This window comes from Vigna unguiculata, chromosome 4, assembly GCF_037176805.1.
Source record: "Vigna unguiculata cultivar grain cowpea cultivar isolate G323 ecotype 2 chromosome 4, ASM3717680v1, whole genome shotgun sequence".
In the NCBI taxonomy this organism is placed as follows: Eukaryota; Viridiplantae; Streptophyta; class Magnoliopsida; order Fabales; family Fabaceae; genus Vigna; species Vigna unguiculata.
In genome coordinates, this window is record NC_140795.1 from 47,592,938 (window position 1) to 47,665,026 (window position 72,089).

Below are 72,089 nucleotides of genomic sequence, written 5' to 3' on the forward strand. Positions count from 1 at the left end.
TTCAAAACTTTGAGTCAATCTAGTGTTTTATCTTTTGAAATACGTGAATTTAGTTCTTTTAATCAAATTTTGTTAAGTTTATTTGACATTTCAAGTGCATTTCATAATAGTATTTGACTTAACATTCAAACAAAAATGTGTCAAACAATATAAACAACTTGAATACAATTCTTAGATGGGACGAAACATCAAATAAATCTAACAAAATTTGATTAAAATGACTAAATTCACATATTTAAAAAAATAAAGACTAAATTGGTCCAAAATTTTAAAATGAACTAATTCCAAAATTAACCGAAAGTTAAGAAACTAAAAACATATTTAATCTAAAAAACCTAGTATATACACCAACACCATGTTGCTAAGTTAATATTGAATTTCATTATATTAATTAATTTTGAGTTTGGATTTTATTAATGAAATAATGTTATTGAAAATATAAACTCCATTGATTTATTTAAATTTCAAAGGTGTTAATTAAATTTTATTTTTAAAATTATTTTATATAAATTAAAAGCATAATTAACATTTTTCCATAGCTGCCGATAAAAAGAAAAAACATTTTTCCATAGCTTCTTGGTTTTCTTTTGTCTACTGCTTTTAATAAATATTGTCTTTCTACTCTCTTATTTTAACATTTCCTTACCGTTATCTCTCTCAGAATATGTGTTGGAAGTTTAAATAAAATAAATGCAAAAGATAATAACGAAAGAAATTGTGATTATAATAGTTATTGTTATCTTATTGTTCAACTTTTAAAATGATAAACAAATAAAATTTAGCATTTTACAGGTATGAAAATAGAGGAAGTATATTTTTAATGGTTTTAATTATGCACATATAGAAAAATAATAACTTATTTCGGTAAAATAAAAGTACTTATGAATATGAATTTATTACTTCCTTGTTTGCAATACTATCTGATTGGTGTTTGAGCTTATATTAATAATTTTTAGTCTTATACCGTTAATATTTCAATAAAAATTATCATTTATCATGTTTTTTAAATTTTATATTATTTCTTTTAATAATGGCATTATATTTATGCTTTATTTTTAATTAAATATTTTACCTTTGAAAAAAAGATAAAAGACAAAATTAGCTTAGCAAAATAAAAAATGTAATTGTGTAAACTATTGTTTAACAAAATTAGCTTTTTATAGTATGCATTGTGTAAACCACTTTTAATCTCGTACGTTTACTAAACCTAAGTCATAGAATTTGTTAAAATTGAGATCTTTTTTCGTTAAACAAAAATACTAATTTTCAATCAATATTTTATTTCTAATAAAACCTTTCCCCCTTTAGTAACAAGTCTGATTGCAAGGAACATGTATTTTTAGTTGAGTGTTTATTTTTAAATGGCAAAAAATCAATTTTAGATATATTAACTTATTTTTTCAATAAATTTAACAAATATTCATTACTTTCTTTTAATACTCTAGAAATTTTAGTATATGTATACAAGTGCCACTAATTTATAGGATCTTTTTACTTTGGTGTAATGATAATGGTACATGATTTTCTTTAAAAAGAAAATTACAAAGTAGATAAAGTGTATTTTACATTAATTTCATTTAATTACAAAAATAATATTAAAATTATATAAGAACTTATGATAATAGAACATTTATTTCTATCTATTGTTAGGTAGATTTTTTTTTATTCTCAAGAATCTAAAATTAACAATCAAATTCACTTTTATTTCAATTCCTATCATTTCTTATGATCATTGAGCCTTTTAATTAATTTGTTTTCACCCACATAATTAATCAACATCTTTAACTCAATTTTTTTGTTATTACAATGTAAAGCTATATTGCACCTTATTCCTCTAGATATCTATGGAATCGCATCATAAAATTGTATAGAGATAAGAAGAAAGAAGCTATACCTTATTCTTCAATGGAGCACAAATAAAGATTTTTGTCCTTTTTACCTGTTTGAATTCAAACTTGTTGATACTCAAATAGAAAACTAAGGTAATAATTTCATTATCTTTACGTAGAAAGTAAATAGAAGATTTGGAATCAACCATATATATGAAGATTTGTATGGAGAATTTAATGCCATTTTTGTTCTCATTTGACAAAGTTAGAACTCTAGGAGTTTCAAAAAGAATATGATGCTTCCATATGAAAGTTGAATATCATAAACTTTTAATTGATCCTTCTCAAAATTACTCTCTCATCTCATAATTGAATTTAATATATATATATATATATATATATAATTATCTTTATTCTTAATAAAAATTTAAATTTATATATAAATTAAATAAGTTAATTACATTAAAATTTACTATTGTAGTAACTAATTATGCAAGTATTTCAACTCATATCGACGGATAAAATTTGTTACGAATAGTTGGTATCTGCGAGTATCTATTACCCGTTGGTAATATCCATCTATAAACGAGTTAGGTGGGAATCATATTATTCGTACTCACATATATATGTTACCCATAAAAAATTAAAATTAAAATTAAATTTATATTTAATTTAATTTATTTTATATTTTATATTGTTTTGTAATTTTATTTAGAAAATTTATAAAGTATCTTTTCTTAAATATCTACCAATATCTATGGATACAGGTATTCTTTAAATGAGTAATTGAGCAGGTAACATGTTGGATTTTTGTCTAGGTCATGTAACGGGTAGGCGCTACTCGTGTTCGAGTGACCTGTTGTCATCCATATTCATATCCATAAATGAAATGAGTTAAATTATCTTTTATCTTGTTTAAAAGTAAAATAATGGAGTGAGACTTTGATATTAATGAGTATTTTGGTCATTTTTAATATGAGAGTCTTATCCTAAGTTTTTTTTTTTCTTATCAAATAATATCACCATTTTTAAGTTTTATCACCAATTTTATTTTAAGGTTATACCTACCTGATTAGTAAATAGACTTTAATGTGTCATTAAGCTTGACAGTTACTTATAATGATGTTTTTCAGTTATATAGTCGTTGTGTCATTGAATTGGTGATGTGTTTATTTGTCATACCTAGTAAAGAGGCTTTAATGTGTCATTAAGCTCGACAGTTACTCGTAATGATGTTTTTTCAGTTATATAGTTATTGTGTCCTTGCATAGATGATGTATTTATATGTCATTATTTCATAACAGCCTAATATAATAGTCATATGTGGATAGGGATGACAATGGGACGATTTCGGGTCCTATCCCCACCCAGAGAACAAAATTCATCCACATCACTAGACCCAACCATAACGGGTATCAAATATTTGTCTTAAACATTTATTAAATTTACAAACATTAAAGTTACCTAGTTGATAAAATTTAAAAAAATATATATATAAATATAAAAGGAAAACAATTTAAGTTAAAAAAATATTTTAAATGTATGTTTACTTCAATTTTTAAATTTTAATGAAATATCATTTTGTGTATATTAATAAAAATTATAATACATCATTTGATCAAAATCACATAAAAAAATAAAGATTAAACTAATAATAATTGAAATTTAACATATATCTTTCATCTTTTGAACTTTAACTATGGTGATAAAAAAATATTCATGACAATTACATTGAATTATTATATTATAGTAAATAAAAATTATTTATATGATTACAGTGATAAATTTACATGTATGATAATAAATTAGAAAATAAAAATAATTATATAAAAAATATCAAAACAATATTCTACATAATCAAAATAAACAACAAATAAAAATATTAAAAAAATCATCAAATGAAAACAATTTGATAGATCGTTAAATAATTTTTTAATAAATAAAAGATTTATGCTATTGAACACTTAAATGGATAGTGTTAAACATTCTGATGTGAAAATTAAATATACAATAACTAAAAGTATTAAAAAATTGTAAAAATATTCAAATGTGATAAATAAAAAATATTTAATTGAGATACATCAATTAAACATAATTGTATAAAGATTATGATAAGAAGAAAAACATCATGGAGATGCAAATGAATTTTATCACAAGCTAAACAATTAGAAGAAATAAAAAATAGATAATGTATAGTGTGTGTGTATAATTACTTAATAGGCTATTAGTATTTTAATAATTTAAATGGGATGGCGATAGACAAGGATTAATATTATGGTGGGTATAGGGACAATGACAAAATGGATATGTACATCTTCATTCTCAATTGAAAAAGTTGAATATTACTTATACACATATCCATGTTCATACTCATACTCAATCAACGCAAAAAAAAATTCTTTAAAACAAAACGAGTTTAGAGAGTACCCACAAATAAATTTATTTATCATTTATATATGTAGATATGTCAATTTCATCATGACCTACAAATATATTCTCATGATCTTGCCACGTATCTCGTATATACACAACTCAAGTACGATAAAACTAAAAGCACATGACTTATATTGTTTATAAATTTTTACTTGTTCTTTAATTTCTTTCAACTCAAAAAAATAATTTGTTATATTTGATTAAGAATGAGAATTAGTTTTTTAATCCTAACACTCAAGGTCTTACATGTAAGACTTTTTTTATGCTATACATCAGTATATTATTCGGTTGACATTTTTTTTTATATTTAAATTTAAGATTCTTAACATGTATTAAAAATATTTATATTTTCAAATCAAATTAAAAAAAAAAAACTCAATATCGTTCGTTTAAAAAATTTATAAATTTTTTTCTGGTGAAAATAAATCAGTTGATCTAAAATGGTTTAAAATCAATAATAAATATATGGTTGAATTACAAAAAGATCTTATAAGAAGACAACCATTTTTCTGAAATAATCTCACAAATAAGGACATAGAGCATAATATCTTACAAATGGGGACAAAGAGCATAATAATTTTCTGCAATAGAGTGTGATGAATGAAGAAACCAGGTGTATAAATAAATTTGTATTTTAGCTTCACGTTTTCAAAATTTATTGTGTCTCTTCTCGAAATTTCTGCCATGAACGCGTAAAATCCATTCAGATGTTTTCATGTCTTCAAGAACTGCATTTACTCAAGTATTAAATGTTTTCAGCAATTGCAGCAACAAAAAGTGTTTGTGTTTTGATTTGTTACTTTCATTTTTCACTTCTTTATAATTTTTTATGTCAAAAATCTATACAGAAAATAGATGAATAAGAAATATTTTCGGTGCTTTCTATGCAAATATTTTTAAAAAAATAGAAATAAAAAATAAAAACACAAGTATAGTGATAAAACCCATTAAAAATACTTCTCTGGTCAAAAAATTGAAAACAATAAAATAAAATTTAGGTGTACTTTTATTTTAGAGAAAATCATGAAGAGAATATCTAAATAGATAATATTTATAATGAAATAAATAGTGAATGTATATAATTTTTTTATAAATTTTTTTATCCTTTATAAGTGTGTTTCGTTAGACCGATAAACTAACTATGAACTTATAAGTTAATTTGACTAACATAAAAAATGTTTGATAAGTATCTAATTTATTTTAGGTGTTTTTATTTTACTTGAGCTAAACTTATAGCTTGTGTAACTTGTAGTTTGTTTAATTGTCTTCCCTATCCCTTATATTTTAATATATTTTCTTAATATCTTTAGTTTCTTTTTATTTATTATACTTATATTTTATAAAGGAAATTAATTAGTGTACTGTCTTTAGTATTTATTGGATTACCTTTTTTAAAAAAAACTAGCTTATCAATTAAAAACAGTTTTTCAACTAAAAACTAATTTTCAACTAGAAGCTAGTTTATGATGCAAATTTTTCTATCTATTTAAAATTGATTTCATCTCTTAGTAAAGTTTTTTCAAATGATTTCAATCGGAACATAAAACCCATATACAATGTTTTATGTTTTTGGTCTTTTAACTTTCAGTAAATCTTAAAATTAGTCTATTTCGAAATTTTGGACCAATTTAAACATCCATTTTTCAAAATACGTGGATTTAGTTCTTTTAATCAAATTTTGTTAAGTTTATTTGACATTTCAAGTGCGTTTCATAATAATATTTGACTTAATATTAAATAAAAAATGTGTCAAACACCGTAAACAATCCAAATACAATCCTGAAATGTATACGAAACATCAAATAAATCTAATAAAATTTGATTAAAATGACTAAATTCACGTATTTCGAAACATAAAAGACTAAATTGGTCTAAAGTTTGGAGATGGACTAATTCCAAAATTCACTGAAAGTTAAGAGACCAAAAACGTATTTAATCTTTTTTATATGATAATTTTAAGCATATAATAAATATTATTTAATCAATGCTTTCAATAACACGTCAAACCTTGGTAGTTTTGTTGAACGGGATTTTAACCAGCGTTGAACCAACAATCACGTACAACAAATCAAAGCATTCAAATCATCAGTTTTTTCTCACAACTAAAAGTTGAAATGCATAGCACACGGCACACGTACGAATTTTTTCACACTCACACGTAAGAAGCCTCCAGAAGTTTAACCCACAAGCTATTTGTGAAGAAAGCAACGTGCGAGTGTGATGGAACCACACACCCAAAAACCCTATATATAGCTTGTAGTGACTATCTTTTGTGTGTGTGTGTGTTTTTTTCCCTTTTATCTTAACCTATTAATTTAGCTTTTATGTGTTAATAGTTTGTTAGCAATTAACCATGGCTCAATAATTTAAAATAGATGTTTGACCACTAAGTTCCTTGGAAATACACTTTAGGTCTTTGACATTGAAATAGAATACAATTTTTATTGTCTATTATGAAACATTAAGAAAGAAGAAAACTTGCACCGGTTATCGAACCACCTACTTCAATTAAAGTATTAGGCATGCAATGTTTTTTTATTAGAAAATTATACCATGACTTCTATTTTTTCGACTCTCATTCTTTATTTTTGTGGTTTAGTGTGAGTCATTGATTCTTTCAGAGAAAAAACTTTAATATATTAATCAATGGTCTACACTACACCACGTCAAGAAGTAAAGAACATGAATCAACAAATGGGAGTCATAATATCATTTTTCCTTCCGATTATGTTTGAATGGGGGTTTAATAATTGTGGTATATTATTATAAGAGACTTTGGAGATGATAATTGATAAGAAAAGTCATGGTTATGAATATTGTGTGATAAAGTGGGAGATAAGTGAAAGTGACCCTAAAGAGCATTCACTCTTATCCTTGAATAGGGGTAACTTGTGAACGTGGAAAGAATTGGGACAAGTGGCTTTATTGTTGGAAAGTGGCCAAAGAGTTTTGTACAAAACAATTACGACAAATGGGCCTCCCCATGGCTTGCTTTTATGTTAGGGTGACCACTTCACTTTCTTTCCCTTTGTCCTTTAAAACTTCTCAATAGTCATGCCCTATCTCAAGTTTTTTTTTTTTGGAAGGATTTGATTACGTATGAATTTGGTTTGGTGTTTTGAATTTTCAAATCATTTTAGATTTGTTAGTATTCTAAGTGTGAGTTTTATTTGGTCTACCCTACCTGCTTGATTATTGGACGACTTAGTTTATGTTAGTATTTATTGTATATAATGGGTGCAAAACTTCATTCTATAAATTGTTTTTATAAGGTTGAAAATCAAGTTAGACATTCCCTTAAGGTGGTATCAAAGTTGTTCAAAATCTATCCTAACAATATTTATTTTTTGTTGGATTTATCGTGTCACTTGATAAAGATAAGACATATTTACAATATATAAGTTGGTGTAGACCCCACCTTATAAAATAGTTTTATAAAAGGAGAATAATTTTTCGACAAATATTTTGTTGACAAAATTGCTAAATAGAGTAATTTTTAATTTTTTTTATGGAGTTACAAAAATAAAATAATAAAATTTTAGGACTTTTTTTACCATAAATGGTTATTTGTCAATGTTTGTTAAAATTTGTCGAAAAAAACTGTCAAATTATCATTTCTCATTTATAAAATAAATTTAAACTTAAAGTTCACTTTTTAAGAGTTTACTAGATCATTTAACCACTAAATTAAATGGGCAAAGAGTCTAAGAATTTAAATGTGAATCTTAAATTTGTATTTAACTTTATTTTCATACAAAACCACATATCTTTCCTTCTTATAAAATCTTCTTTTTTTTTTTCCATTTATCACTTTCTCTTATCAATTTTCAACTTCAAAAGCAAACCCCCCTTTTCCTTCTTTTTGCTTTCTTTTGACCCTTAAATTCTAATCACTTTTCTTCCCACTTCCCAAATGGATTCCATTTTATATTTATGTGTAAAGCAGAGAACAAGAGACAAGAAAATCAAATACAATTTACACGGTGGGTGCTATCTTAAACAAAACAAGCAAAGAAACCGTATACAAAAAAAAAAAGAAAGTTTAAAACATTGCTTAATTTGGTATGTTAGAATTTAACAATTTGAATGGAAATAAGTCCTTTTAAGAGTATTCACATACTTAAGTAATTAAAAAAAATATATTAATTGTCTAGAGCATGTAGTCTTAAAGAATTGACACTTAAGAGATCACTCACCAAGTTTTATTATGTGTGATCTATGGTGGGTTGTGTGTCCTTAGTTGGACAAAGTGGATCAATCAAATAATATTTTTTTAAAATTATAATAAACTAGATAAAACAATTACTAATTTATTTTGATTCATCAAAAATTTGATCCGATCGGATTCATTTAACAAAACTTCAATCCAATCTTTATCTTAATAATTTATAATAAAGTTTCTACAATATTTTATGCATGTGCCTGTGTTCTTGCATGCTCTTATGTGCACAAATGTAGTAATACTAATATATTATATTCACTACTTAGAAAGTTTTATGCTGTTGAATTAAACAAGGCCCTTTGATTTGTTTCATTCATTAGTTCAAAATATTATAATTAAGTTTTTCTCAAGTTTAACATACTTATCGAGTGTGCATCACTAGATAAAAAATTATAGTTATTAATTAAGGTATAACTCTTTTTAATTAAAATTGTAACACAAATTTAAACGTCACGATTTGATTGTAATTCAGTCCATTTGACTTCTATTACAAGATAATTGATATCACTGAATACTTGAATTATCATAGACCATTTTCAATGAAAAAAAATTATAATATAGAGTTTTATGTCCCAATTTCACTGTGTCACTTCAAATTCATCGATTCATTAACCAATCCAATGAACAATGACGCATCCAATTTGATTGATGTTATAATTTGATCTTTGATTTGTTTTGGTGGATGCATAATATGTGGTAATTAATTAAGGTGGCAAGTTATGAACGTTAAGCAAAGAGGGTCACATCGTGAAGAACAGTACAACAGCAGTTGAAAGTGGTTGTTTAGGGCACAAATTAATAGTGGGGCCCACACGGGCTTTTTTGAGCCCAAAAAGGGTACCATGGCACTGCATTAGACATAGACAGCATTTGGCATGATCATCATTTCACTACGCTAAATTTTTGAATCTCTTTGGGAATCTTATATGGTGCAAGATTGATGCCATCATCATCATCATCATCATCATCTCAAACTACACATTCAATCCCCATAACCAAATTCATGAAACTTTTTCTAGTTTATGCATAATTGCACATGCAAAATTTGGTCATGGTTATCATTGATTCTAAGTGTTAAAATCTACTTCTATTAGAATTAGTTTATTTAGTTTATTTTCAAAATTTTATCCATTTTTATCTTTAAATTATATAAATATGTAAATTTAGTCAATTTAATCAAATTTTATTGAATTTATTTGACATTTCAAACGTGTTTTAGTTAATATTGAAGCGGAAATGTGTTAAACGATATAAACAAGTTAATGTTATCATGAAACATGTTTGAAACGTCAAATATACTTAACAAAATTTAATTAAAATAACTAAATTTATGTATTTTCAAATTGTAGAAACTAAGATGAGTTAAAATTTCAAAAATAAACTAATTTCAAAATTTCTCAAAAAATTCAAAGAACAGAAACATATTTAACTCCTATAACAAACATTCATAAGATGGTTTTGTATAATATATTTGGATCTAAAATCAAATTTCATGAAAAAAATTGTGTGTAGTTTTAAATTAAATTATAAGTTATTTTGTTTTTTAATTTTATAAAATATATTAAAATATTTCAACTTTTTACACAGTCCGTTTGATTATTATATATGAATGCTTTGGTCTTAATTAGTTACATTATTTTTTCTACATTTTGTTTCTAATTTGATCTTGCATAAATTACACCAATCTTAATTAACTATAAGTACCGCATATTTGTGAATTGTTCAATCACGACAATAATCCAAAGATAAAAACAATGAATTTATTGAGAAAATTTGCTATTTTACTAAAGCTATATAATAAAAAAATTATTAATTTCTTTATTTTGACTGGTTATATAATACATGGTCTCTATCTATATGATGTATTCCACTGAAATGAAGGAAGACCTAAAATTCCGGTTTAATATGATAATTAAGATTATGAAGGCAGTCAGATTCCACTAATTTATTTAATGAATCATTGATTTCTATAATTGCTATACAAAGAAACTGGTCTCCAGTGAAAGTAACAGTGCAGTGAGTTCTTTTCTTTCCACACTATTTTCCAAATCAAACTATTAATTTCAATCTTAACACCTTGTCGATTTTCTGACACTAAACACGTTCATTTGCTTAGCTTTCTTCACTTCAATTATTATACTTAATTAGTATTAATTAATTATTATAATTCAATTCAACGAATCGTCGGCTATTAATCGTCACATTGTGCCGACTATTTTCATTTAAATATAGCAAGAATATATATATATATATATATATATATATATATATATATATATATATATATATATATATATATTACAGCTATGGAAACAGTTAATCCGATCTGATCCGGCTCGATCTTTTAGTGAGTCAATTCAACCCGGCTCATTTATTAACGAGCTAAAAAAATTTAAACTCGATTTGACCCACCGCGGGTTGGTGGGTTAAACGGATTGGTTCACGAACTCACTTAATTAAAAAAAAATACAATTTTTTTATTTATTTTTTCAGTCAAACTATATTATAATTCTAATTAAAATCTAAATAAACTTTAATACAATCCAAATACAAACTAAAATCACAAAAATACAAATTATCTATGTGTTGACTAAAAAAATAACTTAGCATGACCCAAATACAAAGCTCAACTTAACAAAAAATACTTGAATAATCCTTTATTTGCGGGTTGGTAAGCCAACCCAGCTCATTGCGAGCTCAACTCGGATGAGCCAGGTTCTAGCTGAGTATGGTCAAAAATCAATCCATATTGAAATTTGTAAAAAAATTTCAACTCAACCTGATCCAAATCCGTGATAAACCAAATTGACTCGCAGTAGGTTCAACCTATTTTAACAGCTTTAATATATATACTATTGTTCAATTATCTCTTTTGAATTTTCTTCTCATGTTGTTCTCAAGTTTTTGTTTCTTCTTGTATTACATTTCAAATTCAGGTTTCAATTTTCAAAAAAAAAATAATATAATTTTAGTCTAATTCTTTATTATGTATGTGCTTTTGTTGAATTGAAACTAATTTTGTCTATATATACAATGAATTGATTAATTTATTATGATTTAAATGAATCTTAAAAATTTTGTTGACACTATGACACTTGTCTTTGTATTAATTAAAAAATATGAATGTAACCCGAAATTCAGGATTGTATTCTAATTCTGGCCACATGTTATAGTATAAACAAAATTCTCTCTTTCTCTTTCATGAAATTTGAGTTATTAACTAAGCAGATCCCATATTTTGTTTCTTTAATACATAAAAAGGATTTGGAATATCTCATTTTAAGTTTTTTGAACATTAGGTGTCACGTCAAATTTCAAAACATAAATTATTTAGTTACCCAACAATTAAAATAAATAAATAAATAAAAAGCTTATTTTTAGATTTTTTTTTCTATAAATCTTAAAAACAGTTATAGGAATTTCAAAGAAATCATACGACATTAAAAATTCAATGCAATTACAATGTTAATATTGACCTGTTAGGTTTTAGATATTTATAAGCTTCCATGGGACACTGATTGGGAAAATAAGGTGCCCCTATCCTTTAAGTATAGATATGCCAAAGGACAAGGAAACTATACCCTACAAATACGGGTACAATCAACATCAACAAAACAAGATACTTTTCACACATGTTTTTACTATATCCATAATGCTCCACATGAATTATCTCAGATAGAGAAAAACAAATTAACAAAGAAAAAAAATGTAAGAGAAGTTTGAGACTTCCAAAATTCAAAGAAGACAATGCATAAATAAATTTAAGTATGTTAAGAAATAGAATTATATATTAATGAACGATCCGAGGATGAAATAATAAATTTAGAAAATAACAAATTTTGTTAGAATATATCAGTTTTAATATAATGTTTAGAAGAACACTTTAAATCTAATTTAACATTTTAAAATTAACTTATAAGATAAAATGTGTATTTACTTATATATTAAATTGATTTTATTTTTAACCGATACGAGTCCTTTAAAAAAATAAAAAAATATATTATTAATCAATATATCATGCACATATAAAAAGGGTTAAATATATTTTTGTTAATTTTATTTAACATTTCAAATGTATTTCACAAGTTGTATATATAGTTTGATATATTTATATTCTAATATATTTATATTCTAATGTTAGTTAAAAAATTATTATAAAACACGTTTGAAATGTAAAATAAATTTTAAAAAAATTAGTTAAAAAAAACTTAAATATAAACATTTTTAAAATTTATGAAGTTAGATCACAATTTAGAATTAGAGAAAAAATATATTTAATTATGTAAAAAGTTATAAAATATTTGATACTCATGACGATGATGGATTCTCTTGTATTTGTGATGCTTCCTTAAATATTGTGTTTTGTAGATCTATATTTGGAGGTAAATATATAGGATATAGGTTATATTATTGTGTGCATAATGATGGAGATTTGGATTAATTAAGGGCATTTGATAGGGTAGGGATGGAAAAGAGAGACATTGAAGCTTCTTGCACGATCTGACAACCTGCTCATATGCTGCTGCTACTGCTCCCTATTCAATTCAAACCTGCATTTCACCTTATCTATGCACTCTCCAAATTTAATTAAACCACTCTATTTTTTTTTTATATTCTTCTATTTTTCTAGCTCAGGAAAATTAATGAACTTAAAAAAAATATATATATATTTTAAGTGACACAAAAATATTGCACTTATGGATAGATATGAAGTATTCTGTAGAAGTGGAAGGATATTAAATGTCAACGATTTTGGAAAAGTTCATATTTATTTTTGTATTTCAATATATCAAATTTTTGCTTTATCTTATCCCTATTACAATATAAATATATTTTATATATATTTTTATTATTTTAAGTATTAATTAAATATTTTTAAAAATTATATTATATTAAAAGATATACATTTTTTAATATTAAATATTAAGAAATAAATTATAATTAAGTAAAAGTTAAATAATTATGAAAGAAGTAAATAGTAAAATGTGTGGTTTGTAAATAAATTGAAAAAAAATAACAAAAAAATTAATATAATTTGTTTAAAAATTAAAAGTGTTTTAATAATTTGAAAAAAAAAAAGATTAAATAGATGTTAAAATGAGTTAATCGGACTCATTCAAATTGAATCATCATGGATTTACTTAAAAGTGAGTAAGCTCAATTTAACTTATTTTCATAATGTAAAAAGTTAAATTTTATAATAATTTATTATGATAATTATAAATAATTCGTCATAACAAGTAATGCATCGGTTGAATTATAGATAGGATAAAATTTTCTAGAACTATCATAATAGGTGAGAACAATGACAATTTTATAATAAAATACAAATTTATTATAATATTTTTATTTTAAAATACATATATTATATCGGTTCATCGTAATAATCAGCATAATATGATAAAAGAATTAAAAAAATTATTATTAATAGATTATGAATCAACTGATTTCTAACCTAGTTCAAATTTTGACCTATATCTAAAAAATAAAAACTGATTTTTTTTTCTATAAATACCTATCTTCATCCTGTTTAAATAATTGATTATTTCACAACCCAACAGTACAAGATACAAGGATTTTGGAAAAGAAAGGATTAATTTGTCATCCCTAATGAAAGAGTAGTTAGGTGAGCTGAATTTAATGCAATTTGCACAGATTTTGCAATACCCATGAAATTGGTTCTCTGTTACATCAACTACTTTCACACGTTTTTCAAATCAAACTTCCCTCATTTCGATTCCTCCACTTTCTCTAGGTTGCCCCCAATAAGTTAAGAACTCGTTCTTCTCATGTACAATGCAATTTCTCAATTAATTCTCAAATTAAATTTTTTATCCTTAACTCTCAATTATTACATCATAAATGCTAATAATAATAACACTTATAGTCACTCTCATAATTTGTATGTTGATATTTACCTGAGTCCTACTAAATTGGTAGCACATCCCTCTACTAAAATAATAATTATGATAGAAAAGGATATTCTTAATTTGATTAATTAGTGGTCTCAAATTCAAATTTATGATACAAAACTACATTAAATATTTAATGATATTGTTTTTCCTTCTCTGTTTCAACAAAATTGTCTCTTTCTAGACCTTTGTGGCATGTAATACAAATAGAATGCTGCCAAAACTCAATGAATCAACCCAAATATAAAAAAAAAAATTAAAAAAAATGAGAAGAATAAGATCACGTGTGCATATTGATATGGAATCATTGAATACATTTTGGAATTTGAATGGCTTGAAAAAAAATATGGTCCTACCTCTAACTTAGTAAATGGATCAATGGCCCAAGTATGGCCCACATCCTTCATGGCTGCTACTTCCTGCACCCCATTTATTTCTTTCTGTACCCCTAAGGTTTTCAATGTCGATTTTACCCTTTGGTTAATAATATATTTTAACTTTTTTTCAGTTTGGTCATATGACTTTCTTCACTCTCCCCGTTCATTCGCAACTGTTGTCATCTATGATGCACCAATACTTCAACATGAGTCATGTATCCATGTTTGACACGTATCGTGTTTAATACTTTAGTGATACTTATCAATAAAATATCTAATTTATAAAATCATAGTACAATACAATAAAATCTTTAAATAATGACAAATTTAGTGAAAAAATAATTAGTCACTGTATAGTTTATCGATACTTATAATAAAGTATCTTATTTATAAAATCATAGTATAATACAATAAAATCTTTGAATAGTGACAAATTTTAGTGAAAAAATAATTAGTCACTATATAGTGACCAAATTGAAAACTAAAATAGTTCAAAAAAATTATAATTAGTCTCTAAATTAATAATTAAAATAGTTTCAATTATGAATTGGTTTTTAAATTGGTCACTAACATTAACTACCAAGTTTTGGCTACTAAAATAATTGGTTTCTAATTAGGAAATTTAGATTTACACATTAACAATCATATATTTAGTTGTTTGTAAGAATTATTATATACTTTTCAATATTCATGTATCATGTATCTATCAGGTATCATATCTTATCATTTTGAAAATAAACGTATCGACGTATCAGATACGTATCGTATCTAATACACATATCGTATTTGTACATCATAGCTTGTGATCCATCACCACCACCCAGCACACGTATAGGACGCACAACAATGGCAATGGCGTGAGAAATGAAGGTGTAGAGGGAGAAGATAAGAGAAACCACGACAGTGCATCTATTACCACCAATTGTTTGCTAAGTTTACCCCTCACTTTTTTATACAAAAAGAAATCCTTTTTGACCCAAACTACGGCCCAACAACTTAAACTCAAACTATGATAGTTTCTTTTTCGTTATTTCAATTTTTACATATTTGGACTTTGTACTTAAATTTTTTTTTGGGTTAAAAATATATAGTCTTTAAACAACCCTTTACCGTTATTATAGGTTGATGTTAAATATTTTACTACTTATCGGATGAAAAGTAATCGTGTTATTACATTTAAAAAAAAAACATTGAGAAACCTGATTGAAATTTCTATCAACCATAGAACCAAATTAATAAACAAATACTGATACTAAAAAGGTAATTAAACTTATAATTTATTTAACGTTTTCAATTTTTTCTTAATGTAAAAAAAAATGTAAATTTGATATTAAAACTCTTTCAAACACATTTTACATATTTAAGAAAAAAACTAAGCTGTCTTCCATTTTTCTATCGGTAGAAAAAACATTTGGGCCTTGAAAACTTAAAGACAGTTTCTTCCTGCACTTCCAAAACTTTCTTCCTGCACCCTATAATTTTTTTCCTATTTTATCCTTTTCAATTGTATAATCTGAAAATAATTTTTTTAGAAAAAAATAATTAAATAAATTTCGAATTGCACAATCGAAAGTCATTTTTAACTTACGTGTTTACAATCTGAAAGTCATTAACTGTACAATCCAAACGCCATTTCCAGATTCGAGATCTACAAAAATAAGAGAACAAAACTTCTTAGATTCAAGAAGAAAATTTGGAGGTGCATGAAGGAACTGCCAAACTTAAATCATATTTACTTCATTTTTTTTTCTCTTCTTGATCGAACAATATTATTTGTTTTCTTTTGCTTGTCTCTTACATTTTCTAGCAATAGTAGTTTCACTCTTTCGCAATTTTTCACAACATTACACATTATGATATTATCACATTATTACACTTTCTTTTTGTCTTTCCCTTTTTTGAAGCCAACATGGGGTGGTGATTATCATTTTCCTACATCACATATAAGTAAGGTGAACTATTATGGCTGCTATCATTATTACATTTCGGTTACAATGTCTCTTTCAACTTGTTCCTGATTCACTCATAATTTTGATTCACATGGCTAATAGAACTGATGCACTTTTACATTAATGGTAACAGGATAGTGCTAAGTACTTGTAATTTTTTGTTCTCTCCACCTTCTCTTCCGACACGTCTCATAAATGGTGTGTCCTGTGTTTGATATGTATCCGACACTCGTATCGTACGATACTCGTAGGACACATTATGTGTATTTTGAAAAATATTTTTTTATTTTTGACATGATTTTGACAATTAAAATAAAAAACAAATCTTATACTATCACTACTTTTTGTATATTGGATATTAGATAGATAGATTAAATTCATTTTTGTGTTAGTTGACAATATATTAGTTGACAATTATAAACTTAACATGCATATACACATATACACACCGTATCCCGTATCCTATATTTTTTCAATTTAGCCGTATCTTGTTGTCCGTATCCGTATTATATCCGTGGCCATTCCCATATCCGGGCATCATAATCCTTATGAAATGCTTACCGGCAGATACAAACACTTCACTAAGCACTTATAAAAAAAGGTGCTGAGAATTTAGTTTCAGATTTTATGGTGCTAGAAATCTGTGTGCAGGATCACAAAGAAAGGGAAAAAAATCTTCAACATTCAAAGTCTTCATGCAAAGTAGATCATGGCTTCTAGAATTCTTTCCACTCTGCATAATGTGTCTTCTTCTTCTTCTTCTTCTTCTTTTGTCTCAACCACTAAACGTTGCTTAGGTATACTACTATCTCTCCTTTTTATAATGTGCACAAAAAACTGAAATAATGAAAACCACCCTGTGTTCTGTGCTGATATGATATATGGGAAAGGGGTGAATATACTCTTTATAAATTGCATTGGAGAAAACGACTTAAAAAATGAAAGAAAGTTTTGATTTTTGAACTTTTTTTTTTCTCCCTTTTGGTTTTTACACTATTGACTAAATTTGCAGGTCTATGTTGTCTCTGGCATAGAAGTTTAAGTGGAACTGGTGCCTCTGTTGCTGCTGATATAGAGCCTAGCAAGCCACCAGTGCAAATTGAACATAATCAGCTTCTGATTGATGGAATGTTTGTTGATGCAGCTTCTGGTTAATATATCCTACATTTATGTACTTAAAACATTGATATGAAACATTCAATCTATGCTACAAAAACATAATTTTTAGCAACTTTTGTTCTGTCAGGAAAAACTTTTCCAACCAATGATCCTAGGACTGGAGATACAATTGCCAATGTAGCCGAAGCGGATGTTGAAGACGTAAATCGCGCTGTACGTGCAGCTCGCAAGGCTTTTGATGAGGGACCATGGCCAAAGATGACAGCTTATGTAATACATCATTGTTTAATCCTAATTTGTTCTATAAATTTCAGTATATGGAAGTGTTTTGGTGCTGTAGTTTTTCCTTTGGGCTACAAGAATGCTACATACATGGTTTTTATGTGCGACAATTTTGTCCATCATCTTTGATGAACTCCTCTAGGAAAGATCACGAATAATTTTGCGTTGTGCTGATATATTGGAGAAACACAATGATGAAGTTGCAGCAATTGAAACATGGGATAGTGGGAAGCCTTATGAACAGGCTGCAAATGTTGAAATACCTATGGTGGTACGCTTGTTCCGATATTATGCAGGTAACTGTATTATCTTCGAGTTTTTTTGTCAGAAGTCTCACATTAATTAAAGATAAAACCAATTCACAATATATCATATAAGTGGATGCAAACCTGACCTCATAATATATAAGTAAGTGCAAATCTCACCTTACAAGCCGATTTTATGGGGTTAAGTTTAAAGTCTAAACATTTTTACATCATGTAGTTATAGTATTGTATGACAAGTTGACATTCTTTGGCATCTTTTATGTTTTTTTCAGGTTGGGCGGATAAAATTCATGGTTTAACAGTTCCAGCTGATGGATCATACCATGTTCAAACCTTGCATGAACCTATTGGAGTAGCAGGGCAGATTGTTCCTTGGAATTTCCCACTTCTTATTTTTTCATGGAAGGTTGCACCTGCATTAGCTTGTGGTAATACAGTTGTAATGAAAACTGCAGAACAGACACCACTTTCTGCCATTTATGTGTCAAAGCTATTTCTTGAGGTAGTCTTATAGCATACCTATAAATGTTTCATTATGTTCTTGCTGGGTTGGGTTTGAAATTACACATGGATATGATTAAAAAGTCTTATATCTCAGTTTCCTTTTAGGGAATAGTGAAGTCAAAATCAATAAGATTCTACAAGAAAAGGATTTCTTCAAGAGTATTTATCAGTTCTTATCATTTCACAATACTGCATCAATAACCTCATCTCAGCTAAAATGAAATCAAGAGAAAAAAAAGGATAACCTCTTCCGTTTATAGAGAATGTGAACAAGTCTTTAATGTTATGATTGTCACACTTACTAATTAGTCCTCAAGGTTGTTAAGGGATTTTGTGTCCTTGTACGAACGGATTAACCTTTTCGTAACAATGATATCAGAACCTTGCAACGAACCCAGTGGCTCGAATTCGAACCTTGGAGAGGAACCTACTCCAACAAAGGGGGAGTTTCAAATTCACCGGGCTATCAGGTCCCAACCTCTGAAAGAGGGGCATTTGTTAAGGGATTTGTTAACCCGTTCGTACAAGAACACAAAATCCTTTAACAAAGGTAGTTAATAGCTTCAATGTGAAATGAACCAAATGATGCAATTCCAAAATTGCTAACAACAAAAAGATTGTGATGTTGTTTGTGCCTATGCTTTTTGTAATTGTTCTCACTGATGGATTTGATGCAATAGGCAGGACTTCCTCCTGGAGTTCTGAATGTTATCAGTGGCTTTGGTCCTACTGCTGGTGCAGCTCTGTGTACTCATATGGATGTTGACAAGGTACTTTAGAACATTTAGTGGAATGATTCTCTTGAAACTTCAAAAAAAGGGTATTTAGTGGAGTAATTCTGTGTGTTTAAGTATCTTATGATTTGGTTAACATTGTTTACAGTTCCTTTACTTCAAAAATGATAGTTTTGGTCTTTTGTATTTATGAAAGGGTGTTGAACAGAAACACCCCATTTTCTACTCAACACCTACATGTAGAATTTTCTTTATGAAATGTGGTAAATTTGTTTATGGTAAAATCAAAATAAAGTATAGAATTATGGACAAAACCCACTACATTTTAGAATCATGAGAACCAAAACATTGTTTTTAGTAGGAACTAAAACCAATTTTGATCAGATCTTTAGGACTTGTAAAAGTAAAACACATTTTAGTTTATAATTTACTCTGCTAATTGTCTCTATAATACATATATGCATCAATTTATGCCTATATGGCCTAATAGTTAATAGTAAAATAAAAATTGGTTGATTTTGTTTTTGTAGCTTGCTTTCACAGGATCCTCTGAGACAGGTAGAAGGGTATTAGAACTCTCAGCACGCAGTAACCTGAAGCCAGTAACTCTGGAGCTGGGTGGAAAATCTCCATTCATTGTCTGCAAGGATGCTGATATTGATGCAGCTGTTGAAGCGGCACATTCTGCATTATTCTTTAATCAGGTTTGATTATCCTAATTTCATCATTAGGAATCATAACACAATCTACTTCAAATAAAACTTGCAGTTTTTAATAAATGTCAACAAATAGTAAAGAGGGTCTTTAAAATAGTATTTTAAAGAATGTATTGCTACTGTTCCAATATATTTCAAACTATTTTGTTTTGCTTCTGTATAGGGGCAATGTTGTTGTGCTGGTTCTCGCACATTTGTTCATGAAAGCATATATGATGAATTTGTGGAAAAGGCTAAAGCTCGTGCTACTAAACGTGTAGTTGGAGACCCTTTTAAAAGTGGGGTTGAGCAAGGTCCTCAGGTATCTATGAACCTTTCAGAATGAACCATAAATCAAAGACAAAATTTGGTTCAAACAAGAAAAACCACATAACTTTTGCTCATTCATAATCAATTCAACAGAAATCTTCAATTAGTTTTCTTCAACTTATGGCTGGCATCTTAAAGGATGATGATGACATTGATGTTTCAGATTGATTTTGCACAATTCGAGAAGATCCTGAAATACATAAGATCAGGCATTGAAAGTGGTGCTACACTGGAATCTGGTGGTCAAAGAGTTGGCTCAAAAGGCTACTACATCGAACCAACTGTTTTCTCAAATGTTCAGGCATGACAGTTCCAATTAATAATGGTTCAATTTCTAGACAAGTGATAACATAGTTCCAAAAGTAGAAGTAAATGACTCTGTTTCTTAATATATAGGACGACATGTTGATAGCAAAAGATGAGATATTCGGTCCGGTACAATCTATCCTGAAATTCAAGTATGCTAGTAGTCATTGGTTCATGCTAAAAGTGTTATCATGTGTGTAATCAGGGAACGGATTCAATGACTTTTTGAAGGCACGTAAGAGATGAAAATGAACTAAAGTTACGTGACTTTAAAAAAGTCACTGAATCCGCTCCCGTGTACTTGGCACATTCTTCAGTAGTTACTCATCTTAAACTCTTCTCATTCTGTGTTATGAAATAAACGACAGGGATCTAGAGGAGGTGATAAGAAGGGCCAATGCAACTCATTATGGCCTGGCTGCTGGAGTTTATACTCGGAATATAGACACTGCCAATACCTTGATGAGGGCATTGCGAGTTGGAACAGTATGGATCAACTGCTATGATGTGTTTGATGCAGCAATACCTTTTGGTGGATATAAAATGAGTGGTCAAGGAAAAGTAAGGGGAATCTACAGCCTTAGAAGCTACCTTCAAGTTAAAGCTTCTGTCACTGCTCTGAAGAATCCTGCATGGCTCTAGTTTTCCACTACCTAAGTGTTTTTGTTCATGATGTCTTGTCTAAGAAAAAGAACCACCAATGCTGCATCTTTCATGGAGCATTCCTAAGGCATTGAATTTGCCAAAGTATTCCTAATGCCATTGTTTTTAAACAGTAAATGAAATTAATACATGTACTTTTAAGGTTCAAGTAATCAAAGAATGGTTGTTTGTGCGTACTTTGCTGATAAATGCTTTAAATCAATACTTCAAAGTACTTAACGGATCACCATGATTCTTGTTGAAGCTCCTATCTGGAACTGTTAACTTCAATAGGCTGTGTAGCCCTTCAGGGTCACTTAGTTTGTTTGTTTTCTTTATAAATTATTTATACCTTATAAGTTCTCTCATGTTTTTTTATTATCAAGTGTATTATATTTTTTATTGTTGCCATTCTTATTTAATTAAAGGGTACCAAAAAATAATAGGGCACCTTCCACCAAGTATCATTTCACTACAAAAAGTTCCCTTCCGTTTAGCATCCCTATGTGTGTTTACATATGAAACTTCCATTAAAATCTTTATGCGTATTAGTGTTTGAAAATTTATGGTATGTATAAATCATTTAGTAGAGTTTACTTTTTTATATGCAGACACAGAGACAACCAATACACAATTGATTCAAATTACTGATTACACCCTCCAGTGTTTACATAGCCTACGTGTTCGACTAAATGCTTCAACAAGTTCTGTTGTCACTTATCTCCACTCTTAACATAGCCTAGGTGTTTGACTAAATGCTTCAGTTCAGTGTGCTCCAAATTAGGCTAGACAGAGAAATCAGAACTAAATCGCGCTTCAATTGGCTGGAAGATAGAAACGAGAAACTGAATTGGTTAGATCATCATTTGTCTAATTGAAGTGCATTTGTTGATGAGTTTAGAATTTGCAAACATACATTGAAAGATAATGGATGCAGGACTCTATGGCTTGGAATTTCTTTAGCTTATCTCCCCTCACTACAAAATACCGAAAGGTTACAACTTCTGCAATACCCACATGCTTGGTGCTCAAGTGTGTCAAATATATTTGTTCTTCATCAGCTCTTCATCCTGAACATTCTGTTAACCGTGATCGTAGTGTCAATTCAGACTCTTTTTATGCGTCTCTTATTGATAAGAAAAAGAACCAGCATTGAATTTGCCAAAGTATTCCTAATGCCATTGTTTTTAAACATTAAATGAAATTAATACATGTATTTCTAAGGTTCAAGTAATCAAAGAATATAAATAAATAAAAAAATGTGTTATAAATCATGTACAGAAAATTCTCTTAAAAATGCAAAACAATGTCCCATAACTCTGATTGTAAAAGGGATCTCATTAATAACACTTTTATGAATTAGAAATATTGTCTGCTGGAGTTTCTGTAAGAAGCCTTCCTCCGTTTTTTGAAAATCTGTGCCATGCATGGACGTTGTTGGTTCAGAGATGTACATGATAGAGCTAGTTTGAGAGTAATATCAAATGCTTCTTCAGAATACTCTCCTTGGAGTAAAATTAGTCAAAACTAATATATAAGTGCCAAAGAAATACAGCCATTATACAAGACCTAAACCTCAGGCCTATAACAGAACTATAGTCTTTTGTAATAGAAACTGTCATCATTGCATGTCAGCTTTTCTGACCCGTAATATGGTGCTTCAAAATTTAGATCCATCATCAACTGGGTAAAATCCAGAGAACACCATAAGTTTGGAGTTTAAAATTATCAAATAATTTGAAAACAAGTCATTTGCGATCAAGAAATGCATTTATAGAAACTAAAAAATAACATTCTCTTACACATGAAGAAATCAAGAACAAAATGTAATAACACGTAAGTTTGATGATTTATTTTTTACAGGAAAGTAATAAATGGTCAAGCAATGAAATGAACTCGTTCTATTTTCATTAATTCCATTATCTAGCACCTACAACTGCTGCAAATGCAAATGAGGTATACACGATTCAAGAGATTCCAAGAACCAAACGAATAATTTAATAGTTTTCTATAAAAATGCTAACAAATCAATGCTTGAAGATGGAAAGTACAAGATAATGGCTATACCTGGAAGAGGCTCTTTGACACTCTGAGAATGGTAAGCAGTATCACTAACACAAGTCTCTTTGGTTTGCTGCATGCCATTTACAACATAGCCAACTTGTTCAGTAAGCATGATTCCAGTAGGTGCAAGTTCAGGATGCATGGTGCCTGTATCTAAAGCTTCATATGACTTCCTATTAGCCTAAATGATGCTACGCTATAACCCTAGAGGTAGAAATACCAGTAGTGTTTCCTCTAGACGGTGGTAAGACACTCTGCAATTTTTTAATCATCTGGTCAAGCTGCTTCAACTTGTCCATGTCACCTGCCTGCAACAAAAACCTCTCCAGCATCAGAAATGATGCACTACTCATATATCTTCCTCTCTCCAACATTTGTTTGGAGCACTCAAAAGCATCATGCACCAAACCCCTTGCACACAACCCAGTGACCAGAAGATCTAAAGCATGAGCATGGGGACAGTAACCTTTCTCCACCAGGTACTTCCATAGACCTACACTTAAATCAAGTTGATAATTTTGACAGAAAAATTTCATCAGCATTACAACTGTCCTTGTTTTTGGAACAAAACCCCTTTGAGTCATCTTCTGGTAAAGCTCACTAACACCTTCAATCCCTCTTGATCTCATCAATCCTAAGAACATTGTATGGTAAGTGACACCATCTAGCTCGATGTGTTTTTCAGCCATCTCATCCACCAAGGACAAAGCAGATTCAATATATCTATTTCTAACCAAAGCAGTAACCAAAGCATTATAAGCACCAGTGTCGGCAACCAAGTTTCTTGAAGGAATCTCATTAAAAAACTGCCATGCCTTGCCTAAATTTCGAACCAACCCTGCTCCATGAATCAAAGTAGTTATAGTTTCAATTGTAGGGACAATATTTCTCCCCTCCATCTCCTCCAGAAGTCTCAAAGCATCAGCAAAACAACCTTTCTTGCAGTAAGAATCAATCCTAACATTAAATGTCACTCCATCCGGACTAAAACCGCGCCTAACCATTTCGTGATAGAAAAGCTCAACAGAAGTAACATCACCTGATTCTTTGAACCCCAGGAGCAGAATATTCATGGACTTGGTATTAGGAGTAAACCGTGGCACAAGCTTCGCAAACACGGACCTGGCTTCCTTCATTTGCCTCTGTGTACAAAATGCTTTAAGAAGCACATTGAACTCTTCAGTGCCAAATTCCCTGCCAACAAACACTTCATCTTCCATCCTTCTAAACCCATCAAGGGTGTCTTCAAAGGACTGGAATTTGGCGATTTTGGAGAGCACAATGTTCATTGACTTAAGGGTGAGCAAAGAAGGGTGACTTCTTGCAATGTCCCGCAATAGGACCCATGTTTTGTCAAAATAACGCATCCGTGCAAGGATGTGGAGGGTCATGTTGAGTGAATCAGGACTTATGAGTGAATGGGAATGGATGAGGCAGTAGTTGAAGAACTCCAAGGCCTTGAGACCATTAGAATGTGAAGCAAACAACCGGCCGAGAACATTTTCCACAAGGGAAGTAGAGAAAGAGGAAGGAGGGAGGAGGTGGAGGAGTGTAGGGTGAAGGGGTTGCAATGGGAAAGGGTGGTCGTTGATGATTCTTGTGAGTGTGTCCACATCAACTTTGATCTCTGAACATGACTCAGGACTGCCAATAGGATTTTCTGAAAATGTAGGTGACTCCTTTCCTACACTACAATCACCACCACTTATGCTACGCTTGTAGAACATTATTGTTGTCTTTGCTTTAACCATGATTCCCCTTACTCTCTCCGCCTAAGCAACACAAGTAAAAAGAAAATCTTAACATAATGTATTTTGAAGAAAAAACTTATCTGTCATAGCTTTTACAAATAAGTTAATCCATAAACTAATTTTGATTTGATTTGTAGGAAAGTTGGTTTCGCTCTATAATCCTTATTTACTTCTCCAAAAGCTAATTATAACAATTTGAATATTACACTAAAATTTTAAATTTCTACATCATAATGAACCCAAGACAACACTTTTTGAACAACAAGCAATTTTGGACAATACCCATTTCATCTAACATAGCAAAAGCCCTTGCCCAAATGAGAAAAATGAAAACTTTCAGCAAGAGTACCTGAGACTCATCAAGATAGTGAGGTTGTCCATGACCTTTCTTTTGGGTGGAGTTGCCATGATGAAAATGTGCAGCCGAGAAGCTTCTAACGAGCTCTGGGGGGTACTGCCTCAAACCTATGGAGTTTTTCCCTCTGGTGCTGTTTAGGCGTGAAAAGCGTTGAGGGGTTAAAGGGTTGAAATTGAATTTGCAGAAGAAGCGTGGATAATTCGATAGCTTCAAGCTCTTGGAAGCCATTTCACAATCATGGAGGAAATGTAACTTCGGGTTACATTTGGATGGATGGTTTCAACCCGGTTCAATGTGACAGATTCTTTGGAAAAAAAAATTTTAAAAAAAAAGGTTGTTGGACTTAAAGTGAGGCCCAACCCAATAATTTGTAGTCCTGTCTATGAAACCGGAAGAGAGAGGAAACCAGAGAGCAAAGATCGCAGGGAGAAGGTCGAAACGCAAAACGACCTGAGAAAGACACCAACATAGATCTGTTCCTGCGATAGAAGAACACAACATCAACACCCCAAAAGCACATAGAGTTGCAAGAGAGAACACGTGACCTCGGAATTGTTACCAAGGTGCGTCCTGCATTAATCGTGACCTAGAAACAAACAATTCCACTGTCGTTTTTTGCTTTTTTTGTTGGGTAGTGTCCAACTGAGCTCGCTGAATCCACTCTAAACTCGCGATTTGACAGAGTTTGAGCGAGTTTGCTCGAGTTTACACGACCCAACACAAAAAATATTCTGCTTGCGAATTAACTAGGTTCGAGGGTGTGGAAACTTTTAAGTCGTCGGAGTTTAAGAGTTGTGTTGAAGACTCAAAATTTAAGAATTTGTATTTAGTTAATGTGTTAAATTTATCAGTTTTACCGTTTTTAAGGTAGACTCATCTCGGATTCAGCGGTTATAGCTTTCAACTACAGTTCGTTACTAGGCATGAGAATGGGAGAAAAGGGTTACCTCGGATTCAAAGGTTATAGCTTTTATCCACTTATCAGTATTTATCAAATGATGATAAATATGAGATTTAATTAGAAAAGTATTTATCAGTTGGAAGCATAGTGATAATAATGTTCAGTAAATATTAAAAGAAATAGAGGTTACGAATATTAAACAAATTTTTTACCTTTTTTTGTAGGAATTTGAGGCAAAAATGAGAGTGTTTCAGAAGTTTTTCGTTGCGTCAATGTTCATGTGGGCAATCCCTATTGCAATATTATATGCTTTCAATCACAACATGCTTCCTGGTAAGATTCTAATGTAGTTGAGCTTTTAATGGGTGGTTGTTGTTGTTTTGAGGAGGTGTTTGTTGGTACTGTGGTATGGCTGCTTTATATCTTCTATTATTCTATCTATCTTTCAGCTTGACTGGTAGAATTAGTGAATTCATTTGAAGGACAAATGAAAGAGTTTCTTATTATTTCAAACCAACTTTTTGTTAGTTTTTTTTTTATTTGTTCTGCTTTCTTGTTGAAGAGATGATCTTTTACTTCTTTTAGTTTTTTGAGTAAATACTGTATGCACTCACATTGCTCAGCGCCATCCAATCACAAACTGTCATGTATGGTTTTTTTCGTTGGCTTTAACAATAATTATCTCAAAAGTAGTTTCTATCATGATTTTTGTTGATGATGTAAGAAAAAGAGCATTGGGTCTTCCGTAGAAATTAAACACTTCTATTATTGTCAAAAACTGAAAATTAGAGAATTGAGCCTTGTTTGGTTACTATTTTGGAAAGTGGTTTTTGTTTTCTAAAATCTGTTTGTCCCATATTTCATTTGGAAGTGTTTGTCTTTTTAGCACGGTTCTGTTTTCTAAAAGTTTGTCCTCTGACTACTTGAATAGAGCACTTAAAGAAAATAGAAGATGATGAAACAACATCTCCAAGCTGTTTCTGTTTTTATCTTTGAAACAATTGTTTTGGAAATAAATTTTGAAACATAGTAGATTTGGCTGATAAATTGATTGCTGCTGAGTAGTGAGAAGTGTAGATTTTTTTTAAAGGTAATGACTGGCATTAAATTTGCCTTTCTCAAATCATCTGCAAAGTTTTATCTCTATACATATATACCTAGCCTCTAAGGAAATGTGCAGTTTTGCCCATGTATAGTATATGTATATGGTGTTGTACAGGAAGATAATTTGCTGCTTTATGGAGGTTATTTTCTAACGTTAGTAATATAATATTATAATGGAGATTTACGTTTAATTCAAATCCTTATCTATGGTCTGAAAAGTAAGGGAAATTACTTTTGACTTGGACATGCCACAATTGCCTAACCTCAAGCATTGAGGTACTGGAAAATTTACTGCATTCTGATTCAATTATTTTCATTTCATTCCTTTAATGTTTCCCAACCGGTTGTGAATAAGACCCAATAGAAAAATAGAATGGAAATTGCAGAACTACAACCTTAACTTTACTGTGTTTCCTTGTTTGTAACAGGAGCATCCAATTTGTCCCCTTACTCTGTGACACTAGTGAGTGGATTTCTTGCTGTCATATCTGTCAATGTAGTCATAGCATTTTACATATATTTGGCAATGAGAGAACCTGCTGATAAACACGAGCCTGATCCTAAATTTGTTGCTGAGGCCAAAGCTAGCATTAATCAGCCTACAGGGGATGCTCAGCAATCTTCCCAGGCTGTCAAAAAAGAACAGTAGATGATGATGCTTTAAGACCCCTTTGTTTTCTACTCACAAGTTGTTCATCTTGGAGAGGAGAGGGAAGAACGGGGATGAAGGGAGAAGGTCCTGAATCGTGTGCCAATCATGCTTATGTTAACAAGTTTGCACATTCATGTTTCCATGTGTTAGTTTCTTAGCGTTTTACATATACACATTCAAAGTTCCTTTCAGTTAAGAATGTTATAGACGTTTTTGTATCCATTGGACCATTGTGTTTTCAATTCATTGGAGAAAGTTTTTTTACGTTTGATTTATCTGCAACATAAAGACAAATGAATATACACTTCCCATATTGCATGATGTGCTAAATTGTCATTACTAGAAAATTATACCGCAGTTGTAAAATAAGTAGTATTTTGGTGAAATGTTGTTAAGAGAGCAGTTAATTTTTGTATAATTTGAGATATGATTTGAGACAAAGGAAGTGTATTTTATCAGAGAAGTGTGAAGTGAAAAACATTAATCAACTAATGTTTTGTGTTTGCTCTCGTCCCAAATTATAATATTATCAATGTTAGTGGCATTATTTTTCAATCAAAGTTAAGTTACCATTCAATCATGGTATTTATGAGTATTTTACTTGTTAAAAGAGTTACTAAAATGTATTGTCTCTGAATGGCAGTATCACTTAAAGAGTAGGAACAGAAATTATTTTCATTGAGAAAGTTCTACATCAGTTTAAGTGTTCAATAATCTACCAAGCAATTAACGAAGTACTTGTGATTCAAAAGGGACAATGAAAACAAACTTGATCACAACCAAATGGAGCAAAAATCATAATAACTATGATAATACTAGAAGACTAGTTGTTCATCATTCAAATATCTCAACAATGTTCATTTTTTGAGCTACCCTTCACAAAGTTGCAAATTCTTCAGCATGAAGCAAAATGGTAGCTGATATCTGATTTCAGTTGAATCTGTTCTTGGTCTTCTCTTGATTCTACTCCTCTCTGACCAAGTTATGACTTCCTAATGTTGGATTTTCCATGACAACATTTGTTGACTGAACATTTTCTAGGTTTTCTCTCAGCTATACCAAAACCACCATGTTGTCATGTTGCTGACTATTTGGTGCTACCAAGTAGTCACTGTTACCTGTAACTTGGTTTCCACTATGAGAATTAGCATTAGACCTGCAAATTGGACAAAAGGGTGTCTTAAGAAGCCATGTGTCCACACATTGAACATGAAAACTGTGCTTGCACATAGGTAACAATCTGCACTTATCTCCAGTGATGAGGCTCTCCAAGCAAACTGCACAATCCACAGGGCTACTTGTGTTGCCTTTGGCAACATAATCATAACATGGAAGCTTCTCCAACTCGTCCATGGACATGCTTCTTCCCCCATTTGCACCCCTCTCAACCATAGATCCTCTCCTAGAGAGTCTCTCCGAAATACAAACATGAAATATGATCAGCACCACAAATCCCACAAATATCAGCACCACTGTTATAATAACTGACATTATTACACTCTAATGCTTAAATGGAAATCCTAGTTTTTTTGCAGAGACTACTAGTATTGTCCACAGAAAACAATCTTGCTGGAACTAGGTAGGATCAGAATGAATGATAAAACTCTCCCACTTAGTATCTGACACTTGCATATTGAAGACTCAAATTCAGAAACAACAGATTAAGTTGGAACAATTCCATGTCAATTGATCCATACGCTTGGTTGTAAAAACTGAAAAATTTTCTGAACATGGATGGATTCATGATGTTATGTATTAGATGCTAGATAACATTGACAACATTCTAGTGAATCCATTTCCTATGTATGCATGTGTGAAACAAATGCTGAGCAAGTTGATGCAGGTACCAAAAAAAAGCCATGAAAAGTAGAATTGTAGCACAAAAAAAAGTGAGGTGGTTTTGTCATAGAAACACAAGTTTCTTTGTTTGATGAAGTTGGGAATTTGGTTTATAAGAACTTAAGGACATAGTTTAACATCATCAATCAGCATGGGTTTTTTTGTTTTTTTCCCTTTTTATTTGTCTTTTGTGTATTAGGTGAGTGTGGAATGTTGATGGAGTGGGTGGGAAAGTAACCAGTTTTTACAAGTGGATACAAAAAATCACGGTTAGCTTGCCCTTTCAGACTTTTCCTCTTTATCTTCTTTCCCTTTTTCTCTTTACTTTCTCTTTTTCTTTCTTTGTAGTTGGCTTTGGCAATATATACCATCTTTTCCTATTACAATGAGATATGGGATAATACTTAAAAAGGAAATTACTTCATCCAAAAAATTATATAAAGAGTTAATTAATTCAACTATTAAATTTTTAAGTTTGAATTAATCAAAGGAAAATACTAACCAGTGTCCGACACCGGTTAAGAAATCATTAATGTGCATTAAGAAATCATTATTTTTACATTGAAAATTAAAATAATTAAATATATTAATTAAAATAATATAAATACATTTACATATTTTTTAAAGACAAAAATACCCTTTTAATTTTTAGATAATAATTTTTTGACACAAAACAAGGACTTTGAAATTTTTAAAGTCTCTATTTAAATTGATACTTTAATTTTTCTTTTTTTATAACTTTAGATATTCAACACTATTTTTTTTTCCTAATTTTTCAGTTAATTTAAACTTTTTTATGTTTAAATATATTTAATTTTTAACAACATTAAAATATATTTATTTTATTGTTTAATTGTCTTTTAATTTGTATTGATGAGCGTTAAATAAAATATTAAACACACATATATAATATTTATGGACATTTTTATCATTTAATTAAAATAAAATTGCATTAATAGTTGTTATGTCAGATTTTAGTTAATATCACACTTAATTATTAACTTTTGTAGAATTCTATATTAACTATCTTTAACCAGTGTCCTTAGAGGACTGGTTAGCACGACCTTTAATTAAATTTGAATTTTTTTTGTTAGATTATTTTGTGTTATCTCTTCTATGATTTTTTCAAATATATTGATTGAAACTGATTTTTATGTTTAAAATATATTTAATTTAATATACTCACATCAATGTATTTTATGTGTTCAATGCATGAATAGCATAGTTATTTTTGACTGAGGGATAATAATTAAGGTTCTATTGACTAATGTTGAAATGACTATGTGTTTACATGTGTTAATGAAAAAGAAATTATTGATGTAAATAAAATTATTTTCTGGTTACAAGAGTCAATATAATTTAGCCAGCATTCATATAAATTATGTTTTGGTTGATATTATTGGATTATTTATCTATAAATGTAGGTGAATTTATTTTTTGAATTCAGAGATTTTTCTCAACTAATATCAATAAAACTATTTTTCGATAATATCAATCAGGTTTTTCTTTGAAGTTTTAAGTGGTTTTTTTTTTTATGTCTACAGTATTAAAGTCACAGTTTTTTGTATTCCATGATAATTGAAATATTTCATTGAAATAAAAAAATTTGAATTATCTTATATAGATAAAACATTAAAAAAATATAAAATATAAATTTTTAAAAACTAAATAACTTGGAATGACATAAATTCAAATTTAATGCAAGTTGAAAGATCTTTCCAACTCAAGTTAATTAATACATAAAAAAAAAATATTTTTATATAGGTGACTAGCCCTTTTTAGTAGATTTTGCTTATGTGATCTTTCCCAATTTTAGTTTATATTTTAAAATTTTCCCCTAACAAAATACATCTCACATATTTTTTATATGCACAAAAATCCCACTTCCTTTAACAAATAAAAATAAGAATAGTTTATTGATATTCCTTTTCGTGATCAACAATACACATTTTGTTAATAAGTTCACAATGCTTTTCATGCCTTTTCTTCATGCACACCATAATTTCTAATTATACCCCCATAATTTTCAAAATTACAAAATTAATTTTTATAATAGTGATTTTTGGATTATTTATTATGATAATCTTTAAGAGTAAACTTTTCAGAATTTCGAGGACATGCGGAAATAAATTTTCGTAACACTTTTTAAAATAGGATTTCAAATAGAAATTTTAGAAAAAAAATTTAAAAGCATATGAAATATATTCCGAAACAAGTTTCTGGTACGTAGATAATAACTTTCAAAATCAACTTTTTAGAATATTTTTTCTAAAATGATACGTAATATATTTTGGAATGAGTTTTTACGGAATAAGTTTTTTTCTCAAAACGAACTTCTCTCGTTTCTTCTTTTTTCTACTCAACGGTAAAAATGGTGTTGTTTAATTTAGTACAGGGGTGCAGGTAGTAAGAGTAGGAAATCAAGAGGAGAAAGTCCAACAACCTAACCAATGTGAGTGGGCGCTTCTCCCTGTACCTCCAAAATCTCCCTGTACCTCCAAAATCTCTTATGCACTCCCAAATTTTACTATTATATCCTTCATTAATATACAGGTGAAAGTGGATAGTCACACAATAAATTTTATTTATTGTGTCGCCAACTTCTCTGCACCCCCAAAGTATGAAACAGCTTCCATATTCCGTTTAAAACAAACAACACGGAATTTTTATGAAACGCATTTTGTCATCCGTTTCACTCCATCTTGAAACGGATTACGTAATCCATTTTGGAAAAAATTTGAAAAACGGAATACGAATTCCATTTCATAAAATTGTGAAACGGATTCTGTAATCCGTTTCAAACGGATTCTGCTAATAACATCACTTACAAGGTAAAAAAAAAAAAAAACATTTTAAATGTCATTAACACCCCTTAATTGTTATTAAAACCATAAGATAATAATATTATCTGTCCTCTTTTTCTGTGTCCATATTATTTTCACTTTTACCTTAAACCCATTTTTTTCAAATTTAATCTTTTTTTTTATTTAACTATTTTTTAAATTAAATAAATAAATAACATATAAAAAATAAATAATATTTATCTATAATCAAGTTGTAAAAATTATTTAATATTTATATTTATTTATTTTATAATTAAGTTGTAATCGTTATTTGTTAATATTTTGTTAATAAGGATGTTCAACTTACAATTTAACTTCTTTTTCGGTCTCTTTCAAACTTATTTTATTTATTTTTATATTTATAAGTTTATTATTTTGTGTTATTACAATAAAGAAAAAAAAATCCACTATTTATATAATTTAGATATGTTTTGTTGAAGTATATTTATATTCTAGACTTTTTCCCCTAAATTTTTTTATTTATCTGTGGTCAATGTAAAAGAAATTTAAGTCCTTATTATTGTGATTTTCATCCTTCTAATATATCAATTTATTTTAAGGCGTCGTACAATAAAAATGTTTTTTTTTTTATTTGTGCATTTGGACAAAATATACAACAACAAAAAAAAAAACAAGTTTGTGTTATATACAAGAAGTGATGTTATGTAGTTTTAAAATAACATGATTGTGTGATTAAGTACTTATTATGTTTTAAAAAACTTAATGAGTACAATTTTTAAGTTAATAGAATTTTCGTCACGACATAACATTTTCAATAACAAAATACAAAATGTAAAACAAAAAAATATATTGAAAAATATAATATAAAAAATTGTTATATCCCTTGTGTATATTGTTTTAAAAGGGGATCTTCATAAATTACCACTATTCATTTTCCTCTTATTAATTAATAATAACACTAAAAATATAATAAAAAAAGTTGACGTTAAAGATTAGTATAATCAATCAAATATTGAATTATTGGAATCTTAATCGTATGCAATCTTTAATAAGATTTTTTTCGAACTTTACTTATTTTTTTAATCAAATAAAAATAGTCTAAAATGACCTGTGTATTTAAGAAAATAATTCTAAAACATAGCTAATGTTTTTAAGCATTATTTTAACAAAATATAGTATTAGAAATATTATTACTAAGAGTTTTCATAATAACTTTCTGTTAATAAAATTATTAATTTAATATAGTCTTTTAGTCGCAAAAATTGTGAGTTGCTTAAAATGAAAAAGAAAAATATTGAACATCGAGAAATTTGTGTTTTTGAAATATATATTAAAATTATGAAGACCTAGAAAATGAATATTTCGATGCAGAGTTTTTAACAAAATGATACTTAAATATTTTATTAAATATTAATTTATAAATTTTTATTTTATTTTTAACTTTATTTTATAAAACTTTATTATTTTTCTAAAAATTATTTCTTTTGATCTTTTACATTCTTTCTGATAGATATAACTCATTTTTTATCAATTATTCAATTAGAGACTACTAGTAGACTCACCGTAAAGAATCCTACCACTCTATTCGATCGTAATCATGAATAGAGTAAGTTTTTTTTTACCTTTTTATAGAATAAATATGTCATTTTCCTTGCATGTGACTAAATTATACTTAAACTAATTATCTGTGTGTTCATCATTTTGTAATATGTTGAGATCATTGATCTAAAGTTCATTTGTATAAATAAAGTTTACCTATGAAGAGAGCTATTGAAGGAGTATTTTGAAAGCTCTAGTAGCATAAGCCAAAATAAGAAAAAATATTTTGTGTAATTGTAATCTTGTATGAATTGTTAACATTGCTTTGTGACGTTATAAATTGCATGCAAATCAAGTTGATAGAGTGGGATTGTAGGATTGATTGATAATTGTGTTGAATTGAATGAGTATATTTGAAAATGAATGATTGAATTGATTAGACAAAATTGGTGAAATTGTGTAATTTGATTTTATATACTGGGATTCTCAAATTGGTCCGTCTGACGATGAAATGTAATCTATAAACTAATAAATAAATGAAAGGAAGAATGAAGATAATCTAGACAATCCAATTTGGTAACTTAGTATAAAAAAAATCAAAGAATGTGGATCTTTTTTATGTAGTGCTTGATACCCTATTAGTATCGTCGAGTGCTAGATTTAAAATCACAAAGCAGTGAGTTATAGTAGAGGTGGCCCCATTTGCCACTCCAATACTGTCATGCACTCTCTCAATAGTTATAGAAAGTGGTGAATTGGAGCTCCACACAAACAACTACCTAATACCACTATAAATCACATTTTGATAAACCAAACATCAATAACAAAAAAAACAATACCTAAACCAGCGTGTAGCCTCCACACGATTTCAGCATGAAGAAATTGTGCACCCCCTAACGTTTTTCGTTGGTCAACAAGTCAGCGCGCATTTCACCCATAAATCGTGTGAGGGGGTAGACAATTTTGTTGGTGTAATCTATTATGAAAGGCTAAGTTGTTGTGTTGGATTTTTGTAATCGATTATACACTTAATGTAATTGATTACCAAAGAGATTTTGACGTTATTTTATTAATTACATTGTCAATCTGATCAAAATAGTGGTAGCAAGCGTGATTAATGTTTTACATATGACGAAAGTTGTAATTAATTAGGTTAAATTATTATGTAATGTATATTTTATTGTTATTAAGTTGTTTATTTTCATAATTAAGTATAAAATGTATATATGTTGAGTAACTTCAAGTCTAACTCAAAATTCGATGTGGCGACTAAGTCAAACTATTTGTGAACATAACAAATATAAAAGGAAGGAGTACATAAACACAAAAGTAATTAATATAACGATGACTGTGAATATGGTCCAAATAAAATGACATATTCTGAATTACAAGGTCCATGAAAAGAAAAATAAAAAGCTCATAAACATTTACATAATATGGATTTAAGATGGGGGAAAATGGTGGTGCACATGACCTATGTCTTCCTCAAGTCGACCAATTCGAGAATCTAGATTGTCAAATCGAGTACCAACAAAAGCACGAAGATCACATATCTCATGCATAATGTTATTCAACATAACAAAGGAAAGATCTTGAATAACCTGAAGTGGTGGAGATGATGTGCGCTCATCATGAATAGGCTTCATGAATAGGCTAACCATCAAAGTCACGTTTATGAACCCACTAACCATGAATGTTTTTGACAAAATCAAAAGAGTTAATAACTTCAGCGCCAATTTTGAAAATCCTTTTATTATGCTTCACAAAGGGTTCATCTTCAAGAGGAATATGAAATTGATCAAAGATATCAGTAATCAAGTGAGAATATGGTAAAGGGACATTGTCTTTTAAGGCCTTGATCATGTGATTCTAACAAGATTAGTCCGATTGATTTCCCTTCCAACTACCAATGTCCATATAAAGAGAAAATTTTCTTATGTGACTTATGCAAGGTTATTACCATGGGACAGCAGATGCGACAAATGATATAGTACAATATACGTGTTTCATAAACCCATCTAGTATTCTACCCTGATGCTGACATTGTCATGACAAATTATTTTAATTATTTTAAAATTAATTTTAATATTCTTTATTTTTTTAATCATTTTATAAAAGTAATAAAATAAAAAAATATTTATTTAAAAAATAATGATTTAATGAATCTATTTAATTTTGGTTTTAAAACGTATTATTTTGAAAAAAAAATACATAGAAATTGTCGTTGCAGTTAAAAGAGAAAAAAAACTGGCAACTTATAAAACAACGGCCGTTAAGATAACTGTTAAACAATTATTGTCTACAAACTTTTTAATATAATTATTGTGAAATTAATAAAGTGTCAATAAAAGTAATTAAGTAACCATTTTAAAATTATTTATTCCATTTTTTTTATTAGACCGTTTTCTTTATTTTGTTACGAAGTGATTATTAGTCCCTGTCTGTCAGAAAACGAAACAAAAAAACATAAAAAGAGAAGCATATGAATAAATGGCCACATGGCTGACACGTGTCCTTTCACACATTACCAGAAAACAGTCTCTCACCTTAAATAAAAATGGGGTCTCGTACACAATTTAAAATAAGATTCTTGATAAATTAATAAAAATTACTTTTACACACTATTTTAAAAGATATTATTTTTGATAAATTAATAAGAATCACTTTTACAAAATTCACAATATTATTCACTCATAAAAATATTTATATTTTATTTTTCTTCCTAGAAGTGTTTTTTCATAGGCCCCTAAAAATATTTTTCTTCCTAAATGTTTTACTTTTCTTCCTAAAAATGTTAATGTGAAATTTCCTCAAATAAATTCCTAATTTAATTTACCTCCATTTTTTTCAACTCTTTCTCAAATTTTGAATTTTCACAAAACTAAATTAAGTGTAAACACTTATCCAATAAATGCATTCAGAGATAAAATCAAAACATAACAATTATAATATTTAAAGAATATATTAACACTTATTTATTTGTTTCTATTTTATAATAAAATGATGGAAATATAATTAATGATTCAAAAGTTGATGATAAATTTGATTGACATGAAAAAGAAGTAACTGAATAATATTATAAATTATCAAAATGTTAATACTTTAATTTTAATAAGAAATAACATTTAAAATTGAAAGGGAATTAATTATTAAATTAATATGTTTACAAAATTAAAAATTATATTAGAATTTTAATTTAATAAATTTAAATAATTAATTACAAAGAGTATACATTTTTCCATACATGGAATAGAAACATTAAAGTTCCGTGAGTTGGTGTTTTCAATAAAAATAAATAAATTATATATCTACCGAACCTCGTGTGAAAGATGAATCCAAATTAAATTTGTTAAGCTTATGGATAATGATACATTATAGTTTAAATATATTTTAAGTTTATCATAAATTTGACTTTTTTCATTTTTGATTATAATATTTTTAGTTCACTGAATATTTAAAATTTTATATTTTCTAATTAATTTTGCTTTTTTTTTATTAATTGGATGATTGTTTCATATTTTTTTATCTTCATATATTAAAATATTGAACATTACTAAAAAAATTATATTTTCTCAATTTTGTTTTCAAATTTTTTTCGTAAGAAATGTTTATAAATTTTGTTATGAAAAAAAAATTCAGAAAATTGCTTCATTTTTCTTGCAAAATATTTTGTGTAAAACACTTTTTACAAAAAATTTTATAGGAAATACTTACGAATTTTATAATGTTGCAAAAAATAATTACTTATGAAAAAATTACTTGTCAATTAAGATTTTTAGGAGAAATAGCAAAAAAAAAAATTCTTGCAATTTTTTTAACAAATTTACAAAAAAAATCCCATGTAATATGAGAATTTTTAGTAGTGAAAGTGTTGTGATCAAGTGCAACATATTATATAAAGCAAAAATAGAGAAGATTACGTGGTTAACTGTACTAATATTTTATATCAATATACAAATTTCTCGATTCTTAGATGAAATAAAATGACGAGATAATATAATAACCACTTTATCTAATTAATGAAAACCTAAATAGCATAAATTTGATTAAAAAGTAAATAAAAGAAAGATAAATATGCATTAAGAAAATTTAATACAGGGACTCAATTGAAAACAAAATTTACGAGAGATTTATAATTTAAGTAAGTTAAATGATAAGAGAGAGAAAAAACAATCACAATTAATTTTAATTAACTTTATGTAAAAAATATATAATTGATATGGAACCTTTTTATATTTAGTTATATATAAATGAGTATAATTAATATGATTATTTTCTTAATAATAAATTACATGGTTTCCCTGGATCCCATTGAATTTCATTCGGAAGAAGAACCTTATAAAGATCGTATTGATTCTTATCAAAGAAAAACAGGATTAACTGAGGCTGTTCAAACAGGGACAGGTCAAGTAAATGCTACTTGTTTTCTTCTTCACATAAGCATGTTTATAATAATTGTTACGATATGATTAACTTAATTATAACAAACCGACCCGACGATTATATATAAAAACCGTCATAGACCATTATATACAAAAAAAAAAGAACATACTCGTTTGAGATTTACTTTGCATGTGCATGCATTGACCATGCAAGTAACAGTTCTAAAAATACTCATCATGCATTGATTTATAATAATATGAAAATATTTAGTAGTGGAAGTGTTGTGATCAAGTGTAGTATATTATATAAAACAACATTTAAAGCAAAAATGGAGAAGAATACGTGATTAACTGTACTAATCTTTTATATCAATATAAAAATTTCTCGCTTCTTAGATGAAATAAAATGACGAGATAATATAATGACCACTTTATCTAATTAATGAAAACCTAAACAACATAAACTCGATTAAAAAGTAAAAAAAAAAAAGAGAGATAAATATCCATCAAAAAAATCTAATAAGGACTAATTTGAAAATAAAATTTATGAGAGATTTATAACTTAAGTAAGGTAAATGATAAGAGAGAGAAAAAAAAAACAATCACAATTAACTTTATGTAAAAATATATAATTGATATAGATTCTTTTTATATTTAATTATATATAAATGAGTATAATTAATATGATTATTTTTTTAATAATAGATTATTTTTGTTTTCTTCTTCACATAAGCACATTTATAATAATCCATTTATAATAATTGTTACGATACCGATACGATTAACTTAATTATAACAATCCGACAATTATATACAAAAACCGTCACAGACCATTATATACAAAAAAAAAATAAATGCTTGTCCGAGATTTACTTTGCATGTGCATGCATTGACCATGCACGTAACGATCCTAAAAGTACTCCTCATGTATTGATTTATAAGATACAAAAAAGATTATACTCGTTTGGGATTTACTTTGCATGTGCATGCATTGATCATGCAAGTATCAGTTCTAACAATACTCATCATACATTGATTTGTAATTGAAGAACAAATGTCATTATATGTTCTTACATATGAAAAACGTTATGCATTTACATAATCTTTTGTCTTCAACCATGATTTTTTGATGGACATGAATCATTATAAAAACTTATCACTACATGTGAAAAATTAAAAAAAAATGTTATAAAATATCACATTTCTTTTTAATATTTTTCATCACATTTACATGAGAAGATGCAAGATGTGATAAAACTCTCGTTTCTTCATGCATTCATGCAACTGTCAACCAAACTAAACAAATAGACAATAAAATCACAATTAAGTTTCTTTCTACTCTAATATATTCAAACACGATATTAATACAACAATAGATAATTGTAAATATACATGATAAAATAATTTTAAATCGATATTTCAATAAAATAATTCATAAAATAAAAACCATATTAATAAATCATGATAGATTAATTTATACTTAACCACTTAATCCCTAACTCAATAAACTTAAATGAGACCACTTCATACGTTAACAATTTATTCTAAAAAATAAATAAATAAATCATAGTATGCATTGAAATAGACATTTAAGCCTTCTTCCTCCCAAAAAAGATTTAATAATTATAACATCCATAATATTCACACACGGTGTAATTTTTTTTTCTTAACAATCCTAACATGCATGGAAATTTTGCAATATCACGTGCTGATCCAAATAATTTTTTCTTGCTGTGAAGTTAAAAACTTGATAGGTATGATATCCATGTTTATTGAAGTAGAATTGGCGTGCTTACAATATTCTTACCATTTCGTACCAAACTAAACATGCAAACAATTTTTTCAATTAATAAAAGGTTTGAAATATGCATTTTTCTTTTTCACTAATGGAAAATATGTGACAACTTATATATCTTTATAAATATTCACTTAATTTTGTGAGATTTGATTTTAACAAGACTCATACTCTTGTATGTTGATCAAAATAACACTCATGATAAAAAAGGTATAAACCCTAAAATGTTTTATGAGATCTGTGCTTTATTTCATTGTTTTTGTCATTTATTATTGATTATTGTAATAAATAAGCACGAGGTTAAGGTTTCGCAGTTGAAGATAGCAAAAAAAAAGAAAAGGGGAATAGAAACTGAGAAAGAGATTTACGAGTTTACAATACAGATACGGTCCCATCCCTGTCTTTCCCTTTTCTTTTTCTCACGTTTCTCTCTCTACGCTCTTTCTCTCTCTTCTCGACGCTCCAATCTCACTTCCTGCCTTCGATCTCTTTCCAAGAACGATTTACTCCGAAATCGGAAGCACAATGGTTCAAACTCAAAGCCCTAACTCGCTGCCGTGTGACTCAGCGCCGACTCTCCGATGATCATGGAGCTACCCGATTCCACCGGCGGCGACCGCAACCTTAACGCGCCGCCGCCGCCGCCGCCCCAGCACAACAACCACCACCAGGACGCTCGCGCAGGCCTCGGAATCGACCTGAACGAGATCCCTTCGCCTTCCTCCTTGTTCGCCGAAACCCTACCGGACTCCGTCACCGACGTCGTCCGCACATATCACGAGAACCCCGGGCCGCCGCCGGGAGGCCCCGCTGCTCTCCCCAGTGGAGGCCTCGCTCCTTGCGCTGCCTGCTCCAAGCCCTGCCCCGCCGCCGCCGGGAGCCACCACCACCTCGTCGTGTGCGACGGCTGCGAGCGTGGCTTCCACCTCGCCTGCGCCGGAATTCGCGGCGGAGGGCGCCAGGCCGCGAGCCTCGAGGAGTGGGTCTGTGGCGAGTGCGTCGCCTCTGGAGTGAAGAGCAAGCGCTGGCCGTTGGGAGTGAAGCAGCTTCTTGATATCAACGCTCCGCCACCGAGCGAAGCCGAAGGCGAAGGCGTCGGCGACGGAGACGCGCAGGATTTGAGGTACGGAAAAAACTATCGAGCTCTCTTTCTCTTGTCATTGTTATGTACTGTGAAATGTATGTTTATTGTCTCGTGTTTTCAGCTAGCTGTGCGTGCACTACGGTGTGGTGTGAAGCTAAATCCTCTTGAGGGGTTTTTCAGTGAGGTTGTTGGGAATGAGTTAGTTTGAAAGAAGGAAGAGGTTTTGAGTGTGGTGAGATCAATGTGGGTGGTTTGGCGTCTGGTTGTTGTGCTGAGAACGTGTTTTTATTGTGTTATTAGGTTTTCGAAATTTGGAGAGTGTGTTAGGTTAGGAGTCTTGTTTTTTATTTCTTTACAAAAAATGGTGTCTTTTTTAAAAAGAGTGTAGTGATTTTGGGAAACTGGGCTAGTTAGTTGGCTGGTAATATATGGTAGATGGTAGAATATGTGACTGTGAGTAGTAAGTTAAAAAAATCACTTTTTTCTTTGAAGCTATGTATGTGAATGTATTCTTTTGGTGGTAAACCTCAGATAACTGTTTTATTTTATGTGAGTGGCGACGCACTTTGTTTATGGTATTAAAAAGAAGCAAAAACACGTTCTGCATGGGGAGAATAGGTGACCTAGGGGATTGAACTGCCCACATTGTTAATAGGTGCGGCATTGCATCTGGTGCCGACTCCAGTTGCTGCTGTATTTTCAACTTTCCGCTTCCAAAAATGATTTGATATCTTCTCAAGAACATTCTAATTAAAACACTACCAAACAAATTTCCAACCCTCCTCCCTCTAAAGAAAGGAAATAGTACCAATGTTGTTAAAGTCACTATTTAGTCTGCAATGTCTTAGAATCCTTATGCCTTGTCTTGTACCTGAAATCGCAAATAGCTAAGATTGTAATTGTTGGATGGAACACTTACCAATAGGTAAAAAACTATACCTGATAATTAGAATACAATTTGTTTGACTTAAGGGTGTATTAGCTCAAACTACACGATTTAATTGTGACTCCACCCATCCAATCTCTGTCACAAAACACTTAATGTACCTCAGGACACTTTATGAGCATAACAATCCGAGTACAATGATTCAATTGAGACTTGATCCACCAAATCTTTGCCACAAGATGATTGATGCACGGCACAACAATCTCTCCTTCCTTCAACAAGTGTTCTTTTGGATATCAAATTCATGACCTTGACTCTGATTTTTATAGTTGGATCAAATGCTTACCTGAACTTAACAAACTGCATTCTCTAAATTGCAACATTTGCTTTCTGAAACTGACCCATCTCCTTCATCTATGTTTTCGGGTTTTTGAAGTTTAGAAAATATTTGTTAAGTTAGTTTAGTTTTTTCACTCCTTCTTGGAAAGCGCTAATGTCTATAAGATGTTTTGTGAAATTCTGAAAATTGAGGTATGATAGGTGGTAGGATATGCAAGTGTGAGCGGTTACATTGAAAATCACCTTTTTCTTCTTTGATTTTCTATGTATTTAATGAATTCTACCTAGTTAGCTGTTCTTTAATTATTTTTGATAAATAACAATGCTCATTATATTTAGTATAAAATAGAAGCAATTACCTACACAATGCGAGGAGAATCGAACCCCTTCCTTTGTCGTCGCATCTCCCTAGAGGCGGTGCCAGTTGAGCTATGAGCTTTTGGCTTATATGGTTTTCAACCTTTTGTTATAATTGCATAGTTGCCGCCACCGCCACGTTTTCATTTTTGTGGTTCCAAAAAAACTTCAGGAACAACTAAATTAATACACTACCAAACAAATTTCAAGTATCCCACAGTCTCCCCACTGAATTTTTGAATGCGGTAAATACGTTAATAAAATGCACTTCTTCGTTGTTTTTTTTGGTCATCTTTGGTGTAATATTTGTTGGACAATATGGTGCAAATGTAATCAGAAAGGAATGTCCAATGCTATTATTGTTCCTTTGTTAATTGGAAGAGGCTGTGTTAATACAAAATAGGAATTCAAGTAAGATATTGTGGACATTTAATGGTAAGATTAGTTTGGGTGACGGAATTGAAATTATAGTTCATAATTGTGATTCCAATTTCTTTTTGAGCTTAAATTGGTTTAGAGTAATAAATTCTGCGGTTTTCAATAGTGTGTGATTGGGCTGTTATAGTGGTGCCACAGCACAGCCCCATGCCGTTTCTTTGAGGCCTTGAGGGCAGTAGTTCAGTGTCAGAGTTGTTGTGTGCTGCCAGCTCAGCTGCTATTCTTTCCAAGTATGAAAACCCCTTTTCTGGCCCTTTCAACGATGTCGTTTGGCACTGAAATAATTCCCCATTATATTTTACTAGAGTATAAGCCTATTTTTGTTACTCTCCCCTTCCAAAGGCTTAAATAATACACTTTTCTCGTATTCTCCTCTTTCTGATGCTGACTTAGAATTCTTTGCTGTGTTTCTGGCCAACCCATTGCGGTCCGGTGGAGTTTTTGGCCAACTATGGTGGAACTCTGGCACACTGTTCTGTCGTGTTTACTCTGTTCACATCCTTTGAAATCTTTTATGTTCATGTCAAAGAGGGTTCTATGTTCTGTTCTATTTTTTAGTACGACAATTTTTTGTTTTCTTTCTTTCAGTGTTCTGTTTGGATGGTTACCTTATGTTTCCTTTCTTGCTGTGCTTTTTTCTCTCAATTAATATTCTTTTCTGGTTATTAATGATTTTAATTCCTAGATGTGGTATTGGCAATTTTAGGGTGTTGGTTAATATTAAGAAAATGTTTGGGCTAGTTATTTTGTAATTACATGGAATTTTGAAATGGCTTTATCATTTTATTTAGGGTTTCCAAACTTAAAACTCAGAATTAATCAGTCAAATTCTCATTTCAATTCTCGATGCTATACTGGCATTTAGAAGTTTTGCTTTCACACGGAAAATCTTAATACATGTTTTCATATAGTTTTTCCAAAAACACTGCTAGTTCTTTGAAGGTACCAGAATCGCCATTGCAAAATACAGTTGTCAGTATTGTAGTATGTCAGAGTGGAGTGGCCTTGGGCTGCAGTGAGATTCTGATAGCAGAGTGATTTTCTATAGCTGACATTGTGGTCACAATAGTGGTGCTACCGTGATATAGGCTTGAAAAAACCCATTTTTACACCCCAAACAACATTGTTTAGTTGTTTTTTTGGTTGAAATTGTAATTTCTCAAACTCTTTCTTATGGCTTTTTGCTTCAGAAATGTAATAGGATTTGAAACCCTTCTTTCTTACCATTCCAGAAAAGGTTACCCCTTACCCATGTTTCTTCACACTTTAAAGGACTATTTTTCCTCATTTTTTAAAGCCGGTTTCATATGATTACTTTTTGGGTGTCATGTACTCATGTTTGTTTAAACACTGAATTACTGATATGTTTTTTGAAGCCTGCCTGATGAATATTTAGTGTACATTGTTGTAATCCTTGTATTATTTCCATCTATGTCTTTTTATTTATTGATGCAATACTTTATGCCTCCTGATCCGAGTTGTTTTATCTGGTTACTTTTTTTGTTTATTTTTATCTTAGAAAGCACACTCTTGGTGACAATTATTTTGGTGCCAGTCCATTTGGTGCCCCTCTGACGTATTCAAACTTTTACAATGGAAATGCTACTGGCTTCCAAAAGGCTTCTGGAGGTTTGACACATGCTGATATATTGAATCATACTCAATCAATTACTAGAAAATTTGAGGAGGTATGTACAGATTTCCCTCTTAGAATTCGTAGTAGTAGTAACAATACGGCTATTATAATACCATCTCGGAGTCCAAATGAGATATTTTTGCAGGCTCTTAGAGATTTTATATCTGAAAGACGCGGTGTACTAGAGGAGGGTTGGCGAGTGGAATTTAGACAATCAGTGAGCAGCTCTGAACTATATGCAGTTTACTGTGCACCCGATGGAAAGATATTTGATTCTGTGTATGAAGTAGCTTGTTATTTGGGTCTAATGTCTGGCTTCAATACCGTTGAATCTGAAATAAGAAATGAGAGGTCTCTTGTGTCTTTAAGTGGTTCTCTATCTAGGAAAAAAAAGTCAACAAGATCTCCAGTAGTCAATGGTTTTGTGGAAAAACGGGGAACAATGATGAATAGTAATTGTAAGGATCCTTCTTCTGAAGGTTTAAATGTGGAATGTGCTAGTACTAGGGGGAATGTTGTAAAACCCTATGAAAGTGGAAGAAAAGAGGATGGACACTCCTTCCCTCAGCAATTTGAGGTATGTGAATCTATATTATTTCCACATTTTTTTGTGAAGCTGGTTTCTTACTATTAGTTTTTTCCCAATATAACTCAGAATTTAGGGGCAATTATTATATAGTGAATCTGAAATTTACTATTTCTTCCTAATTTTTCTATTGTTTTATATTTCAGGATGAACTCCCTCTACAGTTCAAGGACTTCTTTGTTCTCTCATTGGGGAAAGTTGATGTGAGACCATCGTATTATGATGTCAATCTTATTTGTCCTGTAGGTTATAAATCTTGTTGGCATGACAAGATTACTGGTTCTCTTTTTACATGTGAAATTTTGGAGGGTGGTGATTCTGGACCTATATTTAGGATCCGAAGGTGTTCCTGTTCAGAATTTCCTGTTCCAGTTGGGTCAACCATCCTTTCATTGTCAAAATGTTGTCAAATTGCAAGTCAAGCCAATGAAGGCGAGGGAAAAACTAATGGTAGTATGGATTTGGATGATGGTGATAATATCCAGATGATGCTTCAAGACCCTTGTGTACCAACTGAAAATGATGTCCTAAGTTGCTCTGCAAACTTCTCAATTAAGGATACTCATACACCAGATGCATTGGGCCCTGCGACTGGTTCAGTTCAAGATAATGCTATGAATTCTTTAGCTGATGAGTTTAATGATGGAATTGGTGAATTTTGTGTGGAAGAGCGGTCATCATGCTCTGCATGGAGAGTTATTTCTCAGAAGTTAGTTAATTCTTGCAAGGATTTCTACAAACAGAAAGGAACTCTCAAGTTCTATTGTAACCATGTTAAGAATGAAACATGCTTAAATCAATGGGATTTAGGGAATGTAAAAAGTGATGCATTGGATAAATTTTGTGGTTCCCTCGGTTCAGTTGGCATCCCAGATGTAATTTATGCAGACAGTGATCTGGAAGGTATCTCTGAGGCTTTGAGAAAATGGTTGGAGCAGGATAGGTTTGGATTGGATGTTGAATTTGTTCAAGAAGTATTGGAACAGCTTCCTGGTGTTGAATCTCTGCAGTATGAACTCTTAAATTGTAGAGATAACAGCTCGTCATTGCCAACAGTAGAAAATGGTTTCTTAGTGGTTGAATGGAGAGATGGGTCAAAATATAAGGAAGAAACAGTTCAAGGTTTATACAGGAGGTCTAAAAAGGCAAGTTTGACTAAAAAAGGCTTTAAGGAAGGTCGTCGTCCACCACTTGGGAAGCCATTATGCTCTAGAGCACCGGGTGAGCTCATTGGTGACATTTTTCAGGTATTTTTGTTTCATGCCACTGTGAATCTGAAATTTTTGTTAGGCTTTTTCATTTGTTGGCTTTATTTTTATTTGCTATGATATAGTCTTTACGTTTTCTGCTTTTGTCTTCCAGGCTTGGGAACTTTTAGAGCGATTTAACGAAGTTCTGGACTTGAAAGAACCATTGCCATTGGATGAGCTTGAGAAAGAACTAATTAACCCTTGGTTTGATGGATTGGATTTTCTTGAGAAATCTGAGAGGGACGTGGACGAAAGTGAAGTTTTAATTTCCCAAGGAACTGATGGTAATTGCACATCATTATTGTCACCAGGAGGTGATACTGGTCCATCAGGTTCCATGGAAAGTTCTCATGCATTTATTCAAATGGAAACTGAAGCAATGAAAGAGGCTGCTCAAGTTAAGCTCGCATCTTTCACTTACGCCAGATGCTTTGGTGTAACTTTGACCAAGGCTCATAATTCACTGCTGAGAGTGCTAATAGGTGAATTGCTATCAAAGGTGGCTGTGCTGGTGGATCCAAATTCTGAACCTGGAGAAACACGAACAAGACGGGGAAGAAAGAAAGATATGGATAGTGGTCTTCCTGCTAAACGAACCAAACTGAATATGCTTCCTATTAATGAATTGACCTGGCCAGAATTAGCTCGCAGATATATCTTGTCTTTTTTAACAATGGACGGCAACCTTGAGTCTGCAGAAATTACTGCCCGGGAAAGTGGTAAAGTATTTCGCTGCTTACGAGGTGATGGTGGTTTGCTGTGTGGCTCTCTTACTGGTGTGGCTGGAATGGAAGCAGATGCACAGGTGAGCATCAGTTATATCTTGGTTCTGGCTAATATTTAGATACTGCTTACCCATTTGCTTCACATTATTAGTATGGGGGACCTTGATGTAATTTTATTTGGCATTTGGGCTAAATTCTGAGTTACAGGATTTCATGGTTTCAAAAACACGGTATTATATTACAAGACAATCACTTTAGATGTAACAATTTCTGGAAGTTTACCTGATTGGTGGTATTTTCAGCCCAGGCGATATTCTTTTTTACCACTCAGAACTTGATACTTTGGATTGGGGTCTAATGGCCACTTTCAAGTTTATTCCTTTACTCGGCCTTTTCATGACATGGATGGAGAATTTGTTTAATCTAGCTAATGGCAATTCAGTTTTCTTTTCAAAGTGTTTTTCTTATGTCATATGTCTTAAGATTTTATATCTTGCTGCTGGTTAAACTTTTCTAGACTACAACTTAAGTTGTCAATCTGAAAAGAATGATAGAAGTAACACTGATTTTTTTTCCTCTTGCTCCAGCTGCTTGCAGAGGCTACAAAGAAAATTTTTGGTTCTTTGAGCAGAGAAAGTGATGTACTAACTATGGAAGAAGAAGAGTCTGATGCAAAGGGTGCTTCTGACAAAAATTTGACAAATGATGGTAATGTTCCTGAATGGGCTCAAATGCTAGAACCTGTCAGAAAGCTACCAACAAATGTAGGCACTCGAATAAGAAAGTGTGTTTATGATGCTCTGGGTAAGGATCCACCAGAATGGGCAAAGAAAAAATTGGAACATTCAATCAGTAAGGAAGTGTACAAGGGCAATGCTTCTGGACCAACAAAGGTGCTTCTCAGTGGCACCTCTCATTTAGTGTGATATTGACATGTTGCAATGATAAAACTGTTAGTATGAAAGTTTCTTGACCATTAGATCAGATATCTGACCAAAAAATATTTTTCATAGAATTCAATGATCCAGGAACTATCTGCTACTACTTGCACTGGTGTGATAGTTTCACCATAGAGTTTGCTTGAGTTATTGTTGGTGTTTCTAATTTTCCGGTGCATTATCCTCTGTTTTACCATGCAAGCCATCTTATAGTTTATAGTTTCAACCATGTGTAATGTAAAACTGTATTTATTTCAGTTTACCCCCTTGTTAATATTACCTATTACAACATGCAAGACAAACCCACACAGTTTCTTACTCTCAATGTATAATGACAAAACTGAAATGTTATTTTCGATGTTACTATCTGGTATGGTAGATCATCTGGTTAAAATAAACGTTTATTCTTTTTGGTTAAGGAAACATGAATCTTAATTGAACATTATTCTTGTTTAAAAACAGAAAGCAGTTCTTTCAGTGTTGGCTGATGTTGCTGGTGAAGGACTGCAATCAAATCCCAGTAAAGGACAGAAAAGGAAGATTGTTATATCAATTTCTGACATTATAATGAAACGATGTCGCACTGTATTACGGCGTGCTGCTGCTGCAGATGATTCAAAGGTCTTTTGCAATTTGCTGGGAAGAAAATTGATAAATTCTTCAGATAATGATGATGAGGGGCTTCTTGGATCTCCAGCCATGGTGGCTCGCCCTCTTGACTTCCGCACTATTGACCTTAGACTAGCTGCTGGAGCTTATTGTGGATCTCATGAAGCTTTTCTTGAGGATGTTCGGGAGGTCAGTTTGTTATCAAACTCTGATTGCTTGTTGAAGCGCTCTTCTATTTTGTTTTAACTTTAGATTACTACCACCATATAGATCCATTTTGTTTCTCTGTAAAGATTATTGCAAATACACTTTTATGGTTGCGTGTGCACCATTATAGTCTCTGGCTCAAGGGGCATCATGATTGATTTCCTCATGCTCTTCTTCATTTACTGTTCTCTAATATGTTTTCTAGTGGATGCCGAGTCATTCTTACAATGCTCTTTTGTGACTTGTGTGGAGGCACTAAACTGTTGATTTGATGGTGCAGCTGTGGAACAATGTTCGTGTTGCTTTTGGGGATCAACCTGATTTACTCGAATTGGCTGAAAAATTATCCCAAAACTTTGAATCATTATACAATGAGGAGGTTGGTAGCCTGTTTGTGTCTACTTCTGTAAATTTTCTCTTGTGCTTTCTTGTTAATAAAAAATTTAATGTTCTCCTTGGGTACAGGTTGTCATGAATGTCCAAAAACTTATGGAGTATGCTAAACTGGAATGCTTAACTGCAGAAATGAGAAAGGAAGTTGATGATTTTATTGAGTCAATGAAAGAGACTCCAAAGGCCCCTTGGGACGAGGGAGTCTGTAAAGTATGTGGCATTGATAGGGATGATGATAGTGTTTTACTATGTGATACTTGTGATGCTGAGTATCATACATATTGCTTAAACCCTCCCCTCGCAAGGATCCCAGAGGGAAACTGGTATTGTCCTTCCTGTGTTGATGGTAAACATGCAACTCAAGATGTTACAGAACCAACACAGGTTATTGGCAAACGCCGAAGTAAAAAATTCCAGGGTGAAGTTAATTCTCTTTACTTGGAATCCCTTACTCATTTATCAGCTGTAATTGAAGAAAAAGAATACTGGGAGCACAGCCTGGCCGAGGTTAGTTGATGCACATCTACTTGTTACCTTTTGTTTACAATATAGCTAAATCATATAAACATTCTAGGTTGAATGACATAATTGTCTTATTTTTAAACTTCATATTTGTGGTATCTTTCTGGAGTTTTGTTGGTAATTGCAGGGTGCTGGTATTTGCTTCCTATTCTGTTATGATCTGAAAATGAATCTTAATGGGGTTGTATACTGAATGGTAGAATGACATAATTGTCTTATTTTTGAACTTTATATTTGTGCAACCTTTCTGGAAAGAGTTTTGGTTGGTAATTGCAGGGTGCTGGTATGTGCTTCCTATTCTGTTATGATCTGAAAATTAATCTTAATGGGACTCTATCTTGAACTAACGATATCTTATCCTGAGTTATAGTTGCAAGATTTTCATTTGTTACTTGATTACTTTTGGCATTGCTCATTTTCTTGTATGTGTATAAAAGGTTTCCCATCAAAATATTGCTTTTACAGGCAAAGGCTCCATTTTTTTAGCACATTGTCATATGCTTGAAGCATAAATTGCCCCGTGGTTAGCAACTTGAGTTATGATTGATAATGTATTTCTGAAACTGTAGAACTTTTTTCTGTGTTTGTGTTTGATTAGTTTTTATTTTTAAATGGGTGCAGAGAACATTCCTTCTCAAATTTTTATGTGATGAGTTGCTTAACTCTTCCTTGATACGCCAGCACCTTGAGCAATGTGCAGAGTTGTCTGCTGAGTTACATCAAAAATTGCGTGCACATTCTGTAGAGTGGAAAAACCTGAAAACCAGAGAGGACGTTTTGTCCACAAAAGCAGCTAAAATTGATACTTCCTCATTAAATACTGCTGGAGAAGTTGGTCTTAGAGAAGGGGTTACTACTTCGTTGTCAAATACTACTAAATGTCTGGTCCAGCCACATACTGCAGTTGACAATCCTAGTAATTTTGGGGTATTTGTTGATAGTCTGCCTTCAGAAGAGACAACTAAAGAGAAGTATAGGTTTGATAGTGTAGATAAAAGCATATCTGTAACAAACTCAGATTCCGATAGCCAAAATTTGAATTCCTTAGATGTAGAGGGACAATTTAGAAATGTCTCTGGTGCTGTGGAGTCTCAATGTACTGATAAATCTCCCAAATCTTTTCCATCTCCAAATATGTCTCAAGAAATCAATGGTTCTGTTGGAGCAGCTCATGCCCATGGTAACCACCAGAAATGCGAGGGAAGGGACATGTCTACACCTGTGACATGCCAGCAAGATGGGGTGTCAGTTGATGCTTCACATATGGCTTTGAATGAGTCAGACCCCTATCACCTTGAGCTCAGTGCCATCAAGCGTGATATTTCACTATTGCAGGACTCCATAACTAATGTAGTATCACAGCTGCTGAGGCTCTCTGTTCGCCGGGAATTTTTGGGCATTGATTCCATCGGTCGATTGTATTGGGCTTCAACTTTGCCTGGAGGACATTCACGTATAGTTGTTGATGCAAGTGCTGCACTGCTCCATGGAAAAGGAATGTCATTCAGTAGAGACTACGTGGACAAGTTTTCTGTTCTGCAGAATTGTTCACTAACTGAGAAGGATTCCCCTCCTTTCATGTCTCAGCTTAGAAATGCTTTGGCCAATAGTTCACCATGGATTGCTTATGAAACTGATGCTGAAATTGAAGAGCTCTTAGGTTGGCTGGACGATAATGACCCTAAAGAAAGGGAACTGAAAGATTCCATTATGCAGGGGCCAAGATCAAGATTCCAAGAGTTTCTTAATGCACAGACTGAAGAGCAGGTTGAGGACCAAGGAGCTGTTTCAATTCCCAGAAATAGAGAGAAAACAATATCTAACTCTCTTGTTACAAAGGCGACTTCCTTGCTGGAAAAGAAATACGGTCCCTTCTTTGAATGGGATATTGAGACGTGGAAGAAGCAAAATAAAAAGTCCAGAACAACTAATGATGAAAAGTTGTTTAGGTGTGAGTGCCTAGAACCCATATGGCCCTATAGGAGACACTGCACATATTGTCACAAAACTGTTTTGAGTGATGTTGAATTTGATGGACACAATGATGGCAAGTGTAATGCAGGTCTTCCGGTTGCAGAGAAGAATAGGAACAAAATTGGATCTTCTAAAGGAAAAGGGAACTTAAGATGCGATACCTCAAGAGAGAAATTCAGAGCTGATGCAGAAACAGCTGGAGCCAAAGTTGGTGGTGGTTCTAAGCTTAGCTCAAGATTGATTAAATTTTCAAATGAAGAGTCCACATGCCCATTTAGTTTTGAAGATATATGTTCCAAGTTTGAGACAAGTGATTCCAACAAGGAACTTGTCAAAGAAATCGGTCTTATTGGTTCAGATGGTATCCCATCCTTTGTTCCTTCTGTATCTTCTTTTGTTAGCGAGTATGCACAATTCCCAACTCCAAAGGATGACATTATTGGTGTTTTGTCCAAACCAACGGAAAGCTGGGGTTCTCAGGGAAACACTGATGGAGCTGGTGCATGTCTTGACCATAATTCAAGCATTTCTACCGGTAGGTTAGCTGCCAACGAAATCAATAAATCCATTAAATCATCCTCGGGAGAACAAAGAGATGGGAAATTCTCTTTTTGTGGTCCTGCTTCAGATATGGGAGATGGCTGCTGTGTGGTTCCTTTGTCGTCATTGAAACCATTAGTTGGAAAGGTTTCTCACATTTTGAGGCAACTGAAGATTAATCTGCTTGATATGGATGCTGCACTCCCGGCATTTGCTCTGAGACCATCAAAGGCGGAGTCTGACAGAAGACAGGCTTGGCGTGCATTTGTGAAATCTGCAGAGACTATATACGAGGTTTGTCTTATATCCGTGGCTCTAGAATATACAGTTCTTTATTAACAGGCATTGCAACTCCATATGTTTCTCATTCGTTTAGTTTCTCTACTGCTATTTACCTGACTGAAATGTCTTTATTATTGATAGAAAATAATTTGTGGACTTACAAATGACACTTTTGCTTTAAATCCGATATCAGTGAAAAAAATGCTGTTAATATATTTTATACTATATTTGTAGTTCAAGCAGGTTAGTGATTATATGAATTCATTTATATCTATGCTATTACCAAAGGGGATTCACCCTTTTGGTGTACACATTTTTTTTCAGTTCTACCCTTTTAGTAACTATTTTTTTGAATTCAAATGATTATTCAAAATAAAAAACCATTTACACAAGAAACAAATTATAAAAAATATTTATAAACTATAAAATAATTTTTATAAATTAAAATAACACTATTTTTTATTTCAATAATTAAAAATCATGTTATAGTTTAATAAAATTTTTGCCATAAAAAAATGGAAACATTCGCATAAAAAAAGTGGAAACATTCCACTGGTGTTTGTTAATTGAGGTTCCTTCCTTTTTCTCAGATGATTCGTGCGACATTTACCCTAGAAAACAATTTGTGGACTTACTAATGCCACTTTGCTTTAGCTCTGAAATCAGTGAAAAAAAGCTGTTAATATTTTTATACTATATTTGTAGTTCAAGCAGGTTAATGATTATATGAATTTATGTTTGTTAATAGAGGTTCCTTCCTTTTTCTCAGATGATTCAGGCGACGTTTACCTTAGAAGATATGATTAAGACGGAGTACTTGAGGAATGACTGGTGGTACTGGTCATCATTCTCAGCTGCTGCGAAATCTTCTACTTTGCCTTCCCTTGCCCTTCGCATATACTCTCTTGATTTAGCCATTATATACGAGAAAACGCCCAATTCTAGTTTTACTGACAGCTCTGAACCTTCTGGCACAGCAGAGATGAGACCACCGATGAATGTGGATGCAGAGAAATCCAAAGGAAGCCGGAAGTCAAACAGGAAAAGGAAGGAATCAGATGGTTGATCTTATATTTCTTGTATTTCAGAAAATCAGATATCTGGTCAGTCTTCTGTGATGTGATGTGATCATCCACTGGTATGACTGGTTCATTGGGCAAACCTAAGGCTGTAAAATGGGGCAGCCACAGCTGCTGGTGTCTCTTGCCTGCTTGTACATATAGGTAAAGCTGACCTGCTAACTCGGATGCCTTTTTTTGGCTAAGCAGAATTTGTAGCATTATCTGCTTTCAGTGAGGGCACCAGTATGAGGGAATTGTAAGGATGCGTCCAATTTTGAAATTGTATTTCTGCTGCACATGTCCAGTCGGCTGCTCCATAGCGAGAAGAACCATTTTTCATTTTTCTAGCAGAGTCTGATCCATATATGTATACAAATGGAATTATTGTAAAGGAATAGGAGGAAAGTAGTAAAAAAAAAGAAAAGGATGGGAAAGAAGTCAGAAAATGTTAAGTTGAGCAGTTGTAGGCAATATTTCATTCTTTATACTTTTTCTCTCACCCCACCCCAGCAAAGGTCCTGCACACGCATGCCCTTGATTTTGTTCCTGGGCATCTGCAGATGTGTTAGAATGCAGGGGGAATTATTGGAATCAAAGCCTTTTTTCCATCTGCTTTGTGCTTGCGTCGTGCGTGATCTTCTTGATTTTTTTTATATGCGTAATTCCTATAATCTTCTAGTCGTGTGTTGGGGTTAATGTATACACACTAATATTTGACCCCCTCCTTCACTGCTTTAGCATAAAAATAAGTATTTAGTTACAGTTTGGGGGTTACATTGTTATAGCACTGCCGTGGGGTATCTGGTAGTTAATGATTTCTGGTATTACGTCATGTGCATTGCACGTGCCGAGGTAGCACTTGCATGGATTTTTCTATCTATATCCCTCAATTTACTTGTGACACCTTCCTCCTAGTATTCTGATTCATATTTCAGAAACAGAAAGTCCATTCCCTCATTATGGAGGTGTCAGTGACAATTGTGGGGTGGAGGAAGCTGGATACCACTTTCATAGCGTGGTTACTGTGTCCGTTATACCAAATTGTGGAAGCCGATTTAGGTAAGTTACTTGGGTGTGTTCGTGAGGTAAACTTAGTGATTTCTGCAAATCATTGTTTGCTTGATTATGATCTTTAGATCAATTTGAGTTCTTGTTAATTATGATATTTCTGTGTAATTAAGTTGCATGTACTTATTGTTACTTTCAGCAAATATAGTGCTGGAAGCCTCCAACGTATCTTCCAAACAAATTCGTACTGACTAGTGAGAAATTGAAGTTGATCCTTGTAGTTTTTTCTGTTAATTGCAAGTCTCCGGTCTCAACCAGAAGATTGGACTCTGGATGGTGTTGGATTAGATTGTACATTTTATATAAAAGATTTAAGAAAAAAAAATCTCATCCATACCTCGCCACCTTTCTGAACACTTTGTTGTCTATGTTTTGAATACATGAAGTTGCTGTAAAATTAGTAAATATACACATTGGTAATTGGTTACCATGATTATGGTGTGAAAATAATACTATCTGATGAAAAGTTGACAGTTTGTGCTGTTTGCTACTGTTGTGGGCCTCACCCCCGATGTGATTCTGGATTATCTTATCCAAATGGTTTTCGAAAATTGAGGATTCAGGAGGGTAAAAAGAAGTAAACTTAAAATCTATGTATGGACTTACTAATTAAGTATGTTTTTATACTTGAACATGCAATAAACTTACTGTAGTTTTGGAAGTACAACCATTAACCCAAACTTGACATCATTGACCAAATTACTACTAGACTTTATTTATTAAACTTGGCTTAAGGACACTCCAACTCCTAGGGTCCAAGCCACCCGGGCGTTTACTTTTTCCTCCTTGCCCACACCATACATCTAATTATTCAATATTATGATTACCTTCTCTTAATTATGCATCTAATTTCATGTCTGCTGCTGCATTATCATTTATCCAACATAATACATATTGGTCCACCAAACCAATCCCTCTCCTTCCTCATGGTTTTGGTTCTCAGTTTCAGATACCACAAACACATCCATGTAACTCCTCCCATCATCACTGCCATCCTCCTCCTCTGACTGAACTCTTTCAACTGGGCCCACACATCCACCAGGGTTGTCGGCTGGAAAGTGTGAATCAACACTGTCAACGACCAGCTGTGGACTACCCTCGTCCACCACTGCACTTCCAACAGACCCACTACTCTGGTGGTCCTCCACCCTTGTGCTGAAAATTGAAGCTATATCTTCTACTGGAAGTGGATCAACTTTCTTGTCATACAATGGTTCCTCAGGCACCTCTTTTGCTTGAACTTGAAGCTTCTCATTTAAGGATACCACCTGCAGAATAGTCAACATGTCATTAAGATATTCAATCGACCACACTTTAAAAAAAGTCCACTTGTTAATTAGTTTATGGCCTTGCTTGCATACTCCTTTTTTTTTTATTTTTTAAAGTTCATCAGTCCCTTTCACAAAAGGGGGTCTTAAAGCATATTTTGAGAAATCTACAGAGGTATATTCGCATAGTTACTCTGAAAGTGGCTTCTTTGCAAACGAGGTGGGGTTCAGAACAGATGCTACTCTTGGTAGTTTGTGATTATTATAGTGTCGAATCTCATGTGTAGGGCCCTTTCTGGATAGCTACCAATCATCTTCTATGTGAAGTGTCGACTTGTTTCCCTATGCTATGCTATGATGGAGTTCTGATTGTGAAGCCACTAATTCTATACTATGCACCCCCACAACTGTTGACAGACAATTTATATTCTATTCTGCTCTATTCACCCATAGCTGTAAGTAACCATTGCATATACGAGCAACTAAATCTAAATTGAAAAATCTCAACACACCCTTGCCCGGATAACATTGATTTTACCGCTTTTCCAATATTTTATACATGCATAAATGTACCTCAGATTTGAGTTTCTCATTCTCCTTCATAAGTGAATCATAGGATGCAAGTAGGGTATCGTATGAAGACTTGAGAACATCAAAATCCCTTTCAAGCTGTTTGGTCTTCCATCGAGCCCTGCGGTTCTGAAACCACACAGCTACCTGCCTGGGTTGCAATCCCAGCTTCTTGGCCAACTGGGTCTTCCTCTCAGGCTCCAGTTTGTTCTCTTCCTCAAAGCTCTTCTCCAACAGATGGACCTAACCATCAATCACACAAGAGTGTCATAACATTATAATATTTTATGTCACACTTTTGGATGCAACAATATATATATTAATCTCAAAAACCAAGAAAGTAAATTACTGTATTAAATTTACAAGCCAAACTCAAAGCAATTCATTCAAAGTTCAAGCTATTCATTACAATAACTACTTTGAATTTCAAATTGGAAGCCACCGGCCAACCTGTTCAGAACTGAGGCGATGCTTCTTCTCCGGCATCTGCTTCTCATAATACTCCTCATCATACAGTTCATCCGGTGAGGTGAAGAAAGGTCGCCTCTTTGAGGCTTCCTCCAAGCTCATCATCGATCTCCCTGCTTCCATTTCAGTCCCAAAACCAAAACCTCATCAATTAACTCTCTTTCATGTCTCAACACACTATCCATGTCACAACATAATAATTCACACACACAAAATAAAAAATTGAAATTTTATTTCTTTATCTGTCACTCTCACCCCAATTTCGATACACAATGAAGAAACCCAAATCGAATCATGCTTTTTTAAGCTTTAATTTTCTTTAACCAGAACCATCTTTCTGTTCCTAACTCCCCAGCAGCCAAACACATCAATTTTAGAAGCACAAAAACTTGGATGCGGTTTCTTTAGGTGTTTTTTAATACTTTTCTTCAATCAAAATTAAAGTTTGATCAAGATAATTTATACTGAAGATCAACATAAATTACAGAGGTAAAATTCAATTGTATTGACAATCTTGTCAATAATGAGTCATACCATAAATTGATGAGGCAAGATTCCACTTTCGAAGGAAGAACAACACCAAAGTACTTCAGAACAAAGTAAGCCATAACAAACACAAACAAAAACTACTCCATAACATACCATTCAAATCCAAATTTTCAATACAAAAAAAGGGTATTATCAAGAGAAAACTAAGTAGATCAAAGCAAGGAGAGAAAGAAAATGACCTCGGAAAGCAAGTTCAGTGTTGCCGAGGAAGAGCATGTTGGTGTTCCCGCGTGAAGCACAGGCATCAAAGAAAAGCCGTCCAGACTCCATGGCACTTCGGTCACTCACCACCGCCGGAAACACTTTCCAGCGAGAGAAAGAGATTAGTACTTAAAAAGTGTGTTTTTTTTTTGTGTGTTTGTGTTTGTTCTTTGCGTTTTACTCTGTTTTACTAGAATCTTGTTTGAAAATTTAGAAGGGTCGTTGTTGTTGATGTTGTTGCTGAGTTTTTTCTTTGGTGTGGGAATTATTAGAAGATCATAAGCTTATGACGGAAGAAGCTTGTGGTCCAAAGCAACCTCGCCGGAGTCTCCAACGGGCATATGCAAGATCCCATCATACACCGCCAGATCCTACCCACCACCCAAGTTCGTCCTTTTCTGGCCTCAGTTTCGGGTCCAAGAAAAACCGCAAACACCGTCGTCGGAGTCGCCGGAGAAATATTTGCCGGCGAACCTCTTTTTTGCGTTTGTCTGTGTCGTCAACGCACTGTGTCGTTTTGAGTGTCTTCTGCGACTAAAGTTGTCCGAACCATGGCCACCGCTCTTTATAGTGCTTTCTTCCTTCTTAAAAGACTAAATTACCCTTTATTACAATTTTTTTTTAATAATGCATACATATATAATCACATGTTATAGTTTTTTTTTCTTAATTACTCATTTAATCTCAATTTATTTATTTTTGTTTAATTTTGGTAATTTTTTTTAAACATGTCATTGTTTTTAAAAAATACGTGCTAACTTTTTTACACAACTTCAATTGATAGTTTAACTAAATGTGTATTCAAAATGCTAAAAATCTACATTTTAAAATTTTAGTGAAGGGATTGAGTTTTTTTTTTTCCAAAAGTCACGTAATTTAAACTTTCAACTAGTTTTTTTTTTATATTTAAATTGAAGTTATCATTCAATATATGAAAAATCATTAAAATTGAGATTTTTCTTGAGGAAAAGTAAATCCGTCCCCAAAATTTTAATGGTTAAAATATTTTTGTTCAACAATCTTAATTAGGTCCTAAAACTTTTTTTAGTTTTAATGAAAATGCGTAACAATTAGGTACATTTCGTTAGTATGGTAATAACGGTGTTAATTGTTTTATACTTGTTTAATTGTTAATGGTTAATTGTTTAATAAAAATATCATTATAAAATTGATGCATACTAACAGAATGGACTTAATTGTTACGTATTTTCAAAAATATGAACCTAACTGAGATTAAAAAGAATTTTAAGACTCAATTGAAATTTTTGATAAAAACGAATATCAATAGAGTATTTTAACCAATTTTAGTTGTAAAGTAACTTTTTCTGTGTAGTTTGATCTCATGAAAAAGGAGAAAAGAGAATAACTTGTTTTAGCAAGAACTACCATCCAATTTCTCAACCTCAAATATTTGAGTGTCATCTTTTATAGTTCCATGTGGAAATCATGGTTGCAGAGAAAATTTAGATGGCTATCTTAGGATGATAGATGATAGACACCATGTTCAAGATCCCAAAAGCATCATCACTTGGAAACTGAAAAAGCCAGAATATGAAACCTACTTTTGTCATGTCACAAAAGTTTGCATCAAATGAACAGAAAAAAAAAAAAGTCATTACATTTCTTCGAAGTTTTGTTTTCCAATTCAGTTATACATTGATTATTGAGCAAAACGATGGACCCTTTCATCACAACATGGTAAAAGAGAAAAAACACAGGGATCATTCGGTCTCAAATACGCTGAAAAAAAGAAAAAAACATTTCCATTTTTAAAGAAGAAACTGTTATTGATTTGGCTCTCTGGTTTCTTAAATTTGGCCATACTAAGAAATTGTTGTGTTAGAGAGTTTTGTAGATTAATAAAATGAAAATAGATTGGAGTGGAATCAAAAAATGGTTGGGCACATGGTTGTGTTTGTTGTTGAAATTTGGAAATTGGTCTCTGCTCTGAACAGAGCCAACATCTCCAACGCATCATAAACAGTGTCTGTAATTAAACTATGAATGGAAGATCCAATTAGACACTTAAAAGCCAAGTGCTTTCCGTTGTCAACCACATGGTGGGGTTTCTTCAACATCTCAAAATCATTTTCCATTTTTTTAGCTCTATTTTTGTGATAAGAATCATTAGATAATGTTTTTAATTTACTTTTTCTAAACTTTTATTTTATCACACGTTAGAAATGTGTTTTAAATCTAATTCAACTCTACAGAACTGGGGTTTACAGGCTTGTAAAATAAGGATTAGACCTATTTATATATTGTGAATTGGTCTTATCTCTAGTCGATACGGGACTTCCAACATCACATTCCTTATAACGTATTTTTATAATTTCTGTTCACATACAATAAAAAGATATTCATTTTGGTAATGTTTTTGTTTGTTAAACTCATTAACTTATTGAATGATAGAATTGCTTTTGATGTAAAAGTGTTTCTTTTTTATTCTTGTTATTTAAATTATTAAATTTTGTTGGAAATTATGTAATAGGAAAATAATATTTTTGTAGAGTCATTTTAAAATAAAAACAAAATTATATAAATAAGAGACTAAATAAAAACATACAATAAATATAATATCATTTAGCATAAAGATTTACATTTATGAATACTCAATAAGTATCATTGTTTTAAGTTGTATTTTTTTTTTTCCTTTGCTACAAACTTTCTTGTATAATTTTCCTAGTAAAACTTAAAAACTTTCTTGAATTTTCTCTTTTTGACAAAAAATATAAAATTTTCATTATACACAATTATCCAAATTTCCTATACATCTTGTACTTAAAACTCTTAGTGAGCTGTACTTAGAACTCTTAGATAAACTCTTTACTTTTATAATATATATATATATATATATATATATATATATATATATATATATATTTTTTTTTTCTTCTTTCTCGTTATAATAAGGTGAAACTTGATAAATACTTCCATAGAACCAACAACTTTTAATGCATGTAAATATTTTATGAAAATTAAAAATCCAAATACAATTTTACTTAAACAAAACATGTACAAGTTATTGTAATAAAATATTTATTATTGAAGCTTATAACACTCAAAATTTACATTTATGACATGTAGAAAATAATATTATAACGAATCTACTTACTAGTTTTATGCATGAGTGATGAACTTCCCAAATTTAATTTCTAATTTTTGGTGAAAATTTACATTATGATTATATATTTTTTTTCTATCCATAAAATTTAAGTTGAGATATTTCATTTATAAATTGTAGATTATGTATGATGAAGCATGTGGTGATGGATAGCCTAAGATATATTAATGTGTTTAACAATGTATATTTAAATGGTGTTGTAGTCGAAAGATGAAGCAGTGACATAAATTTGCTGGGGAACAACAATGGCAGACACTTAACCACCATTTTAATACATCTTCATTTCTTTACCTTTTCAAAACACCACCCTCATCCATTGAACCCCTCTTATTCTCATCTATTAATAATTTACCTATTAAATTATAGGTTTAATATTACCTTTCACCTTTACTTTTTTTTTATATTAATGATTCAATATGTTCTTTTTATTGAATATGATGTTATACTAAAAAAAAACCTCAATATATTAAAAGTTTATTAAAGATAAGACAATTTTATAATATATAACTGAATGTAAATTTTATCTTACAAATCAGTTTGTAAGAATTGAGTTAGACTTAAAATTTATTTTCAACCCAATATGATATTTTTGGTTAGATTAATATTAACATCTAGGCGATGATAAATTAATATATGCTAATAGAATTATTTATTCTTTTTATTTATTTATTGTCCAATTATATGAACAACATGAGAGAAATGACGTTAATTAACATTGATATAATAAAAGGGATTATATCGTATAAAAATAAATAAAGTGATGAAAATATAAAACTAAATTATACATTTTTATCTCGAAAGAAACTTGTTTTAGGTTTTTATTTATTCAATTTATATCAATTTACAAAAAATGTGGTTTTCAATTTATGTTTCTGGAATTCAGTTTTCATATGATTTTCACAACGTTTATATATGTTTTAGTTTGAATATAAATTCAGTTTTGTAGTTTTCATGAAAGTGAATATAATAGAACAAACATTAATAAATAAAAAAATAGTTTAAATCCTATATTATAAGGACTAAGTGATCCAATAATGTAAATAAGATAAATAAGATAAAGGACACAAATATAATTAGTTTTATTTTAGTAAATGAGTTCAATTGAAAATAAAAATTGAAGAAAGTTATTTTTTTTTCTATTTAAGATAATGAATGGTGAAAAATAAAGAATGGGTAGCCAGATAGAGTTCCATGCATGATAGCAACATGACTAAAAAAATGGAGATTTGTATTTGGATAAGGTGGCATCCCACATCCTTATTATGTACATAACATAACATATGGGTCTATGCAATGCATTCAAAATCTCATTATTGGAAAATATTCATGAAAAAAATCCAGTCAGACAAATTATTATATATACACCGATATTCTGATACCATATTTTTTTATTATCATCTGATACTATTTTTCATTACTATTCACTTTCTCTTCTTTTTAAAAATATAAAAATTAACTTTTGTTAAAACTATTTTATATTTATAAGAATTATCGAATGGTCATTAAAATAGTGTCAAACAACCTTTCTTTTATTATATACTCTATAATATTATGGTACTTTTAAAAAGAATAGAGAAGAAAAAAAAACTTTAAATGATTAAAAAAAGAATAAAGTGTGTAAGTATTTGATTTGTTGTTGAAAAAAAAAATGATTGAAATGTGATAAGGTTAAGTAAATAAGAGTGGAGGCACCATAAATGAAAGAAAATGAGTGATGGATTGGATTTGAATGTTACTTCACATCTCAACTATTGTTTTTTTTCATTAGTCTCTGTCTCATATATTGCGTAGAAACAGCGTAGCATATATATGTATTATATTATATGATTGGTGAAAAATGGTTGTAGTAAAAATAATAATAATAAAAAGATTGTAAATAAGAATAATATTCGTAACTTGTGCATTACGGTGGTGCTTGCGACCTTCTCAGAAAGACGTTGAAATGGCACGCGTATTTCCCATACTATTCTATTCGCATCACATTCCAAATATTACTTCAACACGCTTAATCTATTTTAGGTTTATATATATATATATTTATTGATTTATATATTATAGTCGTATAGGTTATGATTATAGCATATTTAATATTGTTTTTATCTTAAAATTTTAAGATAATAAAGTTATGAATTTTTTATTTTATATAATGTTTATTTTATTTGATGTTGGATTTTGATTCATACTTTAATTATTTTATATATATAAATTTAATATATTTTTTATTAATTTTTTAGTATTTTTTATTAAAATTAGTATATTTTAAAATTATAGTATAAAAGGATATAAAAGATTCATCAAATAATTCAAATTTAGTTTGTCGTACTTATATATTACAATTATTTACGGTCGGTGTGAATTTTTTAACCGTTTACTAGACGAATTATTTTGTATATAAAAGAAAAAAATTCTCTGTCATGTTTATAAGATAACATAGTTAGAATTAATTACTTGATATGTTTTGAAGTTTAAATTTTTTTTGTTTACAATGTTGTTTTTAAAATATCTGAGAGTTAAAAAAAATTAAACTATTTTTTATCTGAATTAAACTGTTAATATACTAAAAAAATATACTGATTTCAAATTTTCATGTTTACAAATTATTATGAAAATTTTTGTACTTTAAAAAAATAATAATAAATTTATCAAGTATGTGATATACGTGTTGTGAAAATTTTTGGAACAATTAAGAGAAACAAATGAAGAATGGCGATTTGGTGCAAACTGAAGAACATGAAGTTTTCTAAATTTCTAAAGGCTCAAATGCTTAATTAAAATTTTGGATTTTGGGAATGTAATTTTGTGATTCAATCTCTAAATTTCAATTATGTATGTTCGAAGCTATATTCTAACTATGAAGTACAACTTTGGTTTTCTAAATTTTAATTACACTAATTTAGTTTTTCATAGTGGCATTTTTTTTCTGTTAACTAAGATATGATTTTATAATGAATGAATAACATTATAAGGTGATGTTAGTTAAAGACAACGAAATTTTCTTTCGTGCATTTTTCATCCTATATAAATTCTTTAGTTCAAATTTTTCAAAAGTTATGAAGCTCTTTGACATCTTTGTTCTATATTAAGATATATGTTTTAGGTAAATCATAAGATTATTACATGCTAATTAAGTATCAAGACAAATTGTGTGTACCTAAATGAAAACTCATAAAAATATTATAAATAATTAAATATATTGTGTTTATTAATTATTTATTTATTATCTTATTTATATCAACTAAATTTAACATTTTTTTCATACTCACCACTCACCATCCATTAAGAAAATAATTATAAATGATACATTTAGTTTAAAGAATAAAAATTTATCAACAAAAAAAAAAAATCGATTTCTTGAAAGTAATCTCAACTATATAATACTTGATAACTTGAGTGGGAAAATTAAAAGTGAATAATTCAAATCATAAACTTATTTGGGAAATCATTTAAATTTAGAAGATTAAAATTATTTGGTTAAAAATGGACTTTAAACTTAATTCAATCTCACAAAAATAATTTATAATATAATACAAAATCATTTTATTTCTAATTGACGTGTTTAACTATAATTCTTCAAAAGAAAAAAAAAAACACAATTAAACCACCAAAAAAAATGTACAAAATGAGAAAAACATGTTCTATAGTTATTTCTCACAATAAAGTAACAATTAATATCACCAACTACATAAAGTGTCATTCATAATAGATATTATGAAACTCTTGTATGAATAAAATGCAAAATCATTCTTATTTTTCATTAATGTAAGCATAAAATATTTGAGTCAACTATGTGAGATAATATAAAAACCTTAAACCCAGTGTAATAAGTAGGAGAATGGGTACAGAATTTAAAAAGATTAAGTTAATTAATAAAAAGGCTTAATTTTTGCATTAATTTATACATAAACTAAAGGATTTGACGTATTCTATATATAAATAATTAAAAAAATTAAACATCAAAATCATCTTACACATACATGTCCATTTGGTGAAATTTAATTTATTTTTTCTGTCTTTGAAAGAATAAGGCCACAAATTCATTACACGATAGTTGATGTCTCTGTCTTCTTTCACAATGACTTTACTTCTTATAGCAAAAGTTATGGTTGTGTAAGACTACACTAAATAATTATTAATTAATAGATTGATAAAAAAATATTAATTAAAAGGGATTGTATTTGTGGTGTGACATATATTAATTTTGAAGGTTAGAAGCATGTGCAAATGTACACATGGAAGATATGGCATAATTAAAATCATCATAATAATAAATAATATTACTTATTAAGTTTTTTTTAATTTTTATTTTTCTAATTAGGGATTTAAACTTATGTCTTATAACATCGAATATATATATATATCTTTTCATTCATGATGTTTCCTTTCAAATTAACAATTTACTAATATAGTTCAATTCTTCCTCTCATATTAAGAACATTACTACTTCATTACTACTACTACTTTTTTTTTTCCTTTTCAGCCTTTTAATACTTTTTCCCTAAAAAAAAAACTTATAAAGTTATTGATTTTTCTCTTTTGTCCTATTAAACTAGTATTGTCCTATAAACATGTTTTGTAAAAATTCGATACTTGTAAAATAAAATGGGTTAAGTTAATCATTTAGAGTATGTTTCGATAAATTTCTTCATGAAAAAAATTAAAAATTGAAAAAAAAGAAAAAAGAAAAAAAAATGTAATCAATATATAAGAGAATTATTTTCATTGAGCAAGTAGTTAATTAAAGTTAATCTATGTGAGTTATTAGAAAAAATTTGTTCAAAAGATTTAACACCAATAAGTTACTGGTCAACTCATATAAAAGATTATCACAGCACCTTTCACTTAAAACTTTTAAACAAGAGATTTGTGTTTTTTATAAGAGCTCTCTCACAGAATTTCCTTTTTCCTTCAATTTTTTTTTTCTGCTAAAGGTCGATATAAACAAATTTATGTAAACATACCTAAATAATATCACAATTTCAATTTTGGAGAACGAAGATATATCTTAAAAAAAAGTTAAATATATTTTTAGTTTCTTAGTTTGTATTGAAAATTAGAATAAGTTCATCTTCAAAATTTTGAATTAATTTTATCTTAATCTTTAGAAATATGTGAATTTAGTTATTTTAACCAAATTTTGTTAAGTTTATGTCATGTTTTAAACATATTTCTTAACTAACAAAAATGTGTTAAAAGTGTAAACAATTCAAATACTATTATGAAACACGTTTGAAATATCAAATAAACTTAAGAAAATTTGGTTAAATGGACTAAAATTCATACATTTTTACAGTTGAAAAACTAAATTAGACCAAAATTTCAAATAGGAACTAGTTCTAATTTTTACTGAAAATTAATAGATAAATACATATTTAATCCTTAAAAAAAATGTTATGTATTCTTTAGTTTATCTTTGGATAACAAAAGTTTAAAAGAATCTTTCTTTGGAAAGAAGGTATAACCAAGTTACTCAAATTTCAACAATATATTATATACTATATTCTCATCTTCTAAGCATCTTTTGAATGGAATCAAGGGAACACTTCATCACTTTCTTTCTTACGCTTGATACCACTTAGCTCCCACCTTCAAACATGTGACAATTAATGTATAACTTCAAACAATATATTATTCTTCATTTTCCACCTTATAATATTTCTCTCTCTCTCCTTTTTTTTTTTTTTTATCTTTCAAGCAAGATGGACCCAAGACCACGATGTGGGGGTAAAACATTAGTTATATATATATATAAAAAATAAAATCCTAAGTTTTCAATCTTTGATGTGATAATCAATCTCCAAGTTTAAAACATATTCTCCAATGCCTTAATGTAGTTAAAAAGGAACAAGCCAACACATTTGGTTGAGAAATATATTACCACTAACACAAAAAAGACATATTACATATGCGATTTTACGTTTGATTAACTAGAATCAGACATAAAAAATGATCAGTGATAAACTTGTAATTAAATTATCAATTGCTTACGTCTGGCGCCTTATGATTAGATGTAAATCTGGTTTTTTTACGTCTGACTGATACTAATGAGACGTATCGTTACATTTAATAGATTATCATAGATTGTCATGAATTAAGAAATACTCAAATAATTTATTCAAATTATAATAGGTGAGTAATAGATTGTCATGAATAATTTATTTCATTAAAAACTTCATATTTATTTTTCACTCTACTTGAAGAAATAGACTGAGTTATTCAGTAATATAACTATAAATAGTCTCTTACATAATTACTACGAAATGCTGGAGTAAATAAACTGAGTTATTGAATAGTATAACTCATAGTCTCTTATTTAATTGTTATAAGAAATGTTGGAATAAATATGAAAACATAATAAGTGTGAGTTTGAATATATTTATCTTTAATATGAAAAATTATATTTATTCTTGTTTTCAGTAGTTATTAAATATGAAATTTGTCTTCATGCCTTTATATATATTAACACATATTCATATGTATTCAAATATTTATTTCACAATAATTTATAACAAATTAAATATGATGTTATAAAAAATAATATATTGATTCTTCTTTTCAATATGAAGAAATTATAATATATTTATTTCACAATAATTTAAAATAATTATCTATACTTGTTTTCCAAAACGGCTAGCCTCACATGTGAAGGAATGACACAAGCATTAGGTTAAAAGTCTACCTTTTTTTCTTTTTAAACATTTGTATATAACGTGTACGCATAATCTTTATTAAACTTTCTCAAATTAACAATGGGACAATTATTACCTACCCTTAATCTAAGCTTATGAACCCTAGATATTAACCTATACCTAATTTCAATGTATATATACATGTCACAAACCACGTTCTCTAAAAACATCTTTACCAATTTTCTAGAACAGAAGTTTTCATGTCATTGCGACAATTATGTTTATCCCATATAATTAACAGAAGATTTGAAGTTATTCTAGTTAATAAAAGAGAATAATTAATATATATAGTTATGATCATTCTTAATTTTTTCTTTATCCTAATGAAATTTTTCATTAACTAGAGATAAGATAAAATAAGTGAATACAAATATCTTCTTACAATCTGATTTAAAAGTTTACGTTTTTATATGATATAAAAGACATCCAAAATCTATATTGACAAAATTTATTGTTTATCAAATCTATCGTGTTACACTTAAATTATTTGTAAATATTTGATTTCAAATTTGAGATATACATGTCTCGATGAGAAGAAAGTGTGTTTAAAAATCTTAAGTCAACTAAAAATATAAAGTTAATTCATAATATTGGAATGAGTACAAGTTTAACCTTATAAGCTAATTTTGTATGATTCATTTAGATTTAAAATTCATCTCTTAATATTTTTATAAAAAATTAATTTGATATTATTATTATTTTCATATATTACTCAACGATTAAACCTTCTTTATTAAATAATTGTTTTACCCTGTTGAACTCGTAGTGGTGTCTCTATCTATGAGGAAGTTCCATGAAACCCTAGAAGAAAAAAAGCATAAGATTTCTTAAGCAGCCTCTAGCATCACCCTAACAAAATAAAACAAAAAATAAATGGTAGTGCCAATGAATATTTGATGGGGGAATAAATCCCTCGGGAAAAGTTTCTATCCGATAGAAGTGTTTGATAGTTCATTCACCCACAAAAACAAACCCAACTCATTTTCTTTTAGGACACTTGGCTTAAGGCACTACCCTCCCTTTGCTTGTGTTGTGCCACACTCAACCCTTTCTTTATTTTATCAATCAAAAATATTTAACCCTAGAATAGTTTTAAGATAATTAAAATCATTGATAAAATTCATATCTTGATACACTTTAGATAAAACAATGGATATATGTTATTAAACTTTTGATGTGAATAACTTATGATGTTCTTTTGTATCTAATGAAGGATTAAAAAAATATTGTCCGAATTTGGATTTTCTGTTAGTATTTTTGTGCTGTTTTTCTATTATACTTTCATAATACACCTATTATTACTAATTTTAACGTTTTAAAATATATTAAAAAGATATTTAAAATACTAACACAATGTATTTTTAATGTTCAGCAGATGACAACATCAAAAAACCAGTCAAGAATCTGGACTCAATGTTGTCCCATTAAACAAAGAAACTCCTATTTTCATTGAGATCACACACCTGATTTAAAAACTTCCCACTAGGTTGCACTTTTAAGACAATTATTTAAATAAAAATGATTGATGAAAACAAGAAACAACATACATCATAGGGTAATTAGGTCTACAAATCATTTCAACATTTTCTTATAAAACAACACCTAAATATAGCTCAATAAATTTCAAATTTCTTCTTCTTCTTCTTCTTCCTCTAATGGTGGGTTTTTTCTGATTTTATCTATGAACAATGGAAGTGCCACTTTTTGTAACATAAAAAACATGTTCACATTCAAAAAGGGGGTGTAGTAAGTAAAAAAGGATCATTCTACTTTTTCCATAAATACTATACAAGTAAAAGAACAAATCAAAATCCCTTTTGTTCTCTCTTTCTATTTTTTTTTTTAATTCCTTCAACCCTAAGTTGAGGGTCTAAATGCAATGCAGCAATGGTATTGGACATTTTTCTTTCCATGTTTTCCCTTTTAGCTTTAGAAAAAGTTGAATGGAGGATGAGGAGGAATTGTTGCTGAAACTTAAAAAAAATTGAAAAAAAAAATGAAGGGTGAAGGAAGTGGGAAATGCAAAATAAATAATAATAAAAAAAAGCTAATAAAGGAAGCAAAGAAAGAACAATACTTTTAGATATGTTTTTCCATCAAGTGTTGGCAACTGTTACTAAATGTATGGCTCATAAAAATTGTGATCATCATGGTGAAAAAGTTTTAGTGCTACCACCTTTGTGTTCTTTTAGGGATGTGACACATGCATGATACACAATTTTCACATAGATATAAAATAAAATTATATACTCTTCTAGTTTTTGGATTTATTGACAAACCCATCAAACTATATATTTAAAAATTGAATATATTATTCAAATTTCAATGTTGTGCTACTAACTCTTCCCATCACCACTCACTCTATGGGTGAGAGGACCATCCACTTTGTAACTTTAATACAAAGAAATTATAACATGATCAAGATTAGTACTAATTAATTAATGTAGCCCTTTGTGATCTTAGAATCTTTTCCCACTCACTATTTTATTATACTGAATATTGTTGCTTGTAGCTGGAAAGTAATTGGTAAAGGAATTTAACTACTCAAAAGTCAATTTCCTTTTATCACAAAAAATAAACATAAAATAAAAGATTATGTTGCTTTCATTATTTTTGCTTAATTAAAGTGGAACATTACCCTTATTCTTGTAATTAGATTGTTTGAACAGGAGGCAAAACTATCGGAACAAGTTAATATAATAATATAAATTATTAATTTTTAGAATTGTTCACAACAATTATAGACTTTAGTTCAAATAAGCATTAAATAAAATGATTAAAAACATTCTCTCTTGTATATATATACATAAGGTAAAATTATCAATGTAAACATTTTTACACTTTTTTTCTTCAGCAATAACTATTGTTGTGTAATTTGTGTAATAGTATTCTATGAACAATAGAAAAAGAATCTATTTTTTGTTGAATAAAGTATTTGCTTTTGGTTCCATAAAATTAAATAAAGACTATCAACATCAAAATACTAACTAAAGATTAAAAAAATTCTCCCACCTGAGCTTATATCTATATTTATTTACTTTTTTTATATATAAAAATAGTAAATTTAAAAATGGGTAATGAGTAAAGAAAGTGATCTAAGTTAGTTCATGTTAGAAGATCCATGAATGTTGAGAGAAGTGTCTCATAGCCATGATGAAGAGTCAAAAGTTTTTCTGTTTTCAAAAAAGTTTGTAGCTTTGATGAAACAATTCAATTGACATGTCCCATCCCAAAACAGGAACAATATTGTATTTTAGAACCACAAAACGGAAAAACAAGTACATGATTATGACACACTAATTGGAAAAGAAATTTTGCTTTTGGATATTTATTCGCAATGTTATTATTTTTTCTAATGCAATTTTGATCTCCCTTTTATTGCTTTGTTTGTGTGTGATTTTGGTGTTTGTGTTTTTTTTTTTTGTGACTTTGGTATTTAATTTTTAGGATTAAATACGTTTTTTTTTTAAGCTTAAGTGAAATTTGAAATTAGTTTTTTTTTAAATTTTTTTACCAATTTAGTCTTTCATATTTAAAAA

At 30.2% G+C, this 72,089-nt stretch overlaps 5 protein-coding genes, 1 long non-coding RNA gene and 1 pseudogene across 11 annotated transcripts; 3 read left to right on the forward strand and 4 right to left on the reverse strand.

Annotated features, from left to right (window-relative positions):
* The first annotated feature begins 17,277 nt into the window (after window positions 1–17,277).
* On the forward strand, window positions 17,278–21,797 carry LOC114181107 (benzaldehyde dehydrogenase, mitochondrial-like). 3 transcript variants are annotated; one of them, XM_028067457.2, is made up of 11 exons: window positions 17,279–17,519; window positions 17,735–17,872; window positions 17,951–18,111; window positions 18,266–18,419; window positions 18,662–18,891; window positions 19,574–19,663; window positions 20,158–20,331; window positions 20,507–20,644; window positions 20,816–20,953; window positions 21,049–21,110; window positions 21,327–21,797. In XM_028067457.2, exons 1-11 carry the CDS (start codon window positions 17,432–17,434, stop codon window positions 21,598–21,600), a joined length of 1,647 nt encoding a protein of 548 aa, XP_027923258.2. In that variant the 5' UTR covers window positions 17,279–17,431; the 3' UTR covers window positions 21,601–21,797. The 3 variants fall into 3 exon arrangements, with proteins under 3 accessions (XP_085528902.1, XP_027923258.2, XP_027923259.2); XM_028067458.2 differs by having other exon boundaries at window positions 17,969–18,111; XM_085672776.1 differs by lacking the exon at window positions 21,049–21,110 and having other exon boundaries at window positions 17,278–17,519.
* Window positions 21,798–22,216: 419 nt separating this feature from the next.
* LOC146887310 (uncharacterized) lies at window positions 22,217–22,670 on the reverse strand. The gene is made up of 2 exons (XR_014994678.1): window positions 22,517–22,670; window positions 22,217–22,424 (listed from the first exon to the last, which is right to left on the reverse strand). It is a non-coding gene; the product is annotated as an uncharacterized LOC146887310 (long non-coding RNA).
* Window positions 22,671–22,816: 146 nt separating this feature from the next.
* Window positions 22,817–26,031, reverse strand: LOC114181835 (Tetratricopeptide repeat (TPR)-like superfamily protein). Its single transcript, XM_028068430.2, has 3 exons — window positions 25,765–26,031; window positions 23,668–25,436; window positions 22,817–23,283 (listed from the first exon to the last, which is right to left on the reverse strand). The coding sequence occupies exons 1-2, from the start codon at window positions 25,999–26,001 to the stop codon at window positions 23,856–23,858; spliced, it is 1,818 nt and encodes a 605-aa protein (XP_027924231.1). The 5' UTR covers window positions 26,002–26,031; the 3' UTR covers window positions 22,817–23,283; window positions 23,668–23,855.
* A 130-nt stretch (window positions 26,032–26,161) lies between these two features.
* On the forward strand, window positions 26,162–28,694 carry LOC114181836 (uncharacterized). 2 transcript variants are annotated; one of them, XM_028068435.2, is made up of 4 exons: window positions 26,174–26,336; window positions 26,641–26,733; window positions 26,899–27,007; window positions 28,207–28,694. In XM_028068435.2, the coding sequence occupies exons 3-4, from the start codon at window positions 26,914–26,916 to the stop codon at window positions 28,425–28,427; spliced, it is 315 nt and encodes a 104-aa protein (XP_027924236.1). In that variant the 5' UTR covers window positions 26,174–26,336; window positions 26,641–26,733; window positions 26,899–26,913; the 3' UTR covers window positions 28,428–28,694. The 2 variants fall into 2 exon arrangements, with proteins under 2 accessions (XP_027924238.1, XP_027924236.1); XM_028068437.2 differs by lacking the exon at window positions 26,641–26,733 and having other exon boundaries at window positions 26,162–26,336.
* A 385-nt stretch (window positions 28,695–29,079) lies between these two features.
* LOC114181447 (putative RING-H2 finger protein ATL49) lies at window positions 29,080–30,376 on the reverse strand (annotated as a pseudogene).
* Window positions 30,377–41,136: 10,760 nt separating this feature from the next.
* On the forward strand, window positions 41,137–55,226 carry MBD9 (methyl-CPG-binding domain 9). Of its 3 annotated transcripts, none has more exons than XM_028067421.2 (11): window positions 41,137–41,912; window positions 45,413–45,581; window positions 45,675–46,106; window positions 46,262–47,362; window positions 47,478–48,170; window positions 48,678–48,983; window positions 49,491–49,826; window positions 50,125–50,223; window positions 50,310–50,744; window positions 51,381–53,567; window positions 54,325–55,226. In XM_028067421.2, exons 1-11 carry the CDS (start codon window positions 41,371–41,373, stop codon window positions 54,619–54,621), a joined length of 6,597 nt encoding a protein of 2,198 aa, XP_027923222.2. In that variant the 5' UTR covers window positions 41,137–41,370; the 3' UTR covers window positions 54,622–55,226. The 3 variants fall into 3 exon arrangements, with proteins under 3 accessions (XP_027923222.2, XP_027923223.2, XP_085528674.1); XM_028067422.2 differs by having other exon boundaries at window positions 45,449–45,581; XM_085672548.1 differs by having other exon boundaries at window positions 45,413–46,106.
* A 1,055-nt stretch (window positions 55,227–56,281) lies between these two features.
* Window positions 56,282–59,287, reverse strand: HB-1 (homeobox 1). The gene is made up of 4 exons (XM_028067424.2): window positions 58,719–59,287; window positions 57,973–58,103; window positions 57,526–57,765; window positions 56,282–56,952 (listed from the first exon to the last, which is right to left on the reverse strand). The coding sequence occupies exons 1-4, from the start codon at window positions 58,807–58,809 to the stop codon at window positions 56,560–56,562; spliced, it is 855 nt and encodes a 284-aa protein (XP_027923225.1). The 5' UTR covers window positions 58,810–59,287; the 3' UTR covers window positions 56,282–56,559.
* Between the last annotated feature and the right edge of the window lie 12,802 nt (window positions 59,288–72,089).

Coding starts and splice junctions, on each gene's coding strand:
- LOC114181107 (XM_028067457.2), top strand. CDS start 17,432: ATGGCTTCTAGAATTCTTTCCACTCTGCATAATGTGTCTTCTTCTTCT. Junction 20,645..20,815: donor GGGTTGAGCAAGGTCCTCAG/GTATCTATGAAC, acceptor TTGATGTTTCAG/ATTGATTTTGCACAATTCGA. Junction 20,954..21,048: donor CTGTTTTCTCAAATGTTCAG/GCATGACAGTTC, acceptor CTTAATATATAG/GACGACATGTTGATAGCAAA.
- LOC114181835 (XM_028068430.2), bottom strand. CDS start 26,001: ATGGCTTCCAAGAGCTTGAAGCTATCGAATTATCCACGCTTCTTCTGC. Junction 25,437..25,764: donor ACTATCTTGATGAGTCTCAG/GTACTCTTGCTG, acceptor TGTGTTGCTTAG/GCGGAGAGAGTAAGGGGAAT.
- LOC114181836 (XM_028068437.2), top strand. CDS start 26,914: ATGAGAGTGTTTCAGAAGTTTTTCGTTGCGTCAATGTTCATGTGGGCA. Junction 27,008..28,206: donor CAATCACAACATGCTTCCTG/GTAAGATTCTAA, acceptor TGTTTGTAACAG/GAGCATCCAATTTGTCCCCT.
- MBD9 (XM_085672548.1), top strand. CDS start 41,371: ATGATCATGGAGCTACCCGATTCCACCGGCGGCGACCGCAACCTTAAC. Junction 50,745..51,380: donor GGGAGCACAGCCTGGCCGAG/GTTAGTTGATGC, acceptor AAATGGGTGCAG/AGAACATTCCTTCTCAAATT. Junction 53,568..54,324: donor CTGCAGAGACTATATACGAG/GTTTGTCTTATA, acceptor CCTTTTTCTCAG/ATGATTCAGGCGACGTTTAC.
- HB-1 (XM_028067424.2), bottom strand. CDS start 58,809: ATGGAGTCTGGACGGCTTTTCTTTGATGCCTGTGCTTCACGCGGGAAC. Junction 57,766..57,972: donor ATCGCCTCAGTTCTGAACAG/GTTGGCCGGTGG, acceptor ATTGATGGTTAG/GTCCATCTGTTGGAGAAGAG. Junction 56,953..57,525: donor ATGAGAAACTCAAATCTGAG/GTACATTTATGC, acceptor ACTATTCTGCAG/GTGGTATCCTTAAATGAGAA.